General features: G+C 46.5%; 2 protein-coding genes and 1 pseudogene across 3 annotated transcripts; all 3 read right to left on the bottom strand.

Moving 5' to 3' along the window:
- Positions 1-12,036: 12,036 nt before the first annotated feature.
- Positions 12,037-13,809, bottom strand: LOC103649726 (probable glycosyltransferase 5). The gene has a single exon (XM_020550666.1). The coding sequence runs from the start codon at positions 13,753-13,755 to the stop codon at positions 12,406-12,408; it is 1,350 nt and encodes a 449-aa protein (XP_020406255.1). The 5' UTR covers positions 13,756-13,809; the 3' UTR covers positions 12,037-12,405.
- Positions 13,810-16,504: 2,695 nt separating this feature from the next.
- LOC100193917 (uncharacterized) lies at positions 16,505-47,468 on the bottom strand. 2 transcript variants are annotated; one of them, XM_008673956.4, is made up of 39 exons: positions 47,118-47,468; positions 46,471-46,684; positions 46,291-46,386; positions 46,090-46,207; positions 45,829-46,002; positions 45,427-45,597; positions 45,249-45,304; positions 45,062-45,151; positions 44,828-44,976; positions 44,597-44,679; positions 44,386-44,514; positions 43,974-44,048; positions 43,369-43,537; positions 42,507-42,646; positions 42,318-42,425; positions 41,876-42,053; positions 41,450-41,547; positions 41,215-41,364; positions 40,967-41,117; positions 35,890-36,056; positions 35,681-35,762; positions 35,426-35,600; positions 35,261-35,336; positions 34,914-35,084; positions 34,739-34,810; positions 34,561-34,665; positions 33,738-33,827; positions 33,379-33,584; positions 33,106-33,307; positions 32,835-33,014; positions 32,330-32,425; positions 32,174-32,241; positions 27,459-27,798; positions 27,068-27,277; positions 26,269-26,949; positions 25,770-26,173; positions 18,097-18,343; positions 17,704-17,874; positions 16,505-17,157 (listed from the first exon to the last, which is right to left on the bottom strand). In XM_008673956.4, the coding sequence occupies exons 1-39, from the start codon at positions 47,272-47,274 to the stop codon at positions 16,927-16,929; spliced, it is 6,480 nt and encodes a 2,159-aa protein (XP_008672178.1). In that variant the 5' UTR covers positions 47,275-47,468; the 3' UTR covers positions 16,505-16,926. The 2 variants fall into 2 exon arrangements, with proteins under 2 accessions (XP_008672178.1, NP_001336808.1); NM_001349879.1 differs by having other exon boundaries at positions 16,632-17,157; positions 35,890-36,047; positions 47,118-47,427.
- Positions 47,469-48,065: 597 nt separating this feature from the next.
- On the bottom strand, positions 48,066-50,474 carry LOC103649725 (C2 and GRAM domain-containing protein At1g03370-like; annotated as a pseudogene).
- Positions 50,475-72,089: the final 21,615 nt, after the last annotated feature.

The raw sequence follows: 72,089 nt of genomic DNA, 5'->3' as shown, positions 1-72,089 counted from the left end.
AAGATGTACAGGAGCGATCTAGGAGAGGCCATCTCAAAGACCCGCTTGCACATGGGGAAGGTCCATGGACCATGGGCTATACATAGAGTTACCTCATTGGGAGCTTGTCACTTTCGAGGGGGTCTAACTAGGACTAGGAGAGTCGTAAGCTCCTTGATGCCTCAGTAAAAATATCCGAGTCATCAGCAAGAGTTTGCAATCTCTACCTCCCTTTAGCTTATGTATTTAAACCATGTGTCTTGGTTGTGTGCTTACTTTCCTACCTTATTTTGATAGACTAGTTGATAGGATTTGAACCTAGATTGTATAACTCTTTTGTGGTAGACATAGCAATACACCTAGCAAAACCATAGTTGCATATATATATATATATATATATATATATATATATATATATATATATATGTAGATTACTTTTCTTCTGTACATTTTGACTAGGTGAAAATTAGATGACATAGTTATAAGTTGTTTTAAAGTTTTATAATTCACCCCTCCTAGATGTTATGGTCACTTCAAATGGCATTAGAGCTCGTTGACTCAATTTGGACATTTGCCTTCACCACAGTTATTTTGAGTGGGAAGGATAGATACCTCTAGACCTGCACACTTTGATGGCACTAACTTTTCCTATTAGAGTGCAAAAATGGTTTGCTACTTATAAGTTGTTGATCTCGGTATTTGGAGAGCTACTTGTGATGGGATGAAACCTCTAAAGAATCCTGACAAACCCACAACAAGTGATGAAAAATAAATTCATCTAAATGCAAGAACTAAAAATTGCTTGTTTGAATCATTTAGATAAACATTTTACCTAAGTGTTCACTCTAGTAGAAGCAAATAAATTTTGGTTAAAACTGCATGAGCTTCATAATGGTACAAATAGTGTCGGTGAGCAAAAATATTGCCTAGCTAAACAAAATTATGTTTGTTTTAGAATGAAGGAAAATGAGCTTGTTATAGATATGTACTCTTTGTTGAACTTAATTATCAATGAGCTTAATTCTAGTGGACATTGTAAAGAAGATCATCTCAGCCCTAATGCATAGCAATTATGCAAAAATCATCACTATCCTGATGGGTTATTAGCTCCACTTAAAAATATGCTAGTTAAACTTTAGCCATGTGGTGTGATCCAAGCTAGTAGATTATTTCAATGATCGTACTTAGACTAGTGTATCATTTCTATCTCTCCCTTAGGCACCTTCTTTCCTCTCACAAACCGCCCTCTTGTCTTCTCGCCCTCCAAACCACCCTCTTCTCTCTGCTCAAACCTACCTACTCTCCTTCTTCCTCCTCTTCCATTTCATCTTCTTGGTACCATTCTCCTCAGTGTTGGGGCATAGTGATGTACTAGAGTACTGTGCAGACTAGTGGACGAGGACACAAGCGTATAAAGTTGCCATGCCTAGAGCAAGACATGCAGTGGGCAAGGATGTTAGTGGATAGGTTGATTTGGGTTGTGAAAGGGAATTAGGCTTACACCTAGTTCCTAAATAATTTTGGTGGTTGAATTGCCCAACACAAATAATTGGACTAACTAGTTTGCCCAAGTGTGTAGATTATACAGGTGTAAAAGGTTCACCCTCAGCCAATAAAAAGACCAAGTTTTGGATTCAATAAAGGAGCAAAGGGGCAACCGAAGGCACCCCTGGTCTGGCGCACCGGACTGTCCGGTGTGCCACCGGACATGTCCGGTGCACCAGGGGGACTCAGACTCAAACTCGCCACCTTCGGGAATTTCCAGAGGCACTCGCGCTATAATTCACCGGACTGTCCGGTGTACACCGGACAGTGTCCGGTGCGCCATGGAGAAGCGGCCTCAGGAACTCGCCAGCTTCGGGAAACTCCAACGGCTAGTCCACTAAAATTCACCGGACTGTCCGGTGTGCACCGGACTGTCCGGTGCGCCTCCGGAGCAACGGTCTTCTCCGCGCCAACGGCTCTCTGCCGCGCATTTAATGCGCGCTCTGCGCGCGCAGAGGGCAGGCTCGCCCATGCTGGCACACCGGACAGCAAACAGTACATGTCCGGTGTGCACCGGACACCCAGGCGGGCCCACAAGTCAGAAGCTCCAACGGTCAGAATCCAACGGCAGTGATGACGTGGCAGGTGGCACCGGACTGTCCGGTGTGCACCGGACTGTCCGGTGCGCCATCGAACAGACAGCTCCACCAACGGCCACATTTGGTGGTTGGGGCTATAAATACCCCAACCACCCCACCATTCATTGCATCCAAGTTTTCCACTTCTCAACTACTACAAGAGCTCTAGCATTCAATTCTAGACACACTAAAGAGATCAAATCCTCTCCAATTCCACACAAAGCCCTAGTGACTAGTGAGAGTGATTTGCCGTGTTCATTTGAGCTCTTGCGCTTGGATTGCTTCTTTTCTTTCTCATTTGTTCTTGAGATCACAACTCCATTGTAATCAAGGCAAAAGGCACCAATTGTGTGGTGGCCCTTGCGGGGAAAGTTTTGTTCCCGGCTTTGATTTGAGAAGAAGAAGCTCACTCGGTCCGAGGGACCGTTTGAGAGAGGGAAGGGTTGAAAGAGACCCGGCCTTTGTGGCCTCCTCAACGGGGAGTAGGTTTGCAAGAACCGAACCTCGGTAAAACAAATCTCCGTGTCTCACTTGCTTATTCGCTTGGGATTTGTTTTGCGCCCTCTCTCTCTCTCTCTCGGACTCGTTTATATTTCTAACGCTAACCCGGCTTGTAGTTGTGTTTATATTTGTAAATTTCAGTTTCGCCCTATTCACCCCCCCTCTAGGCGACTATCAATTGGTATCAGAGCCCGGTGCTTCATTAGAGCCTAACCGCTCGAAGTGATGTCGGGAGATCACGCCAAGAAGGAGATGGAGACCGGCGAAAAGCCCACTACAAGCCATGGGAGCACTTCATCGGAAGAGTCCCGCACCAAGAGGAAGGAGAAGAAGAAGGACTCCTCCAAACGGAAGGAGAAAAAGGCTTCCTCTTCTCACCACCAAGAGAAGAAGGAAAAATCTTCTTCCCACAAGCCGCATCGGAAAGGCGACAAGCACAAGAGGATGAGGAAGGTGGTCTACTACGAGACCGACACTTCATCAACTTCTACCTCCGACTCCGATGCGCCCTCCGTCACTTCTAAGCGCCAAGAGCGCAAGAAGTATAGTAAGATCCCCCTACGCTATCCTCGCATTTCCAAACATACACCTTTACTTTCCGTCCCATTAGGCAAACCACCAACTTTTGATGGTGAAGATTACGCTAGGTGGAGCGATTTAATGCGATTTCATCTAACCTCGCTCCACAAAAGCATATGGGATGTTGTTGAGTTTGGTGCGCAGGTACCATCCGTAGGGGATGAGAACTATGATGAGGATGAGGTAGCCCAAATCGAGCACTTCAACTCTCAAGCAACAACAATACTCCTAGCCTCTTTGAGTAGAGAGGAGTATAACAAAGTTCAAGGGTTGAAGAACGCAAAGGAGATTTGGGATTTACTCAAAACCGCGCATGAAGGTGATGAGCTCACCAAGATCACCAAGCGGGAAACGATTGAGGGGGAGCTCGGTCGGTTCCGGCTTCGCAAAGGGGAGGAGCCACAACACATGTACAATCGGCTCAAGACCTTGGTGAACCAAGCACGCAACCTCGGGAGCGTAAAGTGGGATGACCACGAGGTGGTTAAGGTTATTCTAAGATCACTTATTTTCCTTAACCCTACTCAAGTTCAATTAATTCGTGGTAATCCTAGATATACTAAAATGACCCCCGAGGAAGTTATCGGGAATTTTGTAAGTTTTGAGTGCATGATCGAAGGCTCGAGGAAGATCAACGAGCTTGATGATGCCACCACATCCGAAGCTCAACCCGTTGCATTCAAGGCAACGGAGGAGAAGAAGGAGGAGTCTACACCAAGTCGACAACCCATAGACGCCTCCAAGCTCGACAATGAGGAAATGGCGCTCGTCATCAAGAGCTTCCGCCAAATCCTCAAGCAAAGGAGGGGGAAGGATTACAAGTCCCGCTCCAAGAAGGTTTGCTACAAGTGTGGTAAGTCCGGTCATTTTATTGCTAAATGTCCTATATCTAGTGACAGTGACCGAGGCGACGACAAGAAGGGGAGAAGAAAGGAGAAGAAGAGGTATCACAAGAAGAAGGGCGGCGATGCCCATGTTTGTCGCGAATGGGACTCCGACGAGAGCTCAAGCGACTCCTCCGACGACGAGGACGCCGCCAACATCGCCGTCACCAAGGGGCTTCTCTTCCCCAACGTCGGCCACAAGTGCCTCATGGCAAAGGACGGCAAAAAGAAGGTTAAATCTAAATCCTCCACTAAATATGAATCCTCTAGTGATGACAATGCTAGTGATGAGGAAGATAATCTGCGTTCCCTTTTTGCCAACCTTAACATAGCTCAAAAGGAAAAATTGAATGAATTGGTTAGTGCTATTCATGAAAAGGATGACCTTTTGGATTCACAAGAGGACCTCCTTATTAAGGAAAACAAGAAACATGTTAAGGTTAAAAATGCTTACGCTTTACAAGTTGAAAAATATGAAAAATTATCTAGTGAGCTAAGCACTTGCCGTGAGATAATTGACAACCTTAGAAATGAAAATGCTAGTTTAAATGCTAAGGTTGATTCTCATGTTTGTAATGTTTCAACTCCCAATCCTAGAGATAATAATGATAATTTGCTTGCTAGGATTGAAGAATTAAACATTTCTCTTGCTAGCCTTAGATTAGAGAATGAAAATTTGATTGCTAAGGCTAAAGATTTTGATGTTTGCAATGCTACCATTTCCGACCTTAGAACTAAGAATGAAATGTTGCATGCTAAGGTTGTAGAACTTAAATCTTGCAAACCCTCTACATCTATTGTTGAGCATGTTTCTATTTGCACTAGATGTAGAGACGTTGATGTTAATGCTATTCATGATCACATGTCGTTAATTAAACAACAAAATGATCACATAGCAAAATTAGATGCTAAGATTGCCGAGCATAACTTAGAAAATGAAAAATTTAAATTTGCTAGAAGTATGCTCTATAATGGGAGACGCCCTGGCATCAAGGATGGCATTGGCTTCCAAAGGGGAGACAATGTCAAACTTAAAGCCCCTCCTAAGAACTTGTCTAACTTTGTTAAGGGCAAGGCTCCCATGCCTCAGGATAACGAGGGCTACATTTTGTACCCTGCCGGTTATCCCGAGAGCAAAATTAGGAAAATTCATTCTAGGAAGTCTCACTCTGGCCCTAATCATGCTTTTATGTATAAGGGTGAGACATCTAGCTCTAGGCAACCAACCCGTGCCAAGTTGCCTAGAAAGAAAACTCCTAATGCATCAAATGATCATGCCATTTCATTTAAAACTTTTGATGCTTCTTATGTGCTTACTAACAAATCCGGCAAAGTAGTTGCCAAGTTTGTTGGGGGCAAACACAAGGGTTCCAAGACTTGTGTTTGGGTACCCAAAATTCTTGTGTCTAATGCCAAAGGACCCAAAACCGTTTGGGTACCTAAAGTCAAGAACTAAAATTGTTTTGTAGGTTTATGCATCCGGGGGCTCAAGTTGGATACTCGACAGCGGGTGCACAAACCACATGACCGGGGAGAAAAGGATGTTCTCCTCATATGAGAAAAACCAAGATCCCCAACGAGCTATCACATTCGGGGATGGAAATCAAGGTTTGGTCAAAGGACTTGGTAAAATTGCTATATCTCCTGACCATTCTATTTCCAATGTTTTTCTTGTTGATTCTTTAGATTACAACTTGCTTTCTGTTTCACAATTATGTCAAATGGGCTACAACTGTCTTTTTACTAATGTAGGTGTCACTGTCTTTAGAAGAAGTGATGATTCAATAGCATTTAAGGGTGTGTTAGAGGGTCAGCTATTCTTAGTAGATTTTGATAGAGCTGAGCTCGACACATGCTTAATTGCTAAGACTAACATGGGTTGGCTCTGGCACCGCCGACTAGCCCATGTTGGGATGAAGAATCTTCATAAGCTTCTAAAGGGAGAGCACATTTTAGGATTAACAAATGTTCATTTTGAGAAAGACAGGATTTGTAGCGCATGCCAGGCGGGGAAGCAAGTTGGAGTCCATCATCCACACAAGAACATCATGACGACCGACAGGCCGCTTGAGCTACTCCACATGGATCTCTTCGGCCCGATTGCTTACATAAGCATCGGCGGGAGTAAGTATTGTCTTGTAATAGTGGATGATTATTCTCGCTTCACTTGGGTATTCTTTTTACAGGAAAAATCTCAAACCCAAGAGACCTTAAAGGGATTCTTGAGACGGGCTCAAAATGAATTCGGCTTAAGGATCAAGAAAATAAGAAGCGATAACGGAACGGAGTTCAAGAACTCTCAAATTGAAGGCTTCCTTGAGGAGGAGGGCATCAAGCATGAGTTCTCTTCTCCCTACACACCTCAACAAAATGGTGTAGTGGAGAGGAAGAATCGAACTCTTTTGGACATGGCAAGAACCATGCTTGATGAGTACAAGACACCGGACCGGTTTTGGGCCGAAGCGGTCAACACCGCCTGCTACGCCATCAATCGGTTATATCTTCACCGAATCCTCAAGAAGACATCCTATGAACTCCTAACCAGTAAAAAGCCCAACATTTCATACTTTAGAGTTTTTGGTAGCAAATGCTTTATTCTTGTTAAGAGAGGTAGAAAATCTAAATTTGCTCCTAAAACTGTAGAAGGCTTTTTACTAGGATATGACTCAAACACAAGGGCATATAGAGTCTTTAACAAGTCCTCAGGACTTGTTGAAGTTTCTTGTGACGTTGTGTTTGACGAGACTAACGGCTCTCAAGTAGAGCAAGTTGATCTTGATGAGATAGGTGAAGAACAGGCTCCATGCATAGCGCTAAGGAACATGTCCATTGGGGATGTGTGTCCTAAGGAATCTGAAGAGCCTCCACATGCACAAGATCAACCATCCTCCTCCAAGCAAGCATCTCCACCAACTCAAAATGAGGATGAGGCTCAAGTTGATGAAGGGCAAAATCAGGAAGATGAGCCACCTCAAGATAATGGCAATGATCAAGGGGGAGATGCAAATGATCAAGAAAAGGAGGATGATGAAGAGCAAAGGCCGCCACACCCAAGAGTCCACCAAGCAATCCAACGAGATCACCCCGTCGACACTATCCTCGGCGACATTCATAAGGGGGTAACTACTAGATCTCGGGTTGCTCATTTTTGTGAACATTACTCTTTTGTTTCCTCTATTGAGCCACACAGGGTAGAGGAAGCTCTCCAAGATTCGGATTGGGTGGTGGCGATGCAAGAGGAGCTCAACAACTTCACTAGAAATGAGGTATGGCATTTAGTTCCACGTCCTAACCAAAATGTTGTAGGAACCAAATGGGTCTTCCGCAACAAGCAAGATGAGCATGGTGTGGTGACAAGGAACAAAGCTCGACTTGTGGCCAAAGGATACTCCCAAGTTGAAGGCTTGGATTTCGGTGAAACCTATGCACCCGTAGCTAGGCTTGAGTCAATTCGCATATTATTAGCCTATGCTACTTACCATGGCTTTAAGCTCTATCAAATGGACGTGAAAAGTGCCTTCCTCAATGGACCAATCAAGGAAGAGGTCTATGTTGAGCAACCTCCCGGCTTTGAAGACAGTGAGTATCCTAACCATGTTTATAGGCTCTCTAAGGCGCTTTATGGGCTCAAGCAAGCCCCAAGAGCATGGTATGAATGCCTAAGAGATTTCCTTATTGCTAATGGCTTCAAAGTCGGCAAGGCCGATCCTACACTCTTTACTAAAACTCTTGAAAATGACTTGTTTGTATGCCAAATTTATGTTGATGATATTATATTTGGGTCTACTAACGAGTCTACATGTGAAGAGTTTAGTAGGATCATGACACAGAAATTCGAGATGTCGATGATGGGGGAGTTGAAGTATTTTCTAGGATTCCAAGTCAAGCAACTCCAAGAGGGCACCTTCATTTGCCAAACGAAGTACACTCAAGACATTCTAACCAAGTTTGGAATGAAGGATGCCAAGCCCATCAAGACACCCATGGGAACCAATGGGCATCTCGACCTCGACACGGGAGGTAAATCCGTCGATCAAAAGGTATACCGGTCGATGATTGGTTCATTGCTTTATTTATGTGCATCTCGACCGGATATTATGCTTTCCGTTTGCATGTGTGCAAGATTTCAATCCGACCCTAAGGAATCCCACCTTACGGCCGTAAAACAAATCTTGAGATATTTAGCTTATACTCCTAAGTTTGGGCTTTGGTACCCTCGGGGATCCACTTTTGATTTGATTGGTTTTTCGGATGCCGATTGGGCAGGGTGTAAGATTAATAGGAAGAGCACATCGGGGACTTGCCAGTTCTTGGGAAGATCCTTGGTGTCTTGGGCTTCAAAGAAGCAAAATTCGGTCGCTCTTTCCACCGCCGAAGCCGAGTACATTGCCGCAGGCCATTGTTGCGCGCAATTGCTTTGGATGAGGCAAACCCTGCGGGACTATGGTTACAAATTAACCAAAGTTCCTTTACTATGTGATAATGAGAGTGCAATCAAAATGGCCGACAATCCCGTCGAGCATAGCCGCACTAAGCACATAGCCATTCGGTATCATTTTCTTAGGGATCACCAACAAAAGGGAGATATCGAGATTTCTTATATTAACACTAAAGATCAATTAGCCGATATCTTTACCAAGCCACTTGATGAACAATCTTTTACCAGACTAAGGCATGAGCTCAATATTCTTGATTCTAGAAATTTCTTTTGCTAGCTTGCACACATAGCTCATGAATGCACCTTTGATCATGTCTCTTTCATATGCTACGACTAATGTGTTTTTCAAGTCTATTTCAAACCAAGTCATAGGTATATTGAAAGGAAATTGGAGTCTTCGGCGAAGACAAAGGCTTCCACTCCGTAACTCATCCTTCGTCGTCGCTCCGAGCCACTCTCTATTCTTTTGGGAGAAATGAGCATTAAAGAAAAGGACTTCGTCTTTGGTATAATCTTAACTCATTTATTTATGACCAAAGGGGAAGAAAAGCACTTCAAAGGCTCTAATGATTCCGTTTTTTGGCGATTCATGCCAAAAAGGGGGAGAAATGAGCCCAAAGCAAAAGGACCGCACCACCACCAAATTCAAAAACTTAGTGCTTTCCAAAAGTATTTATCAATTGGTATCCTATTGTGTTCAAAAGGGGGAGAAAGTAGTATTTCAAAAATGGTATATCAAAACCCTCTTGAACACTAAGAGGTGGATCTCTTTTAGGGGGAGTTTTGTTAAGTCAAAAGAAAAGCATTTGAAACAGGGGGAGAAAATTTCAAATCTTGAAAATGCTTTACAAACTCTTATTCATTTACCTTTGACTATTTGCAAAAGATCTTTGAAATGGATCTACAAAAAGAATTTGCAAAAACAAAACATGTGGTGCAAACGTGGTCCAAAATGTTACATAAGAAAGAAACATTCCATGCATATCTTGTAAGTAGTTATATTGGCTCAATTCCAAGCAACCTTTACACTTACATTATGCAAACTAGTTCAATTATGCACATCTCTGTTTGCTTTGGTTTGTGTTGGCATCAATCACCAAAAAGGGGGAGATTGAAAGGGAATTAGGCTTACACCTAGTTCCTAAATAATTTTGGTGGTTGAATTGCCCAACACAAATAATTGGACTAACTAGTTTGCCCAAGTGTGTAGATTATACAGGTGTAAAAGGTTCACCCTCAGCCAATAAAAAGACCAAGTTTTGGATTCAATAAAGGAGCAAAGGGGCAACCGAAGGCACCCCTGGTCTGGCGCACCGGACTGTCCGGTGTGCCACCGGACATGTCCGGTGCATCAGGGGGACTCAGACTCAAACTCGCCACCTTCGGGAATTTCCAGAGGCACTCGCGCTATAATTCACCGGACTGTCCGGTGTACACCGGACAGTGTCCGGTGCGCCATGGAGAAGCGGCCTCAGGAACTCGCCAGCTTCGGGAAACTCCAACGGCTAGTCCACTAAAATTCACCGGACTGTCCGGTGTGCACCGGACTGTCCGGTGCGCCTCCGGAGCAACGGTCTTCTCCGCGCCAACGGCTCTCTGCCGCGCATTTAATGCGCGCTCTGCGCGCGCAGAGGGCAGGCTCGCCCATGCTGGCACACCGGACAGCAAACAGTACCTGTCCGGTGTGCACCGGACACCCAGGCGGGCCCACAAGTCAGAAGCTCCAACGGTCAGAATCCAACGGCAGTGATGACGTGGCAGGTGGCACCGGACTGTCCGGTGTGCACCGGACTGTCCGGTGCGCCATCGAACAGACAGCTCCACCAACGGCCACATTTGGTGGTTGGGGCTATAAATACCCCAACCACCCCACCATTCATTGCATCCAAGTTTTCCACTTCTCAACTACCACAAGAGCTCTAGCATTCAATTCTAGACACACTAAAGAGATCAAATCCTCTCCAATTCCACACAAAGCCCTAGTGACTAGTGAGAGTGATTTGCCGTGTTCATTTGAGCTCTTGCGCTTGGATTGCTTCTTTTCTTTCTCATTTGTTCTTGAGATCACAACTCCATTGTAATCAAGGCAAGAGGCACCAATTGTGTGGTGGCCCTTGCGGGGAAAGTTTTGTTCCCGGCTTTGATTTGAGAAGAAGAAGCTCACTCGGTCCGAGGGACCGTTTGAGAGAGGGAAGGGTTGAAAGAGACCCGGCCTTTGTGGCCTCCTCAACGGGGAGTAGGTTTGCAAGAACCGAACCTCGGTAAAACAAATCTCCGTGTCTCACTTGCTTATTCGCTTGGGATTTGTTTTGCGCCCTCTCTCTCTCTCGGACTCGTTTATATTTCTAACGCTAACCCGGCTTGTAGTTGTGTTTATATTTGTAAATTTCAGTTTCGCCCTATTCACCCCCCCTCTAGGCGACTATCAGGTTGACCAACCTTGCTTCCTAGGATGGGACGCCTGCATCTAGAGCTAGATTCATGGTGAACTAGGACGTAATGGTCAAGGCGAGTGGTCCGGGATGACTAGCCCTACTTGGCATGGGATATTTGTGGTGATACGATCCTAAACACCAATAGCACGAGTTAGCAGAGTAATGACAAGCATAAGAAAATCCGTTACCAAATCATGTTGATAAAGATTGTCGATGGCAATGGTCTACCAGCATGGGATCACATCCTATGCACAAGGTACCCTCGATGCACAAATTTACAAACCCGATCTAGACCCTCAATTCAATAACCAATGGCTAGTCGCGTGGGGATTTTTTTGCAAATATGCAGTTGGGCATGGGGAGAGAAGCGAGGATTTTTTTGAAAAAAAAAATATGTCAATCATTGATTGTTGAATGGATGGTCCAGATCATGTCTGTGCATTTGTATACTTGGGTGCCTTGTGTATAAGATGTGGTCCCCTGCTAGCATTGGGCAGATGAATGATGGCACGAGGAGTTGTGCACCTGCCTATGAGAGGGGGTTGGAGTGGTAGAGGAGAGATACAAGGAGATGATAGGGCTCATGGAAGGTAAATTTAGCCATTTCTCTATATGTGGCTTTTTCGAAAATGTAGGAGGATTGTGTGTCATTATATTAAGAAGAAAAAGATTACGATCCTACATGACAAGTACAAACATCAAATAGCCTCCTTACGACGGCCACTAACAAGCATATATGAAACCACCCATGACTAAAATAATAATAATGACCAATTAGCAAAAGGACATGTACAAAAGGACTAAGGCCACACTCTCCTTAGGCCTATAGCCGTAGCAAGACACCATATCCTAGCATCATTCTTGATGTCCTCAGTAATAGTATTGATGCTCAGAGTAGCCCCATCAAAGACATATATATTCTTGTGTTTCTAGAGCCACTAGGCAACAAGAATTACTACTGAGTTAAAGCCTTTTACTTGGGGCATGGGGACTGTCCTTTATGCATTATGCCACAAGTTCTGGAATTTAGTTTCCTCATTTTTTGGAGCCCAACGAGAGATAGGATATAAAATCATACTTAGCAAGCACCCACTAAATTAGGATGTGATCTATTGTTTCCTCTTCTTGTCACAAAGAAGGCAACTAGTTCGTTACATGTCCAATCATAACTAATGTGGGATAAAAAAACAAAATATGTGGGGTTTTTATCCTACATTGGTTATGATTGGCCACAAAATGAACTAGTTGTTCGCTGAAACCTAAGCTAAAAATTAGTAACTCAAGAAAAAAGATTAAAGTGAAACAGCCACTACTAATCTATTCATACCTAGTACTACTCGTACAATAGTAACTCCAGAATGACCATAAAAATATGAAGCGGATTGTCAGAGTAATAAGGGAGATGGAACGAGAGAAAGAAAAAAAAACAAAGTCAACCATAAGGCCGGTACTGAACGTGGAGACGACTACGTCTGTGTGGGCGTGGCAGCCCGGAACGTGGGATGCAATAGCCGGCCGAGCTCATCATCGTCAGCGTCCAGCGGGCCGCCGGTCTCGTTTCCGACGCGCTGCACGGCAGTGGTATTGAACGACTCGTGCTCGAACCCGTACAGCCTCAGTATCTGATCATCGGCGAAGTTGAACGCGCGTTCCATGCCGCGCCGGCACCGGTCCGCCGGGTAGCTGTCCGCGTACCGCCGGCACGGTTTGCACCCGACGAAGTGCGTCACGAACGGCCACCGGTCGTCGCCGAGACCCCCGGTGGGCCGCCCCTTCCGCCGCATCTCCTCGTACCTGTCCACTATCCCTTCCCAGAAGCCGTTGAGCTCGTAGGTGCTCTCGATGAACGTCTTGTCCCCCCACCTGCCCCGCTGCGTGACGAGCAGGTAGACGAGCGCGGACTGGTCGTCCGCCTCGAACGGCGGGCGCCCGGAGAGCTCCCGGGCAAAGAGCTCGCCGTACCTGTCGCGGACGGGGCCGCGCGACCCCATGGGCGCCCAGGCGTCGAGGAGGTCGAGCGACCACTGGCAGTTGCGGATGAGGAAGCTGCCGGTGTTGATGCCGACCCAACTCCTCTCCTCGAACACCTTGGCGGCCCAGCCGTGGAGCACGAGGTTGTGGCGCGCGTACCTCTCCCACGGCGGCTCGAACGCCATGTCCGTGAACACCGCGTCGGAGTCCACCCACCAGAGGAGCTCCACCTCCGGGTGCGCCAGCATCAGCGCCCGCAGCAGCGGCAGCTTCGCCCAGAACCCGGACATCTCGGCGTCCAGGAACGCCGCGTTGTAGAACACGTCGAGGCCGTGCACGCGGCAGTAGTCCGCCTTATTCTTGAACGCCCGCAGCAGCAGGTGGTCGCCGTCCGCGTCGGGGCACCGGGCGGGCGCCGACCCCGTCACGACCAGCACCCGCGGCCGCCGCCCCACGCGCGCGGGGAGCTCCGGGTGCGCCGCGAGCCACGCGGACCGGCGCGCGTCGTAGTCCAGGATGGCTCGGCCCAGCGAGTAGGGCGGGTCCGTCAGCTGCCGAGGCGGCGGGAGGCCGCTGTCCTCGTCGTCGTCGGTCGCGTTGCCTGGGGCAGGCGCGGCGGCAACGGGCGCGACCTTGCGGACCGGTTCGTCGTTGAACACGACGTGGACGCGCGGCATGCTGAGAACGAGGTTGAGGTCGGAGTTGGTCGGGCTGAAGGCGAGGTAGAGCACGCCGAGCGCGATGAGGAGGATGGCCACGGCGATGTGGGGCGTTGCCGGCGCACAGCGGCGATAGTGCCGCCGCGTGCCGACCAGCTTGTTGCAGTATTGCAAGTGCTCCCTCATTGTGGCTAGACGGCATGAGAGTTGCACCTCGCGACTTGTAATAACTGTCAAATAATGATTCTTTGTCTTGGCTCTGGTGTATGTTTAGTGCTAGTGCACTTATTATTTTTTTAGAGCATCTACAACAATATAATCTATAAAAATGCTCTGTAATTTAAAAATGAGTAAATTTTATAGAATTTAGGAAATCAATAAAATATTCTGCTTCAAAGGTAAAGATCTAAATTTAGATTATAGGGCAACCTATTAAAGTGTAGTATATTTGAAACATTTGAGAGTTTGGCCTATAATTTTTTGACTAAATTTTACAAAATAAGACATTGTTGAAATAGTTTTTCTGCGTAGAGCTCTATATTTAAATTTGATACACTAATTTAAGACATTGTTGGTACTCAGACTCTTCGTCGCTGGATCGTGTCATCGTGCAAGGCAAACTGGCACGGGTCAATGGGGGATCTGGTCTGGTGGCTCCGGCAGGGTTTCAATTCATCCTATCTTTTTCTTTTCTTTTCTTTTCTTTTCTTTTCAGAAGCTCATAGTCATAGTTAGCAAAGTAGTACTCCGTAGAAAAACTGATGCACTGGGATTGTGGATCCACAGGTTTCCGAGTAAAATACTGAGCAATTACTTGTTGGACGAAGAGAGGCCAAATCTCGATGCGCCTTAGGGTTCGAGAGCTCTTAATTACCCATGTGCATTGGCTTAAAACATGTGTAGGATATTGTTCTCTGATTCTCTCCACGGTTGTACTACGGTGAAGAAAAGAGCTGTAGGGCATATGGTAGCGGACTAGGGCTGTTATATACGGGTGTACAAAATATTATTTCATATTTAAACTACACTGTTTATAAAATGAAGTTTAAAATAGGTGAGATATGAAAGAAATAGGGAGGCTGCTGGAGATAGTCTAATGATAGAATATCTGGTACACGTGAGCCCCACCAACGGTGAGATATTTAACTAGTATAATTCCATCCTAAAAGGATGTCATTCTAGTTTTGAACAAAGTAATTTAAGTTAAATTGTATTTATAAAAAAAATTATCGATATTTATATCGTTAAGTAGATTGTTTATAAAAAACATATTTTTTAATACGTCCATCCCAATCAGTGTTTTAAATAGCGGGTTATGGCATTTAGCGTTGGGTCTCCTGAAACAGCTAATAGCGGGCTAAATAGAGCTATAGCGGGAGATAGCGGCTAAATTGTGCATGAAAGCAAATAGCTTTTTCCTCTCAAAACAGCTATAGCGGGAGATAGCGGCAGCTATAGCGGGAGATTTAAAACCTTGATCCCAATACATAAATGTAGTTGTAATATCAATAAATAGAATATATATGTATTCAATACATAATAAGTTCTAATTTATTATAAAATAATTCTTTTATTTTTTTCATAGATATACAAGTAAAAAAGAACTTTTTGGTTGGATTGGGTTGGGGGAGGGGGGCTAGCCCCCGTTAGGTCCCACTTAACATTCTGTCATCCAAAAGGTCCACATCTTCATCAGATGACTTTCAGAGCACATTCAGATCGATATCATGGTCGAAGAACACAAGGACTTGCAGTCGGGCATGCACTTGGTACAGGCCTATGAGCGCCACACCACAAACACCATGTCAGCCCTAGTGTCGTGGGTCTCCTGTCCTCCCTAGCACCCTCCATTGGTGTTATCGACCCACAACATACAACTACTACGATCGTGGCCACAGTTGTGCTGCCTGCACTACCTCCAATGGCAACCCTATCTGCAGCTTACACTAGTTATGTTACCTCGCACCTGCTGAGATGACTGAGCGTCATCGCAAATGACTATTTTACAACTACAATGAACTATATATGTGAGGCCACCGGTGCCAACATTTGTTGTAACTTGAGGTCGCTGACTACCTGCTTGATGATGCAACCGAGGATGCATACACCCTGCACCCCTAAAAAGTATGATACCAGTTATAATAAGTAAATTTTCATCTTATATGCACCCCTTCAGTTTTCTCTAGCTTTACCACTGCCCTTGAGGCCTTAATGACAAGCCTGATGCCTCTATCGTCTCCCTCCATGTTATCATCGGCATATGCATGGTCATCAGCTCCTTGCCCTCCTAGACATCAGCTCAACTCACAACTTCATTAATGTTAAGAGTTATGCATCACATCGAACTAGCGACAAGAGAGAACACCAACATGTGGGTCATGATGAACAATGGTGATCGTGTTCCCTACAGAGGACATACATGCATTGTGGCCATGTATATGTTCCCTACGAGGGCATGACATATGCAACGTGGTCATGCGCCTCAATCAGGAAGAGTTCGCCATCAACTGCTTTCACATCAACCTCGGTGGATTCTACCTCGTCTTTAGTATCGATTACCTGTAAACTATGGAACCCGGAGAGGTCTCCGCCCGCATCCTCTAGGAGGAATGGGTGAAGTGAAGGATTGAATGTAAGCCAATAAAAAAATGTGCTGAAATATTCTTATTTGGATCATTAGAATCGAATTCCATTCTTATAATCATAATTTACAGATAGATCAATTAAGCTAATATGATTTTATATAAAATATATTTGTATAATATTGTTTGTCCTATGATATGAGAGAGATTTATATGCTACATTTTTATTATAGCATGTCATAAATTACAAAGTAGAATCATAAACTAGTAATATATAGCCAATTTCCATATTCTCACCCTATAAATTTAGGATAGGATTATATCTAAACTTTAACATGTGATGGAATATTAAATTCCAAACCAAATAACCTACTATATTAAGTAAATTATAATTCCTTCACAACGAACAAACAGCCCCTTGGTCTAATTTCCAATATTTAGCGCAAAATCCCAACGACACCAAAAGCTCAAAAAGAGATCAAATCGAGAACACCTCAATCAATTGTGTAGAAAAGTACTCTTTCAACGTAGCTACATAGGAACTCATCCGAAAACATAATATGGGTGCTTTCAACGTGTAAGTTTTCCTTAAACTGCATTTGCCTCCTTGAAGGTTAAGTTAATTGCACTTGCCTTCCATGAATTGGACAGCATGTAATTTCAGTTTCCAGACATCCGACAAGTATGCCGATCTGTTGAACTGGTAATCCACAGGAAATGAGTAGATGTTCTACAGTTCATCAGCCAAACGGTACTACCGCGAGGAGATGATGCCTCATAGGTACTGCTGGAGGCTTTCGCCACTGAGGGTTTCCATCTCTTTCAAGATCTCCTGCGACAGGGTCTTGACAGGAAGCTCCACATCCTCGAGCAATTCGCCTAGGAACGGTATGGTCTCTGGTACGAGAACGACATACTCCTCCTTCAGATGTTGGACCATGTACCTGATAACCTTCAGGCCCAGCATTTTGGGGCGAACTTCATCACTCCTAGTCTGCATCAGCACCTGCAATTTAATGAGAGTTGCAAGACTGAGGGAGTGAACGATAAATCCTGTACATACTCTTGTTCATAGTCAAGTATTTAGTATTTCTTTACATTAGGGAACCTAAATCCTGTGAGCTATGAAATTACTTTAGTTAGTGCAGATAGTTATTAGGCAAAAACTCTGAAAACCTTAAGGTCCCGTTTGTTTCCTTTCATTTTGAAGAATTGGAATTTTACTAATGGAATATGCTATTTTTTTAGAATGTGGCATTCCACCACTTTCAAAAGTTATCATATAAGCCTATCTCAAATTCATGGGATGAGAGATGGAAATTGATTCTATAGATTTACATGCTATTTTTCCAATGCACAACTTATAGCACACTCTTCTACTTGCTTCTCTATAACATAAATATAGTATATAACAATCTCTCTCATATGATTTAGGATAATATACAAATATATTACATATTTAAATACATGAACTTAATTAGTTTTGTTAAATTATAATTATTATAATGGAATTCAATTCCAACGAAACAAACGGGCCCTAAGAGATTCTCACCTCATGGTTAAGAGGCTTCCAAAGAACATCTGTCCGTGCAGTTACTGCCATTTGGCCCAAGCACAGAATTATAGTTTCATCTACTTCTTCAATTGATGGAGCGTCAAGAACTGATTCAACAGATTTTGGTGGTTCCACAACGAACTGGGAGACAATAGGTTTCAAAAGAACCTGCAAACACCAAAAATGTATTAAAATACAAAGACATCATTGGGGAAACCTGCATGGGTTGAAGGCAGCTGATATGATATCAATATCATAGGAACAAAGAATAACAACAGAACACGTCAGGATGTACGAAATTACAACAGAACATGAAAGGTCACTGCCGTGCACTTTTTCCTGTGCCAGCATGTCAGCAACAAAAAAAAGAAACACTATGAACCAACTAACCTGGAAATTAGAGGAATCAAGGATCTTCTGGTCATTATCATAGAGGAAACATTGGTGTAAGGATTTCAAAACTAGAGCTCTTAAATTCCACAATTTTAACCCCAATAATTTATCCTTCTGTTCAACTTGAACATCTACAAGTTTGGTCTTCTTCTTCTTATGCTTCGAACCACCCAAAGCATCGTCTTCAGAGAGATATTGTATAGATCCCTCGAGTAGATATTTGAAGTAAGGTGTGAACAAGGACCTTCACAGACAAATTAAATAATCAAGAGACGGGAAATACATGGCAGATGGTAGTGTTGACAAAAACATGCTTTAGTTGGAGTTGTTAAGGCTGTCTCCAGCAGCTTACCCATCATATATCCTATAATATCTCCTATTTCAAAATTCAGACAAATTTTAACCCACCATATACATGATCTGTTGGAGACAACCTAAGAACAATGAGTGTAACACAACAGACAAATTGCGTCGACACTGAGTCAAAGGTGAAATCAAGCTCTTGAGTATGCTCTGAACACTGCTCGAAAAGGTGGCATTCTGCGGCCACCTAGGAGTGCTTATAACTAGGCGACGGTGGACGAAAAGAAGTCAGAGGGGGACACTGTCTGGTAGCTTGGGGTAGAGTGTGCAAGCCAGTTGAGCTGGGAGGTTTGGGCATTTTCAGCCTTAAAGAGCTTGGTTGGGCTCTGAGAATGAGATGGTTGTGGCTGGCTAAAGTGGAACCTGATAAACCTTGGGCAGGACTCCCTATGCATTTTCCTTCAAAGGTGAAATCCTTCTTTCATGCTGCCATCCACACGGAAATTGGCAATGGATGCTCGACACTTTTTTGGGAAGATAGATGGATTCATGGACGAAATGTGATGGACATTGCTCCCAGATTGTTGCTAGTTGTGCCAAGACGAATTCAAAACAGTAGAACTGTCCATACAGCTCTAGCAAATAGAAGTTGGCTAAATGACATCCAAGGAGCTCTCATTGTGGAAGTCCTTGCTGATTATCTTGATCTTTGGGATGCTATTCTCAGTAAACATAAATCTGCATAGAGAGGACAAACATATTTTTAGGCTTGCTCATAACGGCAAATATTCTGCCAAAGTAGCCTACGAGAGTTTATTCATTGGGTCAACATATTTTGAGCATTGTGACAGGGTTTGGCACTCCTGGTCCCCCCCCCAAATGCAAATTTTTCCTATGGCTTGTGGCGCTGCAGAGGTGTTGGACAGCTGACAGACTTCAGAGGAGGGGGCTTCATCACCCTGATCAATGCCCTCTTTGTGACCAGGAAATGGAAACTATTGACCACTCCTCGTGAGCTGTGTGTTTGCAAGAAATTACTGGTTCAAGCTGCTGAACAAGGTTAACCTCCAGAATTTCACTCCTCATGTCTATGAAGAGAATATCATGCTCTGGTGGAAAAGATGTAGTGTTAATTGCATGGAATTGCCAGAAAAGGGCTAAACTCGTTTATCAGTCTCGGCCTCTGGATATTGTGGAACCATCGAAACGCTTGTGTTTTTGACGGTCTTTCTCCCTGTCTTAATGCAGCCATCAAGAGGACAGAGGAGGAGAGGGATCTGTGGATGTTAGGAGGGGCTACAAACTTAGATCTCCTAACAGCCCCAATCCCAGGTCTTTAGATCAAAGTAGTTTCTGGTTCCTTTTATTTATGGATGTATTTTTGTTTCTTTGTTTTCGACCACCGTAATGGGGGTCTTCTTGTACTGATCCATTTTAGATCCTTTTTTCCTTCCTTCTTAATGAAAAGATGTGCATGTCTCTTGCGCGTTCAAGAAAAAAAATAACTAAGCGACGGGTACCGCGGAGCCTAGGGGGTAGGCGGGACCTATCTGGCACCTGTCGGCTGCACCAGTCGGACAGGCCATTCCTGGTGTCCATATGTGCAGATCCCTGAAGGTATGGATACTGAGGGCGAGGGAAGAGGTGGAAATAGCAGCAGCCGCGAGGGAGGATGTCGAACGGCAGGGGGCAGAAAGGCATGGATGTCAGATGCCAAAGGTCAATGCACAGCAGAGAGGGCAGACGTGGCAACGTCGGAGATGACAGGCAGAGCCAGGAGCGGGTGTCACCGGAGGTGGCGGTTGTAAGTAGAGGGACTCTAACTCTCATCAAGAGGATGACACTATGAGTTGGGGCAATTTTTCTGTTTATTTCCTCAAACACTACACAATGTCATACCCATCTAAGGATTGGAGACACATATTTATAGCCCTAGAGGCTACACTACCACACCTTCTCACACACACTACACAACAGGATTGTCCTCTAGATGCTAAAGAGATTACAGAGGACAGTCAAAAGCGATTGTTGTCCTTTAGATGCTAAAGAGACTACAGAGGACAGTCAAAAGGGACTGTTGTCCTCTAGATGCTAAAGGGACTTCAGAGAACAGTCAAAAGGGGTTGTTGTCCTCTAGATGAAGGGACTACAGAGGACAGTCAAAAAGTGACTGCTGTCCTATAGATGCTCAAGACTTATTCCATCATTCTCCCCCTAAGTCTTGGGCGTCGTCTTGTGGGAAAGTTGGGTCATCCCGGACATGGAGCAAAGCTAAAGAAACTTGATCTTCCCAAGGGGCTTGGTATTCATGTGCAGTTTGTCATGACGTCTAAGATGATTTATGCAGCTCTGGCACTTGACCTTCCTGTTTGGGCCATCAAAGCAATCGATAAGCTGAGGAAGGGTTTCCTCTGGAGGGGTAGGAAAGAGTTCCGTGGTGGTCACTGCCTCTTGGCTTGGCCTAAGGTTACCCGTCCCAAGGAGTTGGGTGGTCTGGGGATTAGTGAGTTAAAGAACCTCTGTTGGGCTTTGAGAGCTCGCTGGCCGTGGCTGCAGAAAACAGACCCCAGTAGGCCTTGGGCAGACTTCCCCATTCATGTTTGTAAGGTGGTTAAAAATCTGATTGTTGCAGCCATTATTACTAAGCTTGGTGATGGAGCTAATACCCTTTTCTGGAAGGACAGATGGTTGGAGGGGAGATGTATTAAGGACATAGCTCCTGCTTTGTTTGAGTTGGTGCCTTTGCGTCTTGCCAATGGTCGGTTGGTCAAAGATGCTCTCCCTAATTTCCATTGGCTCTCCGATGTGCAAGGGGCAATCTCAGTCAGAGTTATCGCTGAATTCCTGGAACTTTGTGAAGTACTTGATGCTGTTGTGCTCCAGCCTGGAATAAGGGATCATCATTTATGGAAATTCAGCGCTTCAGGTGATTATTCTTCTAGTTCTGCTTATAATGCTCTGTTCCTTGGTTCAGTTCAGTTCGAACCAGCAGAGCGGGTGTGGAAATCTTGGGCTCCTGGGAAGTGCAAGTTCTTTATTTGGCTTGTGGACAGGGCCGTGCCTGAGGCAGGGCGCCAGGGGCAGCCGACCTGGGCCCCCATCTCCCAGGGGCCCCACCCTATATAAAGTCTAATAGGATATAAGGATTAGTCTTATAGGAATTAGGATATAAGGATTAGTCTTATAGGAATTAGGGTAGACAGTACGGCAGGTTTTAATTCTTTAGGCTTTGTTGCCGCCGCCTGCTGCCTGCTTTTCTAGTTTTCTGCTGCACGCTGCGCGCGCCCGCCTGGTGCCTTTCACGCCGCCGCCTGCTGCCTGCTAGCGCTGCTGCCTGGTGCCTTTCACGCCGCGCGCTGCTGCCTGCTAGTGCTGCTGCCTGCTAGCGCTGCCCACGCCGCGCGCTGCTGCCTGCTAGCGCTGGGAGCAGGAGCTCAGCCCAAGACGCGACGCAGACACTGCCTTCTGCGTGATTGACAGGTTCTGGTGCTTTTCATTTTATAGATTATTTTTTTGATTGTGTGCAGATTGTTTTATTAATTTTTTATTAATTTCTTGCAGATTGTTGTTGACATCATGCCTCCTAGAAAATATGCATCAGGTAGCCAAAAAAGAAAAAGAAGGAAGCACACGGAGGATTTTGTCTTGTCACAGAAAGGAGCCATGGATAAATTTCTTAAGAGGGATATGGGAGATCCGAGAAACACAAATGAATTGGCAATAGTGCTTGTGGAGCCGGTGGACGAACAAATTGGTGGGAATTCAGAATACCAAGAACCTACAGACCATAATGTAAGTGACCATGATAATATATCTCATCCAACTGCTACAGAATCTGCTAGTGTTGATGAACCGCCAGTAGTGACTATAGACATATATGATCCAAGAAATTGGAATAATCTTGATAACAAAGCAAGAGATACATTAGTCGAGAAGGGACCGATAAGAGAAAAGAATCTTGTCTTTCCAATGGATGGCAACTCTAGGCATTTTTCATATTCCCATTATTTTAGAAAATTAAGCAATGGTGAACAACATGACAGAAAATGGTTAGTTTACTCAAAGCATGTTGATAGAGTGTTTTGCTTCTGTTGTAAGCTTTTCAATTCTGATAGCTGCACAAGTTCATTAGCACATGATGGATATAGAGATTGGAAACATATTAGTGAGAGATTGAAAGAACATGAAAATAGTGCTGAGCATATTACTGGTATGAACAATTGGAATGAATTGAGGGATAGACTAAGAAAACAAGAAACAATCGATAAAGATTTGCAACGACAAATTACAAAGGAGAAAGAACGCATGAGACAAGTTTTATTCAGAATAGTTGCCATCGTGAAATTTCTGGGTAAACGCAATTTAGCGTTTCGAGGGTCCAATAATCATCTTTACAATGAACAAAATGGAAATTTCTTGGCTTGTGTTGAAATGGTTGCAGAATTTGATTTGGTAATGCAAGATCACCTTAGACGAATTGAAAGAAAGGATATTCATTACCATAATCTTAGTAATAAAATTCAGAATGAGTTGATATCTCTTTTGGCTTCTGATATTACTAACACTATCATAAAGATTATTAAAGAGGCAAAATACTTCTCTATCATTCTCGATTGTACTCCGGATGTTAGTCATGAAGAACAAATGTCTTTGATAGTTCGATGTGTCAACATATCTAGCAACAAAATTGAGGTTGAGGAGTACTTTCTGGGTTTTTTAAAGGTGGATGACACATCTGGTTTGGGGCTTTTCAATGTTTTGATTGATTCATTGGAGTCCTTTGGTCTTGATATTGATGACATAAGGGGTCAAGGTTATGACAATGGTTCTAATATGAAAGGAAAGCATCAAGGAGTACAGAAACGATTGCTTGATAAGAATCCAAGAGCTTTTTATATGCCATGTGCTTGTCACAGTCTTAATCTTACTCTTTGTGATATGGCAAAATCTTGTAGTAAAGTTGTTTCATTCTTTGGAATTGTGCAAAGAATATATACATTGTTTTCAGGTTCTACAAAAAGATGGAAAGTTTTACTTGATCATGTGCCAAGTTTAACTGTGAAATCATTGTGCAACACTCGTTGGGAAAGTCGTATCAAAAGTGTGGCAGCAATTAGATATCAAGCTCCTCATATAAGGGCGGCTTTGTTTGAGTTACATCATGCTTCTGATACTGAGCCCATGGCAAAGAGTGATGCAAAGAGTTTGTATGACTTGATTGGTACCTTTGAATTCATTCTTGGTATGGTTATATGGCATGATATTTTATATGCTGTAAATGTTGTGAGCAAGAAGTTGCAATCATCATCAATGTGTCTTCACTCTACCTTAGAGCAAATAGATGGTATAATGAGTTACTTTGACAAGTATAGAAATGAAGGGTTTGCTTCTAGTATGGTGATTGCCAAGGATATTGCTTCTGTAATGGGTGTAGAGGCATCATTTCCAGTAAAGCGGCGTGCTCTAAGGAAAAAGCATTATGATGAAAATGATTGCAGCAATGAGGCAAATCTACAAGGTGAGAAAGATTTTGAAGTAAATTACTTTTTAGTTATGCTTGATATGGCAAGCAGTTCATTAAAAAATAGATTTGAAGACCTCCAAGTATTCAATGGTATATTTGGGCCTCTTCTTAACTCAGCATCGTTGAAATCATTGGATCACATTAAACTCAAGGATTATTGTACCATGTTGGCAAAAACTTTCTCTGTCGATGATTCATTTGATTTTGAGGAAAATAATCTGACATCAGAGTTAAGAATATTGCAAATGACACTGCCAGATAGATCAATGTCTGCTATGGAAATTTTTGAGTTTGTTAGGAGAATGGATTGCTATCCTAATATATTTGTTGCTTATCGGATATTATTTACTATACCAATAACTGTGGCATCAGCTGAAAGGAGCTTCTCAAAGCTTAAGTTATTGAAGAATTATTTAAGGTCTACAATGTCTCAAGAAAGGTTAAACGGGTTAGCAACTTTATGTATTGAGAAGAAATTATTAGATGATGTCAATATTGAAGCCATCATTGATGATTTTTCATCTAGAAATGTTAGAAGACATTTGTAAGTTGATCTCTTCAATATATTTGAGGTAATAATCTTACTTCTATTTTTTACTGCTCAAGTCTTTCTGTGATACATTAAGTATAATTAGTTGATATATATATACATATAATAGTAAAAAACGATTTTATGGTGTTAGGGCCTCTGTTTATAATCTTGTCCCGGGCCCCTTAAATGTCAGGAACGGCCCTGCTTGTGGAACATAATAGGTGCTGGACTGCTGACAGGCTCAGAAAAAGAGGGCTAGACCGACCAGAGCAGTGCCCCTTGTGCGACCAAGAGGCTGAAACCATAAATCATTTGCTGGTCAAGTGTGTTTTTGCTAAGCAGTTCTGGTTTGATTTTCTTAATTCAGTGGGGCTGCGGGATCTGTATCCAACTCATGAGGAATCCTTTGAGTCGTGGTGGAAGTCTAGCAGCTCCCGGGCATCGGATCTTGTGAGAGAAGGTTTCAATTCTTTAGTGATTCTAGGTGCTTGGACCATTTGGAAGCATAGGAATAGGTGTGTTTTTGATGGTTGTAATCCCAGCTTGGTCATGGCCATTAGGATGGCTAGGGAAGAGGCGGTGCTCTAGTCCATGACTGGTGCCAAGGCCTTGTCCTTCCTCCAAGTCGATGAGTTGCTGGCTTAAAACAGCGGTGTGGGTCGTGTTTCTTCCATGTTTTAGTCGGTGATCCGTAGTTAGTCTCTAGTGGTGTGTGTGTTGTAATGGGGTTTCTCCCCCCCTTTTTTTTCTTTTCTTCTATTAATACAAAGATGCGCAGCTCTCCTGCGTATTCCAGAAAAAAGCAGGTCTGCAAGCTGATCCTTGGTGCTAAACTAGTTCATGTTGTGTTAATTTAGTGTTTAATTGATGTAATATGTGAAATTGTGAGTATTATTACTCTTTTCTAGTGTTAAACTAGTTTAGATTAACTAGCAATTTATTATATTATTGTATATATATATATATGCATATTATTTTTTGTGGCTCGCAAGCTAAACGAGCCGAGCCGAGCTGATTATCTGGCTCGTTATCCAGCCCTACCAACTTGCATGCAGTCACTTACATGCAAGGGACACTAACAGCTGCAACGTGAACTAGCACGTTTCTGGCCACTACACAAACACAAGTGAAATAACGACACTAGACCACATCTGTGGCACAACTCAGAGTGGCACTTCACTAACACACCCGTACTTAATAAACAAAACACTAACTAACCAAGATTAAGTCTAGCACCGCCTAGCGCCAGCCATTTAGAACCTTGTCTGAACATAACTTAGGACATAGTATTTAATGCAGTTATGAAGGTACCTGTGTTTTTCAGCAAGTTTGTTAACCAATTTGTAGAAAACAATTGCACGGTCCAAACTTTTCTTTGATGAGGATTCATCAACTTCAGCCTCAGCCCATTCCAAAGTACGAAGAAAAAGTGGCCTAAAAGTGCCCTCCGTAAGTTTCATGGTAAGAGAGATTATGGCATGAATAATACTTTGTTCCACCATATTTATATTCTTCAAAGAGTCAGGGTGTTGACGACGGAGATCAAGAGCTGCTAAACAATGTTCATATATTTTTGAATGGTAAGTTCCTACAGCCAGCCGGTCCATTGTACCAACTAGACTAGCAAGCATGCTGAATGCCAACGTAAGACTTGCATCTCCACAATTTGCAGTAAGAGAGTACAGATTCAGTAAAGGTGAGAGGATAAGCCGGACCTGCAGCCAATAACTTGATGAGATCCAAGGAAAATATACACATTTATGTTTAATCACATTACAAAAGGAACTGAATAAATTTAGAAGGTACATACTGGAACTTTTACAGTCAATAGCTCTCGAACACGTGCTGCTTTTGCATCTAATTTGGCATGCATTTGAGTGCTGCATTCAGGATGCAGTACTACCAGATCAAGTATTTCTTTCAAATATGGATTAACAAATTCACCCAGCTTTTCCACAATCACCTCAATTGTTGTCAGTGCAGATAGCAACACAGTTATGTCTTGGTTAGAAAGTTCAGCGGCAGTTCTAGTGGAACCATGAGCATAATTTCCGCTAGGGCAACATGAAATTTGATGTGACATTAGCATTATGTTTTTCATGATTAATGGGAGTTGTGGTAATGCTTTTGATCCGATCACATTTACCAGAGAGCCCACAGTATGAATTAATGCAGAAGACACAGCTGCCTCATCAGAGCCAATTTGATCAATGATTGTTGCAAGGCAGTTGCTATAAACAGGATTATCAGAGGGATATTCTTTTGCTAGTGTTTCAAGCGAAGAAATAGCAGCTACTTTCACTTTAGTGTCCGAATCACCAACTCTGTCAATCAACTCCAGAATCTTTAAGCACAATTTGCTGAAATAAGGACCAGAGCTCTTGTCTACTTTAATAGTAGTACCAGATATATGCTTCAGTTTTCGTGCTTTCCTTTGATTCTTCTGAACCAAACTGTTTCCTCTGGCCGTTTCAGACAAAATCCGAAGTGTCTGTAGAGAAGTGCAAATTAATTGTAACCACACAGGAAAAAGGTAGCTTCCAAGGAAATCAATTAGTGAAAATAACAACATTACCAACAGAACAAAAAATCTGCTAACCAACAAGTACCTTTCTTTTCACATGATTATCTGAATGATCCAACAGCAGAGTAATTCCCATCAAGTATGTCGAAGCACGCATCCAGCCTGTAATAGTTTTGAGTATTGTATTTGCAAAATCTCTGACTTCTTTAGTAATGTCAGTACAAATATCTCTTTTTTTATCTCTGGCATACACACCACACAAGATAACTTCCTCCATAAGTGCCCCAAGAGAACCCTACAAGAGGCAAAAGAAGACAGCACATAAAAATAAAGAGTAAACAAATTCTGGAGTTCACTGTTAACTTGCCACTTGCCAGTAAACGAGTATGACAAAAAAATACTAATTAGACTCGGTAAAATATAACATAGCATAGAGAAAAACGCTAATAGAGCAATAGTTCAACCAAATGAGCTACCTGGATAGAATTAGCAGCTTCCTCAGATTCAAGTTCAAAATTAAGTTCTGTATCTTGCAACTTAAATAGAATAAGCCTCATTGCCAAATGTAGCATAAGATGCAGATCTTGCTTCTCATGCACCCTGATGTTTTTTAGAAGCTTACTCAAACAAGGAAACCACAATTTATACGAAAACTGGTCAAGCACATTTACTGCCAATCCATACTCCCACTCCTGTGACATAGCCAATCTATAATCGTCCCCATGATGTACAGAAAACGAGTGTGAAATCCGCTCAACCACCGAGTGTAACAGATGCATGATCACAGTACTCAAATTATTTTCTTTTCCCATGGTCCTGAAAACAGTATAATAAATTTAGCTAGTTAGTGATATGCAGTCAAACCTAAGATAATTTAACTCAGAATAAAACTAGAATGTAATTCTTTTTGGGATCGAGTAAGAAATATGAGAATGTGAAAGAGCCTCTAGCGTAATGGTTAAGGCTTCCGACTTCCGAGTAGCACCTCCAGGTCCTAGGTTCGATCCCCCTCGGGGCGAATTTCTGGCTTGGTTAAAAAAAATCCCCGCGTTGTGCCCTGCCCAACTCCGTCTATGTTGTCTCAGCATATGTTGGTGCAGCATAGCCTGGTCCCAAGTCCAGGTACAAGGAAGAGGGTTGCATTAGGCGTGGCGAGCCAGCTATAAAAAATTTAGCGACTCAAATGTACATGAAACCCAATAGAAAACCGTTGGGGCATAACCCTCTTAGCAACACGCCATATCGGAACCCGGGTATGGTGGCGCGTTGTGTCGTGATCTGGATGTGGTGTCAAGCGAGCAAGGATCGGGTCGTCGCTTCCTTAGTGGCGCGCTACATCGGCATCCAGGTGTAGTGGCAAATGTGCAAGGGTCTTCGCATCTGTCTCAACGGGTGCGAGAGGTAAGGAAGCTAGTTGAGCCGACTAGGATCCGTGTGTTAATATCCTATGTGTCCAGGAGACAAAATGGAAGTGGCAAAAAACGAAGGAGGTGGAGAACACCGGTTTCAAGCTTTGGTACTCAGGAACAGTGGAAAACAAAAATGGAGTAGGTATCTGATTGATAAGAGCCTCAAGGATGGAGTGGTGGATGCTAAAATGCAGGGAGATAGTATTATCCCAGTAAAACTAGTTTTGGGGATGTAGTCTTGAACATTATGAGTGCATATGCCCCTCAGGTTGGGCTCAATGAGAGCGAGAAGAGGAAGTTCTGGGAAGACTTAGATGGCATGGTCAGAGCAGTACCCACCAATGAGAAGCTTTTCATAGGAGATCTCAATGGTCATGTAGGTTCAACAAATGCAAGTTATGAGGTGGCTCATGGAGGTTTCGGGTATGGTAGGAGGAAAGGAGAGAATATTTTGGACTTTGGTGTACCCTACAACCTAGTGATAGCCAACACTTTCTTCAGAAAGAGAAATTCTCATTTGGTGACTTTTATCAGTGGCCATCGTTCGAGCCAGATCAACTTCGTTTTCACAAGGAGAGTAGATAAACAAGCATGTGTGGATTGTAAGGTGATACCTAAAGAGAGTGTTGTACCCCGACATAATCTTGTGGTGGCTGACTTCTATTTTCGGATCCATACCCATAGGGATAAAGAAGCCAAAATTTGCGAGGACGAAGTGGTGGAAACTCAAAGGGGAGACATCCGAAGTTTAAGGAAATTGTTTTTGTGGAGGGCGCTTGATCCAAAGAAGAAGATGCAAACAACATGTAGGTGAAGATGGCAACTTGTATTAGAAAGGTGGCGTCAAAGGTGTTTAGAGTGACCAAAGGGAACAGAGGTGAACCTAAAGATACTTGATGGTGGACCGATGACGTTCAAAAGGCAATAAAGGAGAAGAAAGAATGTTACAGGAGCTTGTTCCATGACAGGAGAGCGATCAATATAGAGAGGTATAAGGTGGCAAAGAAAACTGCAAAGCGAGCTGTGAGTGAGGCAACGAGTCGAGCCTAAGATGATCTTTACCGAATACTAAGTACAAAGGAAGGGAAGAAGGATGTCTATAAGAGGGCTAGATTCAGGAAAGGAAGACGAGGGACCTCAACCAAGTTAAATACATTAAGGATGAGATGGATCAACTCTTGGTGAAACGACAAGACATCAAACAGAGGTGGCAGAGATATTTTGACAATCTTTTCAATGGTGAGAATGAGACTATGGACACCCAATTGGATGACTCCTTTGATGATTTAAATAGATGATTTGTATGCATGATCCAAGAGTAAGAGGTCAAAGAAGTTTAAAGAGATGATGAATGGGGGCAAGGCAATGGGACCGGATGGTATCCCAATAGAGGTGTGGAAATGCCTTGGGGATATTGCTATCGTTTGGTTAACCAAGTTGTGCAACCATATTTTTCGATCAAACAAGAAGCCCGATGAGTGCAGGAGTACATTAGTATCAATCTTCAAGAACAAGGGAGATATTCAAAGTTGTACCAACTATTGAGGGATTAAGCTCATGAGCCACACTATGAAGCTATGTGAAAAAGTTATTGAGCATCGCCTGAGAGGAATGACGCACATCACCATGAACAAATTTGGATTCATGCCTGGAAGGTCAACCATGGAAGCAATTTTCTTAATAAGACAGGTCATGGAGCGGTATAAGGAGCAGAAGGACTTGCACATGGTTTTTATCGACTTGGAAAAGGCCTATGATAAAATACCTAGGAATCTCATGTGGTGGGCATTGGATAAGCATAAAGTCCCAACAAAGTTTGTTACGCTCATCAAGGAGATGTATGACAAGGTTGTGACTAGCATCCGAACAACTGATGGTGATACAAATGTTTTCCATATTAACATAAGACTACATCAAGGTTCAGCTTTGAGCCCTTATCTACTAGTGATATATAAGGTCACGAGCGATATACAAGGAGATATGCCTTGGTGTATGCTTTTCGCTGACGATGTGGTTCTAGTAGATGGAAGCCGGGAAGGAGTAAATAGAAAGCTAGAGTTATGGCATCAGACACTAGAGTCAAAAGGATTTAGAATTAGTAGGACCAAAACCGAGTATATGAGATGTGAATTTAGTACTAAAATTAGTGAGGATGGAGATGTAAGCTTGGGAGGCCAAGTAGTACCCAAGAATGACACCTTCCGTTATTAGGGATCGATGCTACAGAGAGATAGTGATATTGATGAAGATGTTAACCATAGGATCAAAACGGGGTGGATGAAATGGTGTCAAGCATCGAGATTCCCATGTGACAAGAGAGTGCCACAAAAGTTGAAAGGCAAGTTCTATAACGGCAATTAAGCCTGCTATGTTATATGGGGCTAAGTGTTGGCCTACTAAGAGATGGCATATCCAACAACTAAGTGTCGCAGAGATGTGTATGTTGTGTTGTATATGTGGGCGCACAAAATTGAACCGCTGAGAAACGATGACATACGCGATCGGCTAGGAGTAGCACCAATTGAAGAAAAGCTTATTCAACACCGATTGAGATGGTTCGGGCATGTCCACAGGAGACCTCCAGAGGCACCGGTGCACAGAGGCATCATAAGACGAGACAATAATGTGAAAAGAGGTAGAGGACGGCCAATCTTAACATGGGAGGAGGCAATCAAAAGGGACTTGAAGGAATGGAATATTCCAAAGGAGTTGAGTTTGGATATAAGTGCTTGGAAAGAAGCTATCCATATGCTCAAACCGTGATTAGGCCTTTTCCCTTTTAGCCCTGTTTTCAAGTCGTCGACTAGTCGGCGACTAGTCGTCCAGTCGGTCCTGGGAGCTCGACTTGGGGAGCCGGCTCGACTTTTCTGGCAAGTCGGGCGACTTGTCAACGACTGGAAATTCTCAGTCGACTAGTCGTCGACTTGGTCTAGCAAGTCGGCCGACTTGTGCCCCAGTTCAGCCCAAACAGCCCAAAAGCCCATTACACAACATTTTTTCTTGATTTGGGAGAAAATGCAATGGATGATCTTGATTTGGGAGATATTTAGGGTATCTACTATCTAGTATCTATCTAGCTGCAGCAGCAACTTAGCTATCTAATGGAGCTTATTTCCTTTCAAGTTTGAACTATATTTTCTTGCTATTTGTTTTCCAATTTGAACTATATGGTTGTTATGACTTGTGAGTTTATGACTTATCACTTATGTGGCTGATTTGGTTCAGTTTGAGGCTTCAAATGAGGTAAGACTTGCTGTTTATTTCAGTTTCGTTCAATTTCAGGCTTCAAATGAGGTAAAACATGCTCTTCATATATAAATGCTATATTGTCTATATGAAGCCATTATATAGGCAAAACAGCCACTATATTGGCAAGTCGACGACTAGTCGACTGACTTATCGACTAGTCACCAAGTCGGTACCTTGTCGACTCGACTCGACTTATCGACTTGAAAACCTTGCCTTTTAGTGCTCTCAAAAGCCTTTCCCCTCCCCCCCCCTCTCTCTCTCTCTCTTTTGTGACTTCTTGTTGGGTTTCAACTCTAGCCTACCCCAACTTGTTTGGGACAAAAAGGCTATGTTGATGTTGTTGTGCCCTGTCTGCTCCCGGGTTACGTGAGCCATTGCAGAGTGGGTGGTGACGACTACTAGTGATGGGAGGCCAAGGTTCGGGGATTTTCTCAGCTGGGACCATATTTCGGTCCCTTAATATAATACCAGGAGGACGGTCTTTCCCTTCCCGGACGAGTTTTTTTAGTAATAAACTTAGGATAGAAAACTACCTTAAGAGGTAAACCATAAGCGTCAATCGCCTATGTTCAGGCACATCTGCTAAAGCTTTAATGAATATCTGCAACAGCAACAGTGCAAACCCTTTTAATGCATTGTTGTTCAAGAAATAAAAACAGAAAGGAACTTCAATGAAAACTATAGAGAACCTGAAGAAGCTTTTCTATGCTTGTGGTCCTTGATAACCAACATGGGACTAAGACAGATAATAAATCCTCCAAAACACGTTGCGAGTGGCTATCGTCCTGCAAATATCAGGCAGAACGAAAACAAAAGGTGTTACTAGGAAACCAAAAGGATCTATGTAGCATTACTTTCACAAACAAATCAGAAAATACATTAAAAGTGGACCTATTACAAAATGAAAATAAATACAGGCAAAGATTATGATTGTGATAGTATAAATCAACACTCAGAAAAAAAGTCTCCTAGAATAAGAAAGAATTTAAAAGAAACTACATTGTAAAATGAAGGCCTGTTAATAAGACCGTGTCCAACAGTTCAAGAAGTTCACCCATATGGTCACCCAAAGCATTGTTGTGTACTGTTTTGCACTATAAACTGCATTGTTCACATAGTGGGGTTTGAATATGCTGGAGATAGACTAATGGACTGCAGAAAGATCATATGTGCCGCCAGAAAATTTAAACAGACCTGTTTAATAGCATCCCCAATAGCGACAAACAAATCAACAATACTCTCTGAGACCAGTTGCGGGCAAGCCTTTCCCAAAGAAGCTATCAAGGAAAAGCCATGATTCCGAGTTCCTATGTCCTGGATGGACCGTACACAATCAATAAGAAGACCTACATCGGAACTGCTGACCATTGCATCCTGCAAGAAGATATGTAATCCATAAATCCAAACAAATAAAAGAACCTCAACAGAACTAGAGTGATCGAATGAAAATAACAAAAGCAAGTACATGGTGACCCGATTGTAGTGTATCTGTAATATCTTTGAGGGCCAGCAGTACCAAGTGTTGAACTTCTTTTACAAAACTAGATAAATCAGGGATTTCAGATGAGGTATCTTGTTGGTCGTTATACTGACTAACAATAACTGAGACCCATTGATCAGAAAGGAGCTTCGATAGAATCTGGAAAAGAGGTTGTAATAAACGCGACCTGCATGAGGGTGACATGTCAGCCATAAAGAACATAGGGTACTACACAAAAATAGTTATGTAGTTCCAGACCTTTGCTTCACATCTTTCTTAAGAAACAAGATATCTAGAAGAGAAACAAGAATAGAAGCTACAGAATTTTCTCCAAATATCTCCGCAAAATTGCAGAACACATTAAGGTCCCGATCTTCATTTCTCTTTATCCTTTTTGAATGTCCTCTTGCATCACCAAGTGTTGAAATTAATTCAATAAATTTTACTAAAGTGGAAGAATGAACCTGCCACAAGCAAAAATGTAAAAAGGGTATATAACAGTAAACATTAAATACGAGCATAATTAATTCTGGGACACAAAAAACACTTAAGCAACAGAACAGATGTAGTGATCTTCTGGAAAATGTAAAAATAAAGAAAAGAGTATAGATACAAACATTAATACGCAGTAAAGCATCCCGTGCAGCATTTCGAACTACGAAACTCTCAGTTCGAACCAAGGAAATAAGGCGTCCAACAACTTTTTCCTGCAAAAGCATGTTACCTGAATAAGCATAGTTAAAAGTTTCACATTTACCTTATCTAATAATTTCCAAACAAAAAAACATATATCTAGCAGAAATGGTAACCTCCACAGGTACAAACATGTGCCTAAGTAACCTCATTTACTATCAAATATACGTCAGAAAAAATAATATTTAAGATCAAAATATGTCCAAAAGCATAAATAAAATCAGAACCAAACATGTGAGTGTGTGACAAAGAAGTGACACCTAGCTTGTTGTACAGTATAGTACACAAAAAAAACTAGTAATGATGATAGCTGGCAAATTCAAAAGAGATTCAGGAAAAGTGATGATTACCCATTAGCACAATTGCATTCATATTTCATAGGCTCATGGTATCATTGCTCAAATAAAACTGACATGGTAATATACTAAGACAGGACGCACAACACAATTGCACATCCAACATTTTTTCATTAGGTTAACATAAATGGATACGCAAGAGTAGCAATATCACTTGCTACAAATATAACCTTTAGCAATGCCAAAAATATATTATATGCTGCTTTTGTTCAGTAAATTATCCAATAGCAAATTACTGTATGCAAAACAGTTTAGTTGCATATATAAGAAAAAATCCTCGACAGTAAAAAAAGGACTCCAAAATTTTATCCTGTTAAGATGTGTAGATAATTGAAATGACACCAAACAAACAGTTCTAAAACAAAGAGATGATATAATGCAAAATAATAACCTTAGTATCAGTCTTCAAATTATCAAAGAACCCTGGTTGAAGATTCTGCAGGACAGTAAGACATGGCATCACAACAACAGAATCACCTGGAGACGAAGCATCAACCTGAAGTTCTATACAGTTAGTTGAGTCCTGAAGATAATTTTAATATACATACTAAACAGAAGATTTTTCTCACCTTTAAAGCTTTCATCAAAGGTTCAAACATGTTAAAACCAATATTCACATGATCTGGCGTTGAGAATAAAACCTATAAAAATACACACCGGCAGTAAATATGCATAATGGCTATTCTACTTGACTTGACATATAATATCATCCGCGGACATATATACAAATCATGATGTGTTTACCTCCAAAAGCAAGCACAAGGTATGCATTTCATGGGTGGATAGGATCTGCTTGCAATTATGTCGATTCTGGTACTGATCACGACGGTCCAGAAGATCAAAAAACAGAGACTTCACATCTTCTGCATGAAATAAGATGCTTCCTACTCCTTTCAGGACTGACAGAACCATGAACTGCAACATGTTTCAAAATATCAACCATCATCACATATGAGTTCCCATGCATATGCATTTGCTTCTGTAATAGTGATTGGAATTGAGTGACTGAATTATAATGTGTGGGATAGTGGGAGTACGTTAGTAGGGTAGACTGACTTAGTGATTTGACTCGAGATTGCAGATCAACCAACCTTTCCGTAAGGAGGGAGCCTCAAAGCAGAGCGCAAGATGAAAGTAAGAATAGTATCCTTTGTATGCGGATCAAATCTGATGATAGAAACAAGAGAGTGTTACACCCCAATTAATAATAAGTACACAAGAGAAATGTATCTGTAGAAGAATGAAACCAGGACAACCTTTCATGGAGATTCTCGGGAACCAGAATATCTTTACATGGGCTCAGCATAGATGAAATATATGCAGGAAGAAATTTTGCGTCCGAGCAGATCATGGTCTTTTGGTTAACCAACAATTCAAGGAAACTACCAAAAGTTGGAGATGACAAACATTGAGGTAATTTGGTGTTGTTTCCTGTATATGTTAGATCAGATAATAAATATCAACACCGAACTGGTCCAGTTGGAAAAAAAATGAAAATAAGGCTAACAGACCATTTCTTGGTACAGAAGTGCTCAAGCGCTGCCACACCAAAGATAACCCCTCAATACACTTAATTGCAGATGCCCTTATATCCTACAACATATATAAGACAATAAACATGTTCAATATCTAGATAGAAGATTTGTAAGCAGAACAAGAGGAGCTAGCTCACATATTATCAGACACAAAAAGTATTGGGGGCCAGGGTGCATATTCGTACCTTGTTGACATGAGCAAGTGGTAGAATAATGGAAGGAAAACCTAGTAGAAGCTGCACACAGATGCTTTCATCCAAGCTATTATTGTCAGAGGAAGCGCACTTGGAACAAATAGATGCAAACACAAGAAGACTCTCCACTTGGACTCTTTCTGATAAATCTACATAAACTTCAGGATTGTCATCAATAATTTACAAAAGATGAATATAAAAGGAAAGAGATGGATAAGTCGCTTTAAGGAATAACGAGTTACACTAAAATATTAGAAAAGCAATCGGCCACCAATGAACTTGGTTACAACAATGAAAGACAATGCATGGCTATAAAGATGTAACAGTTGCAGCGATGGAACTCAGCCAGTCATCGCGAACAGAGAAGGGTGTTGTGTAGGTCTAGCGCTGCAAAAGATGTGCAATGGGAGCGCTCCCATAGAGCATGGCTGAGTGCCACAGGCCATGGAGCATCTAAGGGCACACCAAGTTTAGAAAGTGACAGCTTAACACGCTGGTAGCTGGGTAATACGATATTATGTATAAAAAAAACTGTTGCAAAAGCACAGGCATTTAACAAGAGGAATAGAATGATTCTGGTGTCCCCTAGAGCCAATGCCTACATTGCAAGCACCCTTAAAAAACACAACAACATAGTCTTGTGTCCCAACTCTCAAGCAAGTTGAGGTAGGCTAGAGATGAAACCCACAAGAAACAAGGATAGGAATAAAGACACCGAAAGGGTAAAAGAAAGATGATAAACAGAAATGTAGACAAAGATCATGGTTCAGGCACGCTGATTGATAGTCTCCAAGCGCACCTATCGATAGCTAATTCCTTGGAAATATTCCACTCCTTTTTATCTCTCTTAACTGCATCGTCCCAAAATCATTTTTAGATCAACCCCCACAGTTTTAAAGGTGTCAGGCGGTGGTCCAACGCCTTACCGCTTTAAGAACCATGTCGACCCCTACCTCTTTTTATAATATCAATCCGCTCTAAAACCCCTCTAGTCCTCTACGCACCGGCGCCTCAGGGGGGGGGGGGGCTCCTTTGGACATGTTTAAACCATCTCAACCTATGTTGAACCTATCTCTCAATTGGTGCCACCCCGACCCTATCCCGAATATCTTCATTTCGGACTCTATCCCTTCTTGTGTGCCCACAAAACCAACTTAACATACGCATCTCTGCTATACTCAGTTGCTGGACACCGCCTTTTTGTCTGCCAACATTCAATTCAACACCATATAACATCGCCAGACGAATCACCGTCCTATAAAACTTACCTTTAAGCTTTTGTGGCACCATCTTGTCACAGAGAACGCCAGAAGCATGACGTCATTTCAACCAACAGGCTGAAATTCTACGGCTAACATCTTCACCAACGCCACCATCCTTTTGTCCCATCGACCTTAATTACCGAGACTCCTTGGCCACCAATTGCCCATCGAAGGTAACATCTCCATCCTCATGTCTAGTCGCGCTGAAATCGTCCATCATGTACTCGATTTTGGTCCTACTAAGTCAAACCTTTCAACTCCAACGTGTGCTTCCACAACTCTAGCTTCCTATTAACCCCTTACCTACTCTCATCATCAACTAACACCATATCATCAGCAAAGAGCATACACAAGGAATATCCCCTTGTATGTCCCTTGTGATCTCATCCATCATTAAAGCAGATAAATAAGTGTCCAATGTTGAATTGTTGATTCCTGATGTAGTCCTATTTTAAATGGAAAGTTGCTACTGTCACCATCACATGTTCGAACAAATGTCATCGCATCCTTGTGCATGTCCTTGATGAGAGTAATGTACTTAGTTGGAACTTTGTGCTTTTTCAAGGCCCACCACATTACATTTCTTGGTACTTTGTCATACGCCTTCTCAAGTCAATAAAGAACATGTGCAGGTCCTTTTTCTGCTCTCTATATCTCTCCATCAATTGTCGTAAGAGGAAAATCGCCTCCATGATCGACCTTCCAGGCATGAACCCAAACTAGTTTTGGGTCACACTTGTCACTCTTCTTAGGTGATGCTCGATAACCTCTCTCAAAGCTTCATCTATGGTTCACCTGCTTAATCCCATGGTAATTAGTACAACTTTGAACATCCCCCTTGTTCTTAAAGATCAATACTAATATACTTTTCCATTCTTCAGGCATCTTGTTTGACTAAAAGATGAGGTTAAAAAGCTTAGTTAACCATATTATCGATGTCTCCACCTCCATGGGGATGCCATCAGGACCCATTCCTTTATCTCCCTTTATCCTCTTCAAAGCATTCACGATCTCCACCTCCTGAATTCTCCTCACACAGTGTCAGTTGCTATCATCAAATGAGTCGTCCAACTCAAGGATAGAACCTTCATTCTCCCCATTAAACAACTTGTCGAAATACTCTCGCCATATGTCCTTGATCTCATTATCCTTCACCAGAAGTTGATTTGTCTCATCCTTGATGCATTTGATTTGGTTGATGTCCATTGTCTTCCTCTCCTGGGTCCTAGCCATCCTAAACATGTCCTTCTCTCCCTCCTTCGTGTCTAGCACCTGATAAAGGTCATCATACGTCTGTCCATTTGCTACACTCACAGCTCACTTGCAACCCTCTTTGCTATTTTATAGCCCTCGATGTTGGTTGCACTCTTGTCAAGGTGGAGGCACTTGAAACACTCATTTTCCTTAATAACCCTTTGCACCTCGTCGTTCCACCACCAGGTGTCTTTCGCTTCCTGTTTGCCTCTACTCACACCAAACACTTCTGAAGCCACCTTCCGAACACATGTTGCCATCTTTAACCACATGTCGTCTGCATCTTCTCCTTCCCAAGGCCCCTTGCCTAGCATACTATCCTTAAACGTTTGTACCGCTTCCCCTCTAAGCTTCCACCACTTTGTTCTCGCGGTCTTTGCATGTTTGTCCCCGTGGACACGTACATGAAAACAAAAGTCCACCACCACAAACTTGTGTAGAGGGACAACACACTCCCTAGGGCCCAGGTATCACCTTACAATCTAAGCAAGCATGTCTATCCTCCCTCCTTGCAAGGATAAAGTCGATCTGGCTCGAGTGTTGTCCATTATGAAAGGTCACTAGATGAGAATCCCTCTTCCTAAAAAAGGAATTCGCTATCAACAGAGCATAGGCTAACGTGAAGTTCAAAACATCGGGCCTGTTTGGTTCAGCTTTTTTCTGACCAGCTTTTCTGAAAATCTGGCTGTGGAGATAATCTGGCTGTGGAGAGAATCTGAGTATCATTACGATTACGTGTGGAGGAAGATAAAGTTGTTCATAGGGCTCAGGATCTAGAAAGTGACAGATTTCTACTATTAAAACGACTCAACCGATTATGTGTTTATGTTGATTTTGGATGGTTTTTGCCCCAACGAATTTTATAGAAGCTGACTGAAAAGCTGAGCGTTTGGCAGTCCGCAGCAGCTTTTGGTGGCCAGAAGCTGCCAGAAGCCGAAACAAACAGGGCCATCCTCCCTCTTGGTTCCTACTACCGTACCCGAACCCCTCGTGAAGTCGCTCGCAACCTACATTAGTCACACCCACATGGTCGTTGAGGTCTCCTATGAAGAGTCTCTCACTAATAAGCACGGTATTAACCATGTTATCCATATCTTCCTAAAACTTCCTCTTGGTGCTCTCACCGATACCTACCTGAGAGGCATAGGCGTTGATCACATTTAGAGCCACATCTCCAACTATCAACCAAACTAGGACAATCACGTCACCTTGCCTCCTAACATCAACTACTCCATCCTTAAGGCTCATGTCGATCAAGATATTGACACCATTCCTACCCGAAGTTGCCCTAGTATCCACCTCCTTCGCCTTCTACCCCTTCCATTTAGTAATGTTGTGTGCACTTGCAGGAGTTCGATCCTTAATCCTTTACTAGTAAATAAAACCAAATAGAACTAGTGCATGCAATGTGGAGATGTGGTATGCAGACAAAATAGTGACAGGCAAAATAAGGTTTGATCACCCTCAGGTTGCTAGGGTTCTCACTTGTATCTTGAGGTTCTAATTGACGCCAGATTGGTGAGCAAAGCCCTTAATATTCTTGATTGATTAGTGAGGCTACCTTTATACACTAGGTGTCATATGACCATTTTGGAAAACTAGATCAGCTAGAATAATAGAAGCATCAAAATAGGAATAGTATGAAAAAGATATTTCTCGACTTGTTATGGGTTAGCCGAGTCTAGTTCGCTAAGGGCATTATTGGTTTGTGAATAGGTTCAGCCAAGCTCGAGGGAGACACTCTTGGACAAGCTAAGAGCATGCAACATTGACGTGTTTGGTTACTTGTAATTGGTTAGCCCGGCTGAGTTGAGATGAGATTTGGTTACTCACAATATAACATATTGCATGAGATAAAATTAGGTAAATAACAATCATCACAATATTCCTTAATATTGTTTGAAATACAGTAATATCAATTAGTCACTAACTACGTAATTTTTTCAATAATTGCTTGCATCTGGCAAGCCTAGCTCTAGAGAAACGCTCAAAATCTGTGTATCTCGGTAGCCACACCGAAGACACTTTTGCATGAGTAGAGTCAGGCTCACAGTATTGTGCAGGTAACCAATCATCAAGAACATGCATCCCATGAGACCGAATGAACCATATGTAGGTAACCATTACCAATCACCCCGTAAGGATCCAGCCAATCCACAACTATATGACTGCTACACTTTTTTGGTATCATATTTAATGGATGCTGACAGTCCATACAATAATTGCAATATCTTACTGTTGTCTTTCAAAAAACTAAAGAGTAAAGACACACTATTTGCTGTGGGGATTTGGAACACTGGAAACCATGGGCATCACTAATTGCCCAAAAAGGGAGAAACCACAGCCTGATAGAACAATTATTAAGAACATATATAGGCCGGCCGACTGCAAAACAATAGAAAACTATGCCCCTAAAAACAAACTCAAAGTATAAAATGTCAAGTTTATACAAAAACACAACGCTAAGAATGCAAAATGCTCATCTAGCGCATGCTTAGTCTAGTAAAGTAACAGAATAAGTTTTGCTTAAGGGGGGAAACAATGTAGCAAACCTTCATCCAGGAAGTACTTTGAAATAAATTGAAAAGGTGCTCCAATGCAATTAACAAGATACTGTAGGTGCTTCTGGAAGATATTTTTGGCAGGTGAAACAAGGAAGAAGAGAAACAAATCATCCAGCATTGTGTTTCCACCACTGCCAACCTGGATATATAACAGAAATATAGCAAGCAGCATGACATATTCTCAGAATGGAAGTGAGTAGAATAACTGAAGTTGCTCTTGCATGACAGTTACATACCACGGGATTCTGCTTAATACAGGAGGACTGCACCCTTACTATACCCCAAAATATACATACAAGGATTCTAACATTCAATGCCTCTGTGTCTCTGTTGAAAAAATGCTTCACCAATTCTAAACTGCACATCTCAAGGTTAGTAATGCTGATCTGCAAAAAAATAAAGTTGATGGCCTTACAATATTGGCATACCATTCAACAATCAACATTGAATGGTGAAGTAAACGATAGATACCTCATCACCAACATCGCTATCTTTGGGCTGTATGTGATGACATTCATCCTTCAGGACTGGCAAACAAGCATGACAAAGATTCACCTGCTCATCCAAAGCTGAAAAGGAACAAGTAAATAGTCATACTATATGGTCTTAGCACAGAAGCCAACATATCAGGATCACAGGATTCTGTTATATACAGCATTTGTATCATTCAAGAGATAATTTTTATGTATACATGCGGTAGGGAGGTAAGAACTATTAGATGACAGGTACTATACTAAGAAAAAATTGACAATCGTTAAGGAGATCAAGGAGTAAATAATAGCATTCCCAGTAGCACATAATATAAAAACAGCTAATAATTAGAACAGATTTGTTATTGCAACCATCATAAGTTCTATGAGAATGGTATAGCAAAGTGAACAGCAAAGATGGGCATACCTTCTGTGGAAACAAGTGTTTGCAATACTATGAGCAGAAACAGAGTTTTAGAAAATCTACTTCCACTTCCAGAGTTAGCTAACCACTCCACATGCTTATTTGGGTCTGCTAGGAAAGTTTCAGCAAAAGCTTTGATGTTGTTCATGTTAATAGAAGCAATGGAGTCTGCACTCATGTTCTGTAACAACATAATGGGTAGAAGAATTACATACAAATAAACAGAACAAAATATGATCATGTAGATCGAAAGATCAAGAAAATAAACATTTCAATAATAAAAAGCACAGCTTCCAATATCTAGCCATATATGTGGATCTGTCATCTAAGGATTCAAGATATGGGCATTAAGAATAAGATGGGGGCACTCATATGATAAGCTTAAACTTAAGATCAACATGGCATAACAAGAGGCACAATTAGTCTGGCCAGTAAAAAACCTCACCTTCATTTTATCAAAATCGACCCCATCATATACAAGAGAACTACTTGCGTAGAACTCCCACCGTATTTTCTTAGCTAGCTCCAAGGCCTTTATGTTCACCCTAAGGGTCTGTGTTCCATTTCAACACTGAAAGTAAGAATCAACACAGGAAAAAGGGGTAGATAGAGTAATGGAAGATAACTACGCAACCTTTGGGTGAACAATAAGGAGACGAAACACTAATGTAGCTATATCCTTGGCATGTTCCATATGATGCGATTGGTATTCCGTTACCAGCTTTTCCAAGCAAGAAACAGCAACATCAGAAGCTTTTAATGCCTTTGAACCACCTGGAGAATCATAAACAAAATTCATATAGCCGCAATTAAAAAATAATTTGCAATGTGACATATCACCATAAGTTCATACCATAGAACATTTCAAATCAAATCACAGTTGAGGGTTCAGAACAAAGGAAAACATAGAAAAATAAAGTAACATATAACTTAGGCCCTGTTTGAATGCACTAGAGCTAATAGTTAGCTACTAAAATTAGCTGCAGACATCCAAACAGCCCAGCAAATAGTTCAGCTATTAGCTGCTTTTAGCTGGAGACATCCAAACACCCTCAAGCTAATAGTACAGCTAACTATTAGTTGCATCTTCAACTATTCATTAGCTGATTCAAACCAACTAAAACCAGCTAAGAGTTAGCCAGCTAATTCCACTAGCAATTTTTTAGCCAGCTAACTATTAGCTCTAGTGCATTCAAACAGGCCCTTAATGAATATTAGCTACAATGAACAAACTACAGAAGTGGCATAAAACATCTGGTTTGGTGGTCCAGGCAAGAAGACACCAATCGATGCACTTTCTGTCAAAGTGTCAAATGCTGATCTCTATTATTTAAAAACTTTCATGAATAAATTAGTTTTTGCGTGTGCTTTATATTTAAAGCACACTATACACTAGCTATAGGCCTCATGTAATAAATAAATAGAAAAAGGCAGTCCATTGAAATAAAAAAGTCACCCAGTTGGCCCGAAACAAGCAGACATTGAAGAATACCCACCTTTGTTGATGATTTTGATGCATTTGGTGAGCACGCAATCATATGCTTTTAACAGGCTATCAGGATTGGCAACAGCAGCTAGTCCTTCTATGGATAAAGCAGCTTGGACAACACTTAGATCATCATCATACAGACTACGTAATATAGCATCTTGCATATTGATAAACTTCTGCATGAACTCAGAATTAGAAACTGTTAGACATTTGATGTATTACTGTGTGTCGAGGTCCTGCGCCTGGCTCTATAGCCGGCCGGCCCTATTTGGTATTGTAGAGATATATGGTTACAGACTCCTGATGGGATCCTGATTGGGGGTTTCCTTAGGACAGGATCCTGATTAGATGAGATCCTAATTGGGGGTTTCCTTACGATAGGATCCTGATTAGAAGTTTCCTGCCCTGAGGAAATCTTGACTATCGGTTTCCTTTTGCCCCAAGATCTCCTCACCCCTATATAACCTTTTTAACTCTCAATAATTAATCTACTATTCTATACAGATTCAATCTCTTTCAGAAGCAGAAGTCAGTTGATCATCATCTGAGGAAAGCTTCAATACAACAGTGCGCATATAGAAGTGAACATTTGCAAAGAGCAAAAGTTGTTACCTGAGGATTTAGAGTTCTGTTATTGAAGATGCCAGATGTAGCAACTTTTGAGAGAGCAGATTGACGAACCGTAGCCTTTATCATATATAAAATTCATCATGTTAGAATGGTGCTTGTATTCACAGTAACGGCCCAAGCCCACAGTACATACATTGCACAATGCATAAAGGCCCTTATACAATAAGGAAAATATGCTACACAACATATACATCTAACACATCAAAGACTAGAAAAGATAACAAAACAAACTAATTTAGGAAAAGGCTAACTGTGGCGAATTACTCACAACCTAAAATATGATTTGAACTAGGGCAAGAAATCATTCTAGAGGCATTAAGAGTTTAAGACAGGATAAAATTCAGAGTTTCCATGGAAAGTAAAATTCTACAGCAAGTCCCATATCATATTGTACCTTTGGATGATCGAGACTGAACCAAATGTTTGAGTCAGATATTTCAGTTGGCAAATTCTTGTTTTCATCAAACAATATCCCAAAAACCTCAGCCAAAGAATCCCCTCCCGGTGAATTAGTTTCAGAGTTCTGAGAACAGGGAGAAAGAAGTGTCAAACAACAGCAATAAGAACTGACAAGTTACATAAGTGGAAAGTGTGTCATTTTGCACCTCAAGAAATTTATGAATAGCATCACGTAGCTCCAGGGGATATTTTCTTTCAATTGCCTTAAAAATTTTCTTAGCCCATAATTCTGAAAAATAGATGAAACAATATATATCAAATACTACATAGTACATACAGTACAGAACACCATGATATGCTTAAAATACATGTATGCACAAAAAAAAAGAAATTACTTGATTAGTTTAAAATGGAATTGAAGCAGCTGTTACAGTTACCTGTGTGATTAATATCTGGGATTCCTGTGGCCCGAGATACCTTGATACAGTTTCCAAGAATTTTGCACACGACACTTTCAATGAAATTCTTCATTGGCAGACTCTCAATAGTTTCAATCAGGTGTGTGTGGCAGGTACCATCGACAATACTGTTCGCATTTTAAGAGTTATAAACGTTCATACAATGCCAGAGAGAAATATGCAAATATAATTACATCAGATAAGCAAAATCACCTGTAGTCAATTAATGATTCAACATAAAGCCTAATGAATTTCTCGATGTTGTATTCACTGGATAATACAGAAAGTATACCAGAAAAATCCCTGAAAAAAGTTTACCATAGGAATTTAACACTTCAACACCAGGAGAAACAGAAAGGAGCAAATATATAATGTGTATGCTGGGAAAACAACGGTAAACCTGATGTCTTTCAAAACCATCAGTGGCTTCTTAGGGAAAACATGGACAGATTGGGACTGTAAAATTAGCAGACATTTATCAATACTTCTACCTCAGCATCACCAATATTGAGTTCAATGATTTACATAGCAAGCCAGAATTTCCTAAGGATATGAATGACAATAAGTTAAATCCAAACCTGAACAAGACTTATAAGAGCCATCACTGAAACACGAAGCCATGGCAAGTCAACTGACTCGAATGCATCATGTTGTGCAGTCCTTGCAACGAAAAGAATCAAATTTTGAACAAGTTTAGGCGCTAGAGTCGCACGGGTTCCAAGTACTCCAACAATCATAAGAGCGCCAGCCTGGTCATAAAGATACAACATAACTGTAGTTATAACATTGCTAAGAAAGCAGGATGTCAATAGTTCTTCAATGGGAAGTAAACCCATATAGCACAATAAAAGATTCATAATGTTCGAAATAGTGTACACACAGTATCCAGTTGAGGGTTGCAAAGTAAAAGGGAAAGAAAAAATATAACAAATATGACCATTGAAAAGGGGCCAAAAAAACTGCAAATCATTTGAGGTAACCTTATATTCCTGGTCTCGCGTCACTGCAGGATTAAGAGAGTCAAACACAAATCCCAACACCCTCTGCACTACATCTGTGTCAAGCTTAGGGACAGCACCCAAACACTCAACAATCACAGCAGTGCAAAAGCAGACGACTGTCTTCGAGTGACTGAATTCCTTTGTTGGTGTAGCCTGAAAGTAAAATGAATTATCAACAAAAAAATATCAAAAATCATGACAGAATCCTACTGTTAAAAGGATTATTAATTTCGGCGTTACATAGTTGCATAGGGTCTCCAGCACAGCCTTATCACGGATGCACTGTTGCACTAGAACACTCCTGGGTGGCGGTGCACCTGAGGACTTGACACCGCCAAGAAATGCCCAGTTACTATTCCTGAAAGCACATCAACCAGCACAAGTTGATATTGAAGACAAATGGAGAAAATAAGTATCTATCCAGACCAGAGCCACACTCACCCTAAGTTGACCAACTGCACGATCCGAACAAACGCATGTGTATCATGGTATGGCAGTGCGCTCAGCAGCAACTCATCCGAATTGTATACATGCACCCTACATGAAGGTTCCCACCAGAAACAAGAGAATAAGCTAGAGCTCGTAGGGCCATCGGCAAAATTAGCTGAGCTAAATTCATACAGGTATCTGCGGATAAGGTATTCAAGGGTCTTGAGGGCAGAGGGAAGATGCAAATAGCCAGCTAGAAGGCGAAGGTAGGTGGAGATAGACTTGTTGAGTTTGTCGTTCTCCTTGGGAGTCAACTGTTCGCGGTTCACCTCAAGGCTAGTCTCCCTGAACAGAGTGTTGCTGTATTTTGCAAATCTCTCGTCTACGCTGGTAAGGTGCTCCAACCCTGAAAAGCAATTTGATTCAGGTACCGTAGAGGAAGAGAAGCTCTTCGAATGAAATACCTCATATGCAAAACTAAATTGGTTTTGTTTTTAAAAACTTCATTCAATTTGAGCTATTAGTGAAGTTTCATAAAATCGCATGCATAATTGCACAAGCATAAACAACTAGGTGTACTATGTAGACGGATGGGATCAACCTGCAAATAGCAGCAAAATCCAGAGGGAATTCCGAGAAAGCTGATTTAGATATTATATTAAATGGGAGCTAAAATAAGAATCAAACGAACCAAACAAAATTCTAGAACGCTCGGTTTAGCGGAAAATACAACCAAGTTGTCCTTCATGAAATGCTGGCTAGTGGCTACTCTAGAAGAGCGCAACTAATAAAGCATCAGCATGCTCGAACCGATCAGGTCGGTAGTTAGTGGTACGAACCAGAGAGGGCAATGGGCAGGATGGCCCGGAGGTCGATGTCGGCGGCCTCTTTGGCGTCGAAGAGCACAGACGGCCGGGTGACGGGCCGCCGAGCCGGCTCCGGCGCAGCGCCGAGCGCCGACTTGATGGCCTTCAGCTGCGATGCGATAGACGACATCGCCGACAGCTTGTCTCGTTGGCGGTGGCCGCGACTCCCTTGATGAGGAGAAAAACTGGTGCCGCCGCTACTGAACCCTAAACCCTGCGCGGCGGGACAATGGCGGCGGCGATGACGGGTCGGGACTCGGGAGAGGATCAGCTGTGTGGCGGTGATAGCCTGAAAAGGCAGAGGCGTACTTAGAGCCCACCTAAAGCGCGGCCCGGTCCAGGTTTTGATAGGCCCTTAAACGGATTTTCGCATGACGCAATGTAGCCCAATATCTCCAGTACGTGTATCCTCCTGCATGTGATTTCGACGTTTGTTGTTCACGTGTGTCACGAATCGGCCACGGCCCACTGTTCGCTGCATAAACAGTCAGCGGATAGACACACACCACTACTCTTTGCCTTGTTCGATGCATGTTGTGTGGCTCACGTGATTGTTTTAAAAAAACTAGAACATTAGGCGCCCCTTCGGGCACCCTACAGTGGTTAAAGGCAGAAGATAATAACTATGTAAATGGTATGGCCTAAAGAGAACACTTGCATTTCTAGCTATTCAATTTTAATATTTTTAGCATATACAGTCGACAGAGAGAACTTGCAAGCAGAACATACAACTATATCGTTGTCTATCGAGCTATCCTACAGTACCTCCTCCTCTTCTTCTTGGTGTTGCTGTCTATCAGTCTTGAGCCAAGCTTTCCATGTACAGTTAGTGGGTGTTAAATGTTCACTCAAGATCGGTCCTGTTGTTGTTATGCACAGGGACGGTGGGTAAGACGTCGAAAGGCCATTACGCTCCGCCTCCTATCTGGCATGCGAGAGCTCCCTCAACGCAAGGTTGAACATCTCCTTTAGGCGCGCGGATGAACTGGAAAGGACGTTCTTCTCGATCCGCTTCTGGTGCCTGCTGGTCTTCGACCACTCGATTCCCAAGGAGACCTGCACATTGCTTGCTCTTTGCTTGGGAGCGAGGTCCTCGACCTGGTACTTGATGTGGAGCTGGAAAAAAAACAAGATAGGAGCGCAGGTCAGAATCCAGATGTGTCGTGTTTCTCTTCTTCTGCTGGTATGAAGAAAATCGGCGCAGCAGGCTTGATCTTTCGTGTGGTGATTAGAATGGACCTCCTGCAGTTTTTTTTGCCGCCACATAGACACAGCTACCCCCTGACCACGTTACAGCACGGAATATCATAACACTAACTAATTGACCAAATGACAAGCATTTTGTTTCTGATAAAAGGAATGTTTTATATGTTTCAAGATCGTTACATCGAGTAATTTAGAAGCTGGAAATACTCCATCTAACAGACTTCAAAATTTTCGTTAAAGAAAACGGGGACTTCTGACAAGCAGAAGAGCATGCAAATTCAACCCAGAACGCCAGAGAGGAAGAAGATTCAGTTACGTATACAAACCGTAAAGAAGTCGCCAAGAAGGACTCCTTGGAGCTCCATCACCTCTTCGATAACCCATCCTTTCTTATTAGGCATAAGAGATTTCTGCTGGGTTCCTGTCACTTCTCCGCCAACGGGAGACAGCTTCTTGCTGAACTTGTAATGGATTTTTCGTTGATACTCATTGGGTTTATCTGATTCTCACTGTGTAGGCGAGTACTTCTGGCATCCAACTTTCTCCGTTACCTTCATTTCCAAGGATCCTCCTAGACACACCTCCATAAGCGAGGCCATCTGGCAAGAGATACATGAATGTCAGTTTCAGCCTCTTATGATGGACCACAATATAGGTAGTTAATAAACTTGCACAAGTGCAGGACTACAAGTGTATATTTAGATTTGCCATACAAGTCGCCTGAACTTACATTGGTCGAAATGGTCGAGGAGAAAACTTCAGTCATCTGAAGGCTCTTGGCATCCTCAATACCAACAAAGACCCCATTGTCCTCACTCTGAAGGGTGTTAATTTGGGATTGTTCTTCCGCAAGCTGTACTTTAAACTCTGTGCTCAGAGATCTTGCCTTCCATAATGCCATTATTGTCCTGTAGAGCACAAACAATATTTATTCCAGAAAAAAAACATATAAATCATGCAAAAGATATTGCAAGAATCAAGACAGTTAGTTGCGACACAAGTTATTTCCAGAGTTTGATTCATAAGAGCCATATGACATACACTCGATGTGTTTAAGGAAGCTGGGCATTTACCTATTGGCCACACTAAATGATGCAAAAGACTGCAAGCAGAACTTAAGTTTTCCATTGTCCATGCTCTTTACACCATGCTTTGCATCCATGCCTCTACCTTTGTGAAGAGTTATTATAATGGATGGACTCCATGATGATATTGATTGAGGTATTCCCTGTATGTCTTCAATATCCTCCCATAGAAAGTAACATTTTGTTTTCCTCCCAAACATGCTTGAATAAAACCCAATTGTTCTTGGAGATAAGAAAACTTGACCCTGAAATTAAAAATATAAGAGTCTGTCAGTTGACTGGACATGTAGTGAGCTATTCAGAGCCATTGAGAACACATGAACACAGTGAGTTGATCCAATAAATCAAACAAAATCAATAGCATATATACAAATATTTAAATCACATAGCATGGAAGGAACAATATGACCATGTCTTTCCAAAAAATGAAATCAATGCACAAGACACTGCTAGCTTACATCTTCAGTTGGTTTCTCTTTCGAAATCACAACATATGAGATTGTAAGAAAATGTTCCTGAATGTTCTCTACTTTTCAATAAAAAGTATAAATCAAATGTTATATCTTTCATAATTCAGGAAAATTTGTGCACGCAAACACTTTTTAAGTATTATCCATCAGCATTCTTCCACAGGGAAAAAGGATCATAAAACATATATTTATCATTCAATCTAATAATTTATGTAAGAAAAAAATCAAACGATTACTTGTGTAGGCAATTTCCTCTTCAAGTAGCAGGTAAAACTGCTGATGAGAAATTCTTCTGCTGGCAAAGAGAAGAGTTCCTGGAATGCAGTATTGGTCCGAGGAGACCTCAGTGTCATCTATCAAAAGTTATGAAATCAGATACGGAAAGTCATGCAGTAATAGGCTAACAGCGTACAGTAACAGTGTACTTCCTAGCAGAAAGGAATGGAAACTCTCACCTTCTTACCAACCTCTTTCTCCATTTTGCTCAGATACTCAGTGACCATGCCGGTCCCTTTTGAGTTGTTCAAGAAAATCCTCAGATGCAACTTGGTCCTATGATTAGTGTGTTGAGCCTGGGAAAGGGAACGAAGGGAGGGTGATCGAATGCATTACTTACCCGGGCAAGCTCCCCGATCTCAAGGTCACTATATTATATGACATAGAAGATCATGATTATTAATTTATTATATATATAATTGGAGTCTACATTATATTTCAAGTAGCATTTAAGTGTCCTCACATTACCATCAAATGTAGTAGGTAATAATTTAAATGTGTCGGGGACCATAATTAGGGGTACCCTCAAGACTCCTAATTCTCAGCTGGTAACCCCCATCAGCATAAAGCTGCAAAGGCCTGATGGGTGCGACTAAGTCAGGGATCAGTCCATTCGAGCGACTCGATCACGCCTCGCCCGAGCCTAGCCTCGGACAAGGGCAGCCGACCCAGAGGATTTCCGTCTCGCTCGAGGCCCCCTCCAACGGCGAACATATTTTCGGCTCGCCCGAGGCCCTGCCTTCGCTAAGAAGCAACCCTGACTAAATCGCCGCACCGACCGACCAAGTCGCAAGAGCATTTAATGCAAAGGTGGCCTGACACCTTTATCTTGACGCGCGCCCCCCGGCAGAGCCGAAGTGACCGCCGTCACTTCGCCGCTCCACTGACTGGCCTGACAGAAGGACAGCGCCGCCTGCGCCACTCCGACTGTGGTGCCATTTGACAGAGTGAGGCTGACAGGCAGTCAGGCCCCGCCGGAGGCATCATAGGAAGCTCCGCTTCGCCCGACCCAGAGCTCGGACTCGGGCTCAGCCCCGGAAGACGGCGAACTCCGCTCCGCCCGACCTAGGGCTCGGACTCGGGCTCAGCCCCGGAAGACGGCGAACTCCGCTCCGCCCGACCCAGGGCTCGGACTCGGGCTCAGCCCCGGAAGACGGCGAACTCCGCTCCGCCCGACCCAGGGCTCGGACTCGAGCTAAGTCCCGGAAGACGGCGAACTCCGCTCCGCCCGACCCAGGGCTCGGACTCGGGCTAAGTCCCGGAAGACGGCGAACTCCGCTCCGCCCGACCTAGGGCTCGGACTCGGGCTAAGTCCCGGAAGACGGCGAACTCCGCTCCGCCCGACCCAGGGCTCGGACTCGGGCTAAGTCCCAGAAGACGACGAACTCCGCTTCGCCCGACCCCAGGGCTCGGACTCCGCCCTGGCCTCAGCCGACGACCTCCGCCTCGCCCGACCCAGGGGCTCGGACTCGGCCTCAGCCACGGAAGACAGACTCGACCTCGGCTTCGGAGGAGCCTCCGCATCGCCCAACCTAGGGCGCAGGCCAGCCACGTCAACAGGAGGCGCCATCATCACCCTACCCCGAGCTGACTCGGGCCACAGGGAACCCGACCGGCGTCCCATCTGGCCAGCTCCGCCAGATAGGCAATGATGGCGCCCCGCATGCTCTGTGACGATGGCGGCTCTCAGCCCCCTTACGGAAGCAAGAGGACGTCAGCAAGGACCCAACCGCTCCGACAGCTGTCCCTCCGCCAGGCTCCATCGCTCCTCCGACGGCCACGACATCACACCAGCTGGGTGCCAAAATCTCTCCGGCTGCCACGACAGCATGTACTTAGGGCGCTAGCTCTCCCCCGCTAGACACGTAGCACTCTGCTACACCCCCCATTGTACACCTGGATCCTCTCCTTACGCCTATAAAAGGAAGGACCAGGGCCCTCTTAGAGAGGGTTGGCCGCGCGGGGACGAGGACGAGAACAGGCGCTCGCTTGGGGCCGCTCGCTCCCTCTCCCGCGTGGACGCTTGTAACCCCCTACTGCAAGCGCACCCGACCTGGGCGCGGGACGAACACGAAGGCCGCGGGATTCCCACCTCTGTCACGCCGGTCTCCGGCCGCCTCGCTCTCCCCCCTTCGCGCTCGACCCATCTGGGCTGGGGCACGCGGCGACACTCACTCGTCGGCCCAGGGACCCCCCGGTCTCGAAACGCCGACAGTTGGAGCGCCAGGTAGGGGCCTGCTGCGTGTTGACGAACAGCTTCCCGTCAAGCTCCAGATGGGCAGTCTCCAACAACCTCTCCAACCCGGGACGGTGCTCCGTTTCGGGAGTCTTGAGTTCATGTCCCTCGATGGCGGCTACGACATGATACTCCTTCCACCGCCGCGCGACGACGACAATGGCGGCCGACAACCCGCCCGCCGGCGGCGGAATCGACGACGTCTTCCCCGCGTGGTGGAAGAACGACCTTCGAGCTCATCCTGCCCTTTCCCCCGCCGACGGAGGGGAAGGCAGGGCGACCAAGGCCAAGCAGGAGGCAGCGCCTTGTTGGCTGTCGAGCGAGCCGACAGCACCGGCACCCCAACGAGGGGCGCACCGGGTATCGACTTCGCGACTGGGTCGAAGACGAGCGCCGTCTCCCCGCGACACGCCCATCCCGAGCAAGCGGACGACGCCAGCGCGCTCGCGGAGAGCTTGCTGGACGTCACCCTCGCACCTGAGACGACGGTGCAGTCAGTCCCCGACGTGACTTCATCGCCGCTCGTCGACCAAAAGGTACCGACCGATTCCCATCCTACGTCATTTGGATTCAGCCTCAACCCACCTAGCGACCTCGCTTTGGCGGACGCTCTCGTAGAGGCGAGTCCAAACCCTCTGGGGTTTCGCATGCGGTCGCCTTAGGACCGGCTGACGGACGTCTCGACCTACGGGCCCTCTGGGTCCGAGGAAGACGACGGGCCCAGCATCTGTTGGGATTTCTCTGGACTTGGCAACCCTAGTGCCATGCGGGACTTCATGACCGCATGTGACTACTGCCTTTCCGACTGTTCCGACGGTAGCCGCAGCCTCGGCGATGAGGACTGCGGCCCAAGCCGCGAATGTTTCCACGTCGATCTAGGGGGTCCCTCCGAAGGCAATCATCTCGGCATGCCGGAGGACGGTGATCTCCCTAGGCCAGTGCCCCGTGTCGACATCCCACGGGAGCTAGCTCTGGTCCCCGTTCAGGCTGGGGGCCATGACCCACAGCTCGAGCAAATCCGCGGGGCGCAGGCCAGGTTCGACGAGGGAGCAGGGGCGCTTGAGCCGATCCGCCGGGACGTCGGGCAGGCATGGGCGGGCCAACCCCCGGCCGGAGAAATACGTCATCTGCCCCAGGGTTTCCAGCACCGCGTCGCCGACGACGCCAGGGTCAGGCCGCCACCCGCATCTAGTGGTGTCGGCCAGGACCTGGCTGCCGCAGCGATGCTTCTCCGCGCGATGCCGGAGCCATCAACCACCGAGGGCCGGCGAATCCAGGGGGAGCTCAAGAATCTCCTAGAAGGCGCCGCGGTCCGACGGGCCGAGAGCTCTGCCTCCCGAAGGCAGGGATACCCCTCGGAACCTCATGCCGCGACTTCCCGATTCATGCGGGAAGCCTCGGTCTACACCGGGCGCACGCGCAACACCGCGCCTGTGGCCCCGGGTCGCCTCGGCAACGAGCACCATCACCGCGACCGTCGGGCCCGCCTCGACGAGAGGGTGCGCCGAGGCTACCACCCCAGGCGTGGGGGACGCTACGACAGCGGGGAGGATCGGAGTCCCTCGCCCGAACCGCCCGGTCCGCAGGCCTTCAGCCGGGCCATCCGACGGGCACCGTTCCCGACCCGGTTCCGACCCCCGACTACTATCACAAAGTACTCGGGGGAGACGAGATCGGAACTGTGGCTCGCGGACTACCGCCTGGCCTGCCAACTGGGTGGAACAGACGACGACAACCTCATCATCCGCAACCTCCCCCTGTTCCTCTCCGACACCGCTCGCGCCTGGCTGGAGCACCTGCCTCCGGGGCAGATCTCCAACTGGGACGACCTCGTCCAAGCCTTCGCCGGCAATTTCCAGGGCACATATGTGCGCCCCGGGAATTCCTGGGACCTCCGAAGCTGTCGGCAGCAGCCGGGAGAGTCTCTCCGGGACTACATCCGGCGATTCTCGAAGCAGCGCACCGAGCTGCCCAATATCACCGACTCGGATGTCATTGGCGCGTTCCTCGCCGGCACCACCTGCCGCGACCTAGTGAGCAAGTTGGGTCGTAAGACCCCCACTAGGGCGAGCGAGCTGATGAACATCGCCACCAAGTTCGCCTCCGGCCAGGAGGCAGTCGAGGCTATCTTCCGAAAGGACAAGCAGCCCAGGGCCGCCCACTGGAAGATGCTCCTGAGGCGTCGACTCAGCGCGGCGCCAAGAAGAAAGGCAAGAAGAAGTCGCAAGCGAAACGCGACGCCGCCGACGCGGACCTTGTCGCCGCCGCCGAGTACAAGAACCCTCGAAAACCCCCTGGAGGTGCCAACCTCTTCGACAAGATGCTCAAGGAGCCGTGCCCCTATCATCAGGGGCCCGTCAAGCACACCCTTGAGGAGTGCGTCATGCTTCGGCGCCACTTCCACAGGGTCGGGCCACCCGCGGAGGGTGGCAGGGCCCGCGACGATGACAAGAAGGAAGATCACCAAGCAGGAGAGTTCCCCGAGGTCCGCGACTGCTTCATGATCTATGGTGGGCAAGCGGCGAACGCCTCAGCTCGGCACCGCAAGCAAGAGCGCCGGGAGGTCTGCTCGGTCAAGGTGGCAGTGCCAGTCTACCTAGACTGGTCCAACAAGCCCATCACCTTCGACCAAGCTGACCACCCTGACCACGTGCCGAGCCCGGGGAAATACCCGCTCGTCGTCGACCCCGTCATCGGCGACGTTAGGCTCACCAAGGTCCTCATGGATGGAGGCAGTAGCCTCAACATCATCTACGCCGAGACCCTCGGGCTCCTGCACGTCGATCTGTCCTCCGTCCGAGCAGGCGCTGCGCCCTTCCACGGGATCATTCCCGGGAAGCGCGTCTAGCCCCTCGGACGACTCGACCTTCCCGTCTGCTTCGGAACGCCCTCCAACTTCCGAAGGGAGACTCTGACGTTCGAGGTGGTCGGGTTCCGAGGAACCTACCATGCGGTACTGGGAAGGCCATGCTACGCGAAGTTCATGGCTGTCCCCAACTACACCTACCTGAAGCTCAAGATGCCGGGCCCCAACGGGGTCATCACCGTCGGCCCCACGTACAAGCACGTGTTCGAATGCGACGTGGAGTGCGTGGAGTACGCCGAGGCCCTCGCCGAGTCCGAGGCCCTCATCTCCGACTTGGAAAGCCTCTCTAAGGAGGCGCCAGACGTGAAACGTCATGCCGGCAACTTCGAGCCAGTGGAGACGGTTAAGGTCGTCCCCCTCGACCCCAGCGGCGACACCTCCAAGCAGATCCGGATCGGCTCCGGGCTCGATCCCAAATAGGAAACAGTGCTCGTCGACTTCCTCCGCGCGAACGCCGACGTCTTCGCGTGGAGTCCCTCGGACATGCCCGGCATACCGAGGGATGTCGCCGAGCACTCGCTGGACATCCGAGCCGGAGCCCGACCCGTCAAGCAGCCTCTGCGCCGATTCGACGAGGAGAAGCGCAGAGCGATAGGCGAGGAGATCCACAAGCTAATGGCGGCAGGGTTCATCAAAGAGGTATTCCATCCCGAATGGCTTGCCAACCCTGTGCTTGTGAGAAAGAAAGGGGGGAAATGGCGGATGTGTGTAAACTACACTGGTCTCAACAAAGCATGTCCGAAGGTTCCCTACCCTCTGCCTCGCATCGATCAAATCGTGGATTCCACTGCTGGGTGCGAAGCCCTATCTTTCCTCGATGCATACTCAGGGTATCATCAAATCAGGATGAAAGAGTCCGACCAGCTCGCGACTTCTTTCATCACACCCTTCGGCATGTACTGCTATGTCACCATGTCGTTCGGCTTGAGGAATGCGGGCGCGACGTACCAGCGGTGCATGAACCATGTGTTCGGCGAACACATTGGCCGCACGGTCGAGGCCTACGTCGATGACATCGTAGTCAAGACGAGGAAAGCTTCCGACCTCCTTTCCGACCTTGAAGTGACATTCCGATGCCTCAAGGCGAAAGGCGTCAAGCTCAATCCCGAGAAGTGTGTCTTCGGGGTGCCCCGAGGGATGCTCTTGGGGTTCATCGTCTCCGAGCGGGGCATCGAAGCCAACCCGGAGAAGATCGCAGCCATCACCGGCATGGGGCCCATCAAGGACTTAAAGGGCGTACAGAGGGTCATGGGATGTCTCGCGGCTCTAAGCCGTTTCATCTCACGTCTCGACGAAAGAGGTCTACCTCTGTACTGCCTCTTAAGGAAGGCCGAGTGCTTCACTTGGACCCCCGAGGCCGAGGAAGCTCTCGGGAACTTGAAGGCGCTCCTCACAAAGGCGCCTATCTTGGTGCCTCCAGCTGCCGGAGAAGCCCTCTTGGTCTACGTCGCCGCAACCACTCAGGTGGTTAGCGCCGCGATTGTGGTCGAGAGGCAAGAAGAGGGGCATGCATTGCCCGTTCAGAGGCCGGTTTACTTCGTTAGCGAGGTACTGTCCGAAACCAAGATCTGCTACCCACAAGTTCAGAAGCTGCTATATGCAGTGATCCTGACCCGGCGGAAGTTGCGACACTACTTCGAGTCTCATCCGGTAACTGTGGTGTCATCCTTCCCCCTGGGAGAGATCATCCAGTGCCGAGAGGCCTCGGGTAGGATTACAAAGTGGGCGGTGGAGATCATGGGCGAGACAATCTCGTTCGCTCCCCGGAAAGCCATTAAGTCCCAGGTCTTGGCGGACTTCGTGGCTGAATGGGTCGACACCCAGCTACCGACGGCTCCGATCCAACCGGAGCTCTGGACCATGTTCTTCGACGGGTCGCTGATGAAGACAGGGGCCGACGCAGGCCTACTCTTCGTCTCACCCCTTGGAAAGCATCTACGCTACGTGCTACGCCTCCACTTCCCGGCGTCCAACAATGTGGCTGAGTATAAGGCTCTGGTCAACGGGTTGCGAATCGCCATCGAGCTAGGGGTCCGGCGCCTCGACGCCCGCGGTGACTCGCAGCTCGTCATCGACCAAGTCATGAAGAACTCCCACTGCCGCGACCCGAAGATGGAGGCCTACTGCGATGAGGTTCGGCGCCTGGAAGACAAGTTCTACGGGCTCGAGCTTAACCACATCGCTCGGCGCTACAACGAGACTGCGGACGAGCTGGCTAAAATAGCCTCGGGGCGAACAACGGTTCCCCCGGACGTCTTCTCCCGGGATCTGCATCAACCCTCCGTCAAGATCGACGACACGCCCGAGCCTGAGGCGACCTCGGCCCAGTCCGAGGTACCCTCGGCACGGCCCGAGGCACCCTCAGCTCAGCCCGAGGCGACCTCGGTTCAGCCCGAGGTACCCTCGGCCCCCGAGGGTGAGGCGCTGCACATCGAGGAGGAGCGAAGCGGGGCCACGCCTGATTGGAACTGGCAGACCCCGTACCTGCAATATCTTGACCAAGGAGAGCTACCCCTCGACCGAGCCGAGGCTCGGCGGGTGGCGCGGCGCGCCAAGTCGTTCGTCTTGCTGGGCGATGAGAAGGAGCTCTACCACCGCAGCCCCTCAGGCATCCTCCAGCGATGCATCTCCGTCGCTGAAGGTCAGGAACTCCTGCGGGAGATACACTCAGGGGCTTGCGGCCATCACGCAGCGCCTCGAGCCCTTGTCGGGAATGCCTTCCGACAGGGCTTCTACTGGCTGACGGCGGTGGCCGACGCCATAAGAATTGTCCGCACCTGCGAAGGGTGTCAATTCTATGCGAAGCAGACCCACTTGCCCGCTCAGGCTCTGCAGACAATACCCATCACCTGGCCCTTTGCTGTGTGGGGTCTGGACCTCGTCGGCCCCTTGCAGAGGCACCCGGGGGCTACACGCACCTGCTGGTCGCCATCGACAAATTCTCCAAGTGGATCGAGGTCCGACCTCTGAACAGCATCAGGTCCGAGCAGGCGGTGGCGTTCTTCACCAACATCATCCATCGCTTCGGGGTCCCGAACTCCATCATCACCGACAATGGCACCCAGTTCACCAGCAGAAAGTTCTTGGACTTCTGCGAGGATCACCACATCCGGGTGGACTGGGCCGCCGTGGCTCATCCCATGTCAAATGGACAAGTAGAACGTGCCAACGGCATGATCCTACAAGGGCTCAAGCCTCGGATCTACAACGACCTCAACAAGTTCGGCAAGCGATGGATGAAGGAACTCCCCTCGGTGGTCTGGAGCCTGAGGACGACGCCGAGCCGAGCCACGGGTTTCACGCCGTTTTTCCTAGTCTACGGGGCCGAGGCTGTCTTACCCACAGACCTGGAATACGGCTCCCCGAGGACGAGGGCCTACACCGACCAAAGCAACCAAGCTAGCCGAGAAGACTCGCTGGACCAGCTGGAAGAGGCTCGGGACAAGGCCTTACTACACTCGGCGCGGTACCAGCAGTCCCTGCGACGCTACCACGCCCGAGGGGTCCGGTCCCGAGACCTCTAGATGGGCGACCTGGTGCTTCGGCTGCGACAAGACGCCCGAGGGAGGCACAAGCTCACGCCCCCCTGGGAGGGGCCATTCGTCATCGCCAAAGTTCTGAAGCCCAGAACGTACAAGCTGGCCAACAATCAAGGCGAAGTCTACGGCAACGCTTGGAACATCCAACAGCTACGTCGCTTCTACCCTTAAGATGTTTTCAAGTTGTTCATATACCTCGCACCCACGCAAAGTTTAGTCATCAAGGAAGGGTCGGCCTCGCCTCGGCAAAGCCCGACCCTCCCTCGGGGGCTAAAAGGGGGGGAACCCCCTCTGCGTTGAAATTTTCCTCGAAAAAAGATCTCTTCTGCCAGAATGTCTTTCGTGCTTTTTGACTACTTCGAAAAGTGGATCCTGAAAACGACGGAGTACACGTAAGCAGCCAAGGCTGACCGAGCCGAGGGCTCCTACGCCTCCGGGATACGGATACCTCACTCATCACCTTCTGCGATAAGTAACTCACGTTCGGATAAGTGGTTCCGCGGACCGAACAAGTCTTCACGTTCGGAAGTTCTTCTGCCGAAGTGATCCTTCGAGCCATCTCGACTGAGTCGGTGACAGAGCCTCATGGACGGGTAAAAGTGCGCGTAAGTGGCAAGGCCGACCGAGCCGAGGGACTCCTACGCCTCCGGGATACGGATACCTCACTCATCACCTTCCGCGAGAAGCAACTCTCGCTCGCACAAACATCCCTGTTGCCGACAAAAAAGTCCAGATACTCGAAACAAGAAGAAAAGAGACGCAGCTTTACAATACAGCGAGGGTGTGTGTTCTGGCCTCGGCGGCCGCAGGAGACACACGCTACAAGACGATCTGATCCTGCAGGCTCGGGTCTTGACGCTGGAAGGGGGCAGCAGCACCCTCGGCATCGACGACACCTTCGGCGAGGTCCGACCTAGCCTCGAACGGCGACGTGGTCCAAGGATCTCCGCTCCAAAGGACGATGTCATCGCCACACCCGGGCAATCGCTGCCAGGGTCTTCTCCGGAAATCTGGCCCGAGCAGGCGGCTCGGCCGGTCACTCTGGGGCCTCGGCCAACCATCTTCTAAGGGCGCCAGCCCGACCCGAGGCCTCGACTGGTCAACTCCGGCGTCGGTCCCGCTAACGGACGACCCGGCTGAGCTCCGGCCAACCAGGTTTCATTTTCGAGCCAACTCCGCCCCTGTTCATGCTGATATCGCTACCCCTGGCCTCGGCTCATCGAAGAGCGGCCAAGGGGTCCCTCTAACTAAGCTAGAGAAGCCTCAGACAACAAGGCCGACCGAGCCGAGGGACTCCTACGCCTCCGGGATACGGATACCTCACTCGTCACCTTGACACGGGGCGACTCACGCTTGGTGAAGCGGTTCAGACGACCAACAGGCGAGTCCTAGTGCTCGAAAATGAGGAAAAAACACGGCTCCATTACATACATGTTCAGGCCTCGACAGCCACAATGAACAAAAACACTGGCATTCAAAGTGCCATTACAAACGGAACTCCGGTTCCCCCTCCACAGGTACGAACAACCCCACTCGATGGGGGAGGGCCTGCGGAGCAACAGAAGACCGACGAACGGCGCGCCGTCGCCCGCTCCAGCAGCAGCGACGACTTCTGCTCCGGGGGGCCGAACAACGGCAGCACTGACCTCAGGGCGGATGCTGCTGCCAAGAGGCCCCCGCCCATGCCCAAACTTGTGAGGCAAGGACGGGCAGAAGGCCGTAGAGTTGGAGGTCGGTCCGTGGCCGGCCCTGGCTATCTCGTCGGCGGAAGAACCTCTTCCAGCTGTCGTGGCAGACGCCGGCGCCGCGAGCGGCTCCGAAGCCACTCGCGTCCGAGAGCCAGGCACGGTGCAGCTGCCAGCGCCACGGATGATGACCGCCCTTCCCTCCGATCACTGAGTGAAGGAGCGGGCCACCGTCCACGCAGGGGCCGACCCCAACTCGGCACACTCCCCTCCCCAACCCTGGTGATGAAAATCCTTGAGGCTGAGGGAGGGGCAGAGGCCGCAGCCCGACTCGCTTTCCCCCACCATCAAGCTGGAGGTCACCATCTTGGGTGACCGCCGGCGGAGTGGTGCAGCCGGGCTGCATGATGAAAATCCTTGAAGCCGAACGATGGCTGAAAGGTACCAACTCCCACGGAGTTGCATTCCTCCAACAATGAGGCAAAAAGACGGCGGGTATCCCCCATCCGGGGGCTTGGAAGGTGGAAAGACACGATGCATAAGGGAGCGCGAAGACATGGTCGCCTTCCAAGGGGGTCACCCTCCTTTTAAAGGCGACTATTCCTACTCGTGTCCCCAGCCGTCACGGGCTGAGTCTTCTCCAACACGCTCCAAGGCCCTCCCCTGCGGCGTGGGGGCCGGGTCCCACATGTCGTGCAAGCCGGCTCAGAGCAGAAGAAGCCAAACCGCCGCGCGCGGTGCACACGACCGCCCAGCGGTTACAAGTGACCCTCCACTTTTGCCCCGACCAACGGGCGAAAGGGGCGGGCAGCCATGCAGGCGGCATGCAACCGCGCCAAGTGGGCGCGCTTCTCCGACTCCCAACACACCCAGCCTGGAGGCCCAGGCCCACGCGTCATGCAACCGGCGTGCCGACTGCTTCGTGCATGCAACTGCACCGCCACTTGCGCCACCACCGCGCCTCCTCGACTGCGGAACCAATACCGCGACTCGAGGCGACCCAGTGCACGACCCAGTAGCGTCAGCCTGGCGCGGTGGTCAGTGCGGCCAAAAATGGGCCGGCAGTAATGACGGTGGCAGGCAGGCAGGAGCAGCAGTCACGTCGTCAGCCAAGCTCACATCCCATCCAGGGGCAGCGAGAGAACCCTCCCTCACGGCGTGAAGACAACGCGCCCGTGTTCCGTTCCTCGAGCGGCTCGCGCACGCGCAACGACCGCCCCGCCAACCACTCGCCCCGTCGCATTAACTCCGCGGCGGGATAGGCGGCGCCTCTGGCAGGAGAAGCGGGCGACGCTTCGCCTTCGCCATAATGACCGCACCAGTAAAGGTACGCCGCGTCGTTCGATTTCGTATCCTTTTCCTTTTTTCCTCTTTCTCTCTCTCTTGCAACAGGGACCGGGAAAGGGGGATACCCCGAAAAGGGTCCTTCCCCGTGAAGGAACCAGGCTCCGAGCCTCCCTACTGATCAGAGGTTCGAAGGCTGGCCCCCCGAAGGGTTCGACAGCCGCCTCAGATCGCGTGGGCCCTACACCCACTACTGGTCAGAGGTTCGAAGACCGGCCCCCGAAGGGTTCCACGGCCGCCTTAGGCTACTCGGGCTCTGTGCCCATTACTGATCAGGGGTTCGAAGGCTGGCCCCCGAAGGGTTCACAGCCGCCTCAGACGCCGAGCGAGGGATGACCATGGGTACGTTCGATACATAACCAAGGCTCGGGCTGCGCTCCCGAGGTACCCTAGGACATTTCCGAGACCAGTGGGAGCGATCTTGTAACGGAATCCCATCAGAGGGAGGCATCGAGCCCTCGGACCCCGTCGCCAGGGGACCGGGTCTGGCAGATCACCCGCATGTACTTTTGGGTGTGCCTCTGGGCCCCTAGCCGACCCCTAACGAACGGGGCACGGACGTCCACTCGGATTACCCGCTTGCAGCTCATCGGAGACACCATGTTCGGCACCCATCGAGGGCAACATGTCGCTTTCCCCCCCTCCTCCTTGCGGAAAGGCGACGCATGGGCGTATGTAAAAAAGCCGAGTCTGTCCCTGATCGCCCTCTCGCCCTGTGCAGAGGCTCGGGGGCTGCTCTCGCAAACCCGGCTCCGGCCGAACCGTTGACAGCGTCAACATACCAGCCCGAGAACTTGGGACCCGACCGTACACCCGGGCTACGGCCAGCTCGCATGAGGGAACAACCAGACCAGCTGAAGCATTACGCGAGGCATTAAGACCTCGGAGGAGTGAAACCACTCCTCCGAGGCCTCGGGGGCTACACCCGGCGGGTGCGCTCGCGCGCACCCACCGGAACAAAACGCAACCGAGAAAGGCTGGTCCCCTTGCAAAAAAGTGCGACGAAAGCCTCCAAGCGAGTGCTAACACTCCCTTCGAGGCTCGGGGGCTACTGTCTGGGACCATAATTAGGGGTACCCTCAAGACTCCTAATTCTCAGTTGGTAACCCCCATCAGCATAAAGCTGCAAAGGCCTGATGGGTGCGACTAAGTCAGGGATCAGTCCATTCGAGCGACTCGATCACGCCTCGCCCGAGCCTAGCCTCGGACAAGGGCAGCCGACCCCGGAGGATTTCCGTCTCGCCCGAGGCCCCCCTCCAACGGCGAACATATTTCCGGCTCGCCCGAGGCCCTGCCTTCGCTAAGAAGCAACCCTGACTAAATCGCCGCACCGACCGACCAAGTCGCAGGAGCATTTAATGCAAAGGTGGCCTGACACCTTTATCCTAACGCGCGCCCCCCGGCAGAGCCGAAGTGACCACCGTCACTTCGCCGCTCCACTGACCGGCCTGACAGAAGGACAGCGCCGCCTGCGCCACTCCGACTGCGGTGCCATTTGACAGAGTGAGGCTGACAGGCAGTCAGGCCCCGCCGGAGGCATCATAGGAAGCTCCGCTTCGCCCGACCCAGAGCTCGGACTCGGGCTCAGCCCCGAAAGACGGCGAACTCCGCTCCGCCCGACCCAGGGCTCGGACTCGGGCTCAGCCCCGGAAGACGGCGAACTCCGCTCCGCCCGACCCAGGGCTCGGACTCGGGCTCAGCCCCGGAAGACGGCGAACTCCGCTCTGCCCGACCCAGGGCTCGGACTCGGGCTAAGTCCCGGAATACGACGAACTCCGCTCCGCCCGACCCAGGGCTCGGACTCGGGCTAAGTCCCGGAAGACGGCGAACTCCGCTCCGCCCGACCTAGGGCTCGGACTCGGGCTAAGTCCCGGAAGACGGCGAACTCCGCTCCGCCCGACCCAGGGCTTGGACTCGGGCTAAGTCCCAGAAGACGGCGAACTCCGCTCCGCCCGACCCAGGGCTCGGACTCGGGCTAAGTCCCAGAAGACGACGAACTCCGCTTCGCCCGACCCCAGGGCTCGGACTCCGCCCTGGCCTCAGCCGACGACCTCCGCCTCGCCCGACCCAGGGGCTCGGACTCGGCCTCGGCCACGGAAGACAGACTCGACCTCGGCTTCGGAGGAGCCTCCGCATCGCCCAACCTAGGGCGCAGGCCTGCCACGTCAATAGGAGGCGCCATCATCACCCTACCCCGAGCTGACTCGGGCCACAGGGAACCAGACCGGCGTCCCATCTGGCCAGCTCCGCCAGATAGGCAATGATGGCGCCCCGCATGCTCTGTGACGACGGCGGCTCTCAGCCCCCTTACAGAAGCAAGAGGACGTCAGCAAGGACCCAACCGCTCCGACAGCTGTCCCTCCGCCAGGCTCCATCGCTCCTCCGACGGCCACGACATCACACCAGCTGGGTGCCAAAATCTCTTCGGTTGCCACGACGGCATGTACTTAGGGTGCTAGCTCTCCCCCGCTAGACACGTAGCACTCTGCTACACCCCCCCATTGTACACCTGGATTCTCTCCTTACGCCTATAAAGGAAGGACCAGGGCCCTCTTAGAGAGGGTTGCCGCGCGGGGACGAGGACGAGAACAGGCGCTCGCTTGGGGCCGCTCGCTCCCTCTCCCGCGTGGACGCTTGTAACCCCCTACTGCAAGCGCACCCGACCTGGGCGCGGGACGAACACGAAGGCCGCGGGATTCCCACCTCTCTCACGCCGGTCTCCGGCCGCCTCGCTCTCCCCCCTTCGCGCTCGCCCTCGCGCTCGACCCATCTGGGCTGGGGCACGCGGCGACACTCACTCGTCGGCCCAGGGACCCCCCGGTCTCGAAACGCCGACAAAATGGTTCCGGCTTCACCTATATAGGGGCAAATTAAAAGGTAACGACAACTTGAAAGAAGAAAGAAAGCAGTATTCACTTAGACATTAAGAAATAACACGACTTGTTTGCTGAAAGAATCAATTCCTGCAAATGCGTGCCTGACCCCAAAATACAAACAACTACAGATGAAAAGATAGAGCATAAAAAAGAGAACAAAAAATTAGAATGCAGGTCCAAATAGATGCAATGATAGAGGGGGTTATTAAGCCAAAACACTGGACTGATATAGCAATGTAACTATAGCAATTAAGGACTTTCAACTTTTAAGCAATATCCCTTTTAACAGAGCTTTTAAAGAATCATTTGCAATTTAAAATCATACAATATCCTTCTAAGTGAGCAGAGAGCATGGAAACACATATTAAAGACTTAGAAAAATCATACAATATCCATTTGTTAAGACCTGCTTTAGCACACTTTTACTAACACAGCACATCTTCCCATCACTATCAATGTATGTCAAGGCAGTTCTTTTGTCGGTAGGATTAAATGGAAGGAAATGAACCTCTTGAATACCAGCACAGGCATGTGGGAAATATTGTTAGATGTTCATATCACCAAACAAACAATACACACACACACAGATATATATATATATTCATATTCCATCCCAAAATGTATTATACCTCTTTTGGATCAGCTAGCATGCCAATTATTGCAGTATCAATAGCATCTTGATTTTCTATCCGGGAGGCTCTAGCAGCCTTCATAATTACTTGGTCTTGAGTGAACTCCCTTTCAAAAACCTGAACCAAACATATATAAGCGTTTTAAGGTTAGATATGAAGGACTAATGATGGTTGTTCAAGTGTAACCTCAATGAGGTTCTTGTCCACTGTGAGCCTATGAGCCTATTCAGAGTCAGAGTTCCAGTTTTGTCACTACAAAGTACAGCCATACCAGCCATCTATCTAATTGCAGAAGTGCTTCTTGATCCTCAGTGAGGTCTCCCCAAGGGCTCGAGCAGGGGAATGGTGCATGCAACCAGGCTCAGGGCACACGTACAGCTGGTGGCGCTATCTCACGCATCAAGGGAGGTTGTGGCCGCGGCGGTGCAATTGCAGCACTGGTTCTGCTAGAAGCCCTTGCCGCACACCTTGCACACGAAGCGGTTCGTGGACAACAGTGTCCTCGGCGAGAGCGCAATCACTTCGGCGCCCGGATCTGCGACCGGCGGCAGCGGCCAAGCAAGCAAACTGTCAGAGAACACGGGCGCAGAGGGAGTAACAGCAGTACGCACGCACACCAACACCGAAGCAACCGTGGCAGGCACACACAGACCTGGAGTCTTGGGGAGGTTTCGCTTCTTCTTGACCGGAGCCGGAACAGCAGCCACCATTCCACCAAGGGATCCACCTCCGCCGACGCCTCCTGCTCGGGCCCCGTCTCCATGTCTGACAGGTCGGCGGCGACATCGCCGGCTGTCGGTCCGTCTCCTGCCTCGTCCTAGCCTCTGGCGGCGGGGAGGAGGAGCGATGGTGGTGGCGACGAGGCAGCACGTACCCCGTCTGGTTGTGGCGTGGAGAAGGTGAAGAAAAGGTAGCGGAGGAGGGCGCCGGTACACCGTAGTACACGGACTCCTGGGTCACGGCTCAGCTCGATTTAACTAAAATTTCGGTTCCGTCGAAGAGGCCTAGCTTTCTCCGCGTCTGTGGCCACGCGTCGCGAGAGCGCTGACTAAAATTCCCGTGAAGTGCGGGGAGAGGCTGAAACCCCAGCCGGTTTTAACAAGAAGTAATTAAAGATTAGTTATTAGCAGTCTGGTGTGTATAGATGTCCAATAAGCACGAGGCCAGTGAGCCCGACACGAAGCCCGTTGTTTGGGCCCGGTTCGAGCCCGACACGACCCGGTTCTATGCGTGCCCGGGTCGGCCCGGCACGAATAAGCGGGCCGGGCTCGGACAAGAAACTAGGCACGGTGGGCTAGCCCGGCACGACCCGTTTACCTCTAAGCCCGTTAAACCCGCTTTTTTACACTAAAACGTGCTTACCGGCCCGCATAGCCCGTTTTTTCGTGCTAAACGGGCTTGCCCGACCCGTTTAGGCCCGCTGCGGGCCGGGCTCGGACATGAAAATTGAGCCCACGTGCCTAGACGACCCGGCCCAGTTTTCTAACCGTGCCTGGCGGGCCGGGCCCAAAATGGGCCGGGCCGGGCCGGGCGACCCATTTGGACATCTCTAGGTGTGTGTTTAGATTTGTTTAGGGAAAAAATTATAATAACTTCCAATAACAAATTTTGGGGAATATATTTTTAGTGAAGGACCGTGAGCGACTAGATGGAGGTGAATGACAATCAATCAAATTTTTCTTTCAAACACTGAAAATGAACGCTTCACTTTAATTAAGATAAAGCAAGCGGTCAAACCAAAAACACATCGGTGAACCAGTGATCTCATGATTACAAAATATTTATAATACTCACATGAGATCACCAAAACAAACAGATTGCAAATCGGACACAGAAAAGTCTGAATCGGTTCAAAACCATGTCACGAACAAGTGTTGATTTCAGCAGCACGAAACTATGTTCTCGGATGTAAAATTTAAGCAAACGAACTCCGATTGAGATGAAATTTTACACATATCTGAAGAAATATGTTTTTAAGGTCTACACAATTTTTGAGCTTAATTGGACTTGTGAATAAAAAACGTAGATCTGAAAATACGAACAGAATGGTTTTTTGTTGGGGTTTTCTTGAAACGAATTCAAAAAGAACTCAACTCGGATCACGACCAATAACTGCATCGTAGGGGCGTACGCACTGATCCAAACAGTCTATCTCTACACAAATCAATCCCCAACATCACCCATATCAAAAGAACGCAAAGGTTATCCACAAAACCACAAGAAAAGGAAAAGGTAGAAATGAAGAACACAAGACTTCAAAATTTCAGCAAAGATGCAAAAATAAGATTGAGGACAAAGAACGTTATAGGCCAGACCAACGACCCTTCCTTGGATTAAACTTAAAGATCAACAACACAGTCGACATTTACAAAATCATTGTAGATCTCTAGCTAAACTAAAACAGTCTAGAGATGAAGATGTGAGAGCACTAAAACCCTAAGCAAAGAGATGCTGAACTTACCGGCCCTCCCCTCTATTTATAGAGGGTTATTCTCACTTTCTAAACTACCCCTATTTACATAGTCTATCCACTACACCGAGGGTGAAATGGACCAACTCATATGTTTTTGATCTGACGGCCATGTCCTTCACACGGAGTTGCTTTGCCTTGACACATCCTTCGCGATCACGCCATGTGTCGCCACTGGTTCCCTCCGGAACCGTCGTCACCGAGTTTTGAGGCCCAAACTTAACCACCAAACATGTCGTGAGCACCGCACCTCGTGCACGTCCTCCACAACCAGACGCGTGTCCCGTCAGTCTTCGACCACACTGGCAACACGGTCCACTCCACCACGTCCTTGCGCGAGTGCGTGTCCCAAGTGTCAGCCACCACAGCTAGTCACCTGGCTGCTCTGGACCGTCAGTCAATACCCAGCACTCGCCCTTCACCGCTCCTGGTCCATCAGCACGAGCTCGCATGACCTTCACCTCATCCGTCGACCACCATCCCTATGCTCCACACCTGCTCACCACAAGCCGACCGACATGGTTGCACATGCATAATCTTACACTCTGATTAGTCAACTGACTATCTCAAAGTGCTACCCATTAGCAATCACTCGTCATCAACTTGAACCATAAGGGACAAGTCAACCTTGTGTTCGCAATCTCCCCCTTGGTGAGTGCATTGTTAACACCACCATATGACCATATGTAAGCAGAAAGAGGAGAAAAAGAGAAACTCACCAAACAACCAAAAGTCAGATAAAAGCCAAACAAGTCATTAGAGTAAGCAATGATAGGTCCCCAAAGAAGTGGGCAACGGATCAACACGACCAAGTAAGAAAAGGCTAGCCCTCAATAAGAGGCAAAAGCAGGGCTCAACACCACTAGTAGAAGCCAAAAGCTCATCAGAGCAACAAAAAGCTTTATCGCAGCATAAAAACTAATTCAGAGCATAAAATCAGCATAAAAGCTAAAATCAAAGTTAGTTCCTCCAGAAAGAGGCAAATGGTTCAACACAACTAGCAAAAGCTCCAAAAGGCTCGATTTTCCTCCTCCTGTCACAATACTCCCAAAAATCTCTCATAGAAACCAACAACTCCAAATAACACATCTCTCCCCTTGGATGAGAGGAAGACCGAAAGACCAAATCCCCCCTTGATAGAGGAGCCAAGAAATCTCAAAATCTCTCCCAGTTGTTGACAAGTGAACTCATCAAGCACAAACAAGGGTAGAAAGAAAAACTTCCCCTCGATAAGAGACCTCCCCCTGAGGAAATGCAGAAATGCAACAGAGAGTAGGAAATGGAGAAAATGCAGGAGCTTCATCATGTACACAAAGAACATACTACTAGGAGCATAATCACATTCTAGGAGTTATACAAGTGAAACTCAAAATAATATGATATATAGATATAATACAAAAGAAAATGAAAGACTATAATATACATGAAAAAGCAAAAGATAAGAAGAAAATACCAAAAGGGATGCCTCAAATCAAAAGAGAAACAAACACCCGATTCCCCTTGCATATGAACAAATGTTTTTTGATCAAGGGGTTTGGTCAAAATGTCAGCAAGCTGTCGATGGGTGTCAACGTGGCGCAAATCGATGTCGCCTTTCTCATAATGATCACGAAAAAAGTGAAAGTGAACCTCAATGTATTTGGTCCTCGAATGGAGCACATGATTTTTGGCAACACTTATGGCACTCTGCTATCGCAAAGCAGATGCACATGATGAAAATCCAAGCCAAAATCTCGTAAGGTAACCATCATCCAAAGCATCTGCAAGCAAAAGCTAGCGGCAGCATCATACTCGGTCTATATGGTAGACTATGCATAATTATACTATTTGTGAGAATATCAGGAAACCAACGAAATCCCTAAAAACCGACAAGTCCCAGAAGTAGACTTGCGCTCTAAAAGGCAACCCGCAAAATCAGCACCAGAGTAATCGCACAGAGACAAAATGGACGATGAGGAGTACCATAAACCAAACTCAAGAGTGAAAACGAAGGTACCTCATAATCCGCTTCACAACCTTTTCTATGAGATGTGCGCGGGGAAGCCTAGAAACGAGCGCACATGCACACTGTGAAGTGTATGTCTGGCCTCGTCGCAGTCAAGTATGGGAGAGAGACAATCATGCTGAAAGCATCTAGGCCCCTGGTTGGTTTTAGTGATTAATGACAACGTAATATTATATGTGACTAACATGTGTTTTACAGAGGAAATGGTAAGTTAGGTCGTATTACAGGAAGTTGTACTACAACGGTGAAAACAATCCCTGAGATGAGAACTTGAAGTGACGGCTGAAACGATGAATCAAAAGATGAAGGTCTTCATATTCCGAGTGTCGAAGGAGTTGCAGACACTCGATATAGAATTAGAACTTCTATTTTATTTTAGCCGTACTATAAAGAGGGGTTGTGGATGAGTAGTTTGACCAAGAGAATTCTAGTGTAGTGTTGGTGCATATTCACACTCACATCTAGTGCTAGGTGTCACTTTATAACAAACTCACGAGTTAGAACGAAAACGATTTCGAAAAATAGAAGGAAAAAGAAGTTAGGGTTTTTGTCTTAGGGGCACCGGACTGTCTGGTGCACCCCCTGAGAGTGGGGCCAGTCAGCCCCAGGGGCAGCGCCTCTGCCCTCGAGAAAACCCTAGAGCAACGAGTTCAAAAAAGGAATTTTAGCCCCCACACCGGACTGTCCGGTGTGCACCGGATAGGTACTGTTCACTGTCCGGTGTGCCATCAGCCCAACGTCTAGCTGTCAGAACTAGCCGTTGGAGACGAATGTTGGCGCACCAGTGGCGCACCGGACTGTCCGGTGCGCCCATGCGCAGAACAACCAGGTAACGGCTAGTTTGGTCGGTGGGGCTATTTATACCCCCTCCACCTACCTTATTCAATGTCTTGTTGCCCACATCGATGAACACACATTGCTAGAGCACTGCAAGCACCACAAAGACAAGTGAGGTAATTAGAAAATCTTAATCCCGCGTCAGGACCTCATTAGTGCAAGTGAGAGCCACCTAGAGCACACACCACATGCATTAGGTTTCTCTTGGTCAAGTGAAAGTCTATGGCTTGTTACCCTTGGTGATCGGCATCACCTAGACGGCTTGGTGGTGTTTAGAGCTCGGTGATCACCTCGGAGGATTTGTTAGTGACCCGGCTCAAGATTGTAAGAGGTTGTGAGGGATCCACCGCACTGGAGTGGCAAAGGACCACCTCATAGTGAGCACTTGGTTCTTGCGAAGACCAAGGGGGAGCGATACTTTTGCGCAGATGCTCCAACAAGGACTAGGGAAGAGTGCCGACTCTTCGATACCTCGGAAAAAATTGGAGTACTTTTCTCAACCTTGCTTTACATTCTGCATTTAATTCAAGTATTTTACTTTGTTTAATTGTTTAGCAAGTAGTTGAAATAATGTCTTAAGATTGCTGTCTTTCTAGTAGTATTCTCTTATTGCTAGTAGTTGGGTGAAGTTGGGCTCTAGCTTAGGGTTTAATTGTTGTTGAATTTTTATAAAAGCCCAATTCACCCCCCCTCTTGGGCATCGTGATCCTTTTAATTTGTATCAGAGCCTTGTTGCTCCTAGATTAGCTTAATCGTTAGAGTAGCGATGTCCGGCGGGGATGGACCTCCTGCCATTTTAATGGTGGCGATTTTTCTTATTGGAAAATCCGTATGGAAGTTTACTTAGAGGCTATAGACATTGGTGTCTACAAAGCTGCCACTCAAGGGTTCCCCGAGCCAAGAGATCCCACAAATCTTGTAGGTGAAGAGTTTAATTATGATAAGTGGAATGCCAAGGCCAAAAACACTCTCTTTAGAGGCCTTTGCAAAGATGTCTTTAATAGAGTAAGAAATCATAGAAATGTTCATGATTTGTGGATGGATATTTGTGCTCTACATGAAGGGACTAAAAGTGAGCGTAAGGAGAGATATCACATTGCAATGAAAAAATTAAATTCTTTTGAAATGCTTGCAAGTGAAAATGACAATGATATGTACTCACGTCTTAACGTTCTTGTAGAGGAAGTCAATGGCTTTGGGCTCACCCAAATTTCACAACCAGATGTTGTGAGGAATATTCTCAGTGTCCTCCCAATTAACAAATATGGACATATTGTCACAGTGCTACATCAAATGGATCTTTCAATTGCTACTCGAACACAAATATTATGAAAGATCAATGCTCATGAAATGTACATGCACATAAATGACAAGGTTGGGTCTTCTTCCAAGAGAAAAGACTTGGCTCTCAACGCCAA

Source organism: Zea mays, chromosome 3 (genome assembly GCF_902167145.1).
Source record: "Zea mays cultivar B73 chromosome 3, Zm-B73-REFERENCE-NAM-5.0, whole genome shotgun sequence".
In the NCBI taxonomy this organism is placed as follows: domain Eukaryota; kingdom Viridiplantae; phylum Streptophyta; class Magnoliopsida; order Poales; family Poaceae; genus Zea; species Zea mays.
Note: the sequence above shows the minus strand (reverse complement) of the source record. Positions and strands in the feature narration are given on the sequence as shown.

Coding starts and splice junctions, on each gene's coding strand:
- LOC103649726 (XM_020550666.1), bottom strand. CDS start 13,755: ATGAGGGAGCACTTGCAATACTGCAACAAGCTGGTCGGCACGCGGCGG.
- LOC100193917 (XM_008673956.4), bottom strand. CDS start 47,274: ATGTCGTCTATCGCATCGCAGCTGAAGGCCATCAAGTCGGCGCTCGGC. Junction 45,598..45,828: donor CGCGAGACCAGGAATATAAG/GTTACCTCAAAT, acceptor CTTTATGACCAG/GCTGGCGCTCTTATGATTGT. Junction 41,548..41,875: donor AACACTTGTTTCCACAGAAG/GTATGCCCATCT, acceptor GTTCCTTTTCAG/CTTTGGATGAGCAGGTGAAT.